A 71,605-nucleotide genomic window follows, 5' to 3' on the forward strand; every position below is an offset into this window, starting at 1 on the left:
ACACAGTTGCAAACATTAGTCAGGTGTATTTCCATGTGTACAATGAACACATTATCATGTTCAAGAAATCAGTCTGACAAGTTTTGAGATTTGTGACATGACGCGTCATCCTGCTGGATGCAGCCATCAGACCCTATAGGCATTAAAGGATGGACATGTTCAGCAACAGTACTCAGGTAGGCCATGGTGTTAAATGATGCTCGGGTCATAATAAGGGGCTCCAAGAAAATGTCCTTTACACCACCACCAGCAGATCCGTGCTTTCGTATTATTGCCAAATATTTGAGCCTACTATCTGTATGTTGCAGCAAAAAGACTCATCAGGCCAGAAAACATTTTTTTAATCTTTTACTTATTCTACTTCTGTGTGTGTTTTTTGTTGTGTTTTTTAATTTACTCTTATCTTCCTGTCAGTTCAAAGCAGTCTGGTCATTCACCCCTGAAGCCCTAGAAATGGCCGTGTAGGGGAATCCCAGACCAGCTCATCTGGCACCACCACCAAACACGCCTTGTTCAAAGTCACTAAAATCACATTTCGTCCCAATTCTTTTGCTCAGTTTGAACTTCATCAGGTCCTCTGGATCACGTCTACGTGCCTTAATTCATTGAGCTGCTGCCTTGTGTCTGATTTGTGTTAACAGGTACTCGAACAGGTGTAGCTAAAAAGTCAAAGGGGAGTATATTACATGTTACCTTTATTGTTCCTAAACTATTTTGTTGTGCTGTGGGTTGTTTATTATTTGTGACACCCACCTGGCCAACTTCTGTATTGCTATATTGGTCTCTGCTAATCAAAACAAAGTTATTCTGATTATAACTTTTAATCCTGAGACATTTCAGTCCTAATGAAAGTGACTTCTTCCAGCAGGAAGGATCACAAGATGTCCTTGAATGGCTTTAATGAAAAAGAAAATAGCAACATAGTCAGTCATTTCAGAGCTTTCTTTTTTATAACGCAAGTTACATCATTAGTGTCTACTTTCATAGTTTGAGTCACAGTTTCTAAATGCCTTTTACCAAAAGCTCCTTTTTATGCCAAAGTAGAAAGTATCTGGGGGCGTGATATTTGCAGATCATTTTGTGTCAAACCTCTTTGGTCTTATCCTGAAGAGAACAAGACATTTTCCAACTAATGTGAAAGGGAGGCAGCTCTCTGAAAAAGCAGGTGTTAACAAACTATTTTGAAAATATTGTAACAGCACTGATGTGACGTCAGAAGCTGCAATAGTCAGATTTCACAAAAGAGCCGCTTGTGTCATAAACACTGAAGATAACTTGTGAAATGTATGATTCAACAAAAAATGTATCACGTTGTTGAATAAGTTGCACAAAGCTAGTTACGAAAGGAAAGAATGCAATTTCATACAGAAACTCCTGATAAAAAGTAAAAATGATTTAAACTTTTATTAAACGGGGGAGTGAAGCTGCTTTATATTATGACTGTTTACCAATAAAAGAGCAGCTACTTCATATTTCATTATTTTGTGTTTCCTTAAATAAATGCTCATTGTCTATGAATTAACAGGAAGTGGCTACTCTTATCATGTAAGACTATAAAAAAATTTCACTGCTTGTGAAATCTGTGGCTTAATGTCTTTTTTTTCACATTTAATCCAAACAGAGTATTATCGTTAGGTGCAAAATATGACTCATCACAAAAACAGTGAAAGGTTTTGTAGGAACTCTTTAAGTTTGTGTCTGTTCTTAAGTCACCTGGAAGTTTCTTCCACAGGCGAGAAGCAGTTACTAAAACTGAGACAAAAAGAGGACAAAAAACGTGAATAAAATGAACATTTTTTAGGAAAGCAGAAATGCAACATGTGTGTCAGACTGAGTGAACACAGTCTTTTCACTAGTGATGTACAGTTGTGATCAGAAGTTTACACACAATCATCATAGGCTTGAATATCATAGTAATTTGAGGCTTTTAATGGTTGAAATGTTCTTTTTCCAGAGTAGAATCACTGTAGAACCTTAAAGATAAGAATTCCATGTATAAGTTAGTTTATTTTGTATTTTCTCTAGTCTACACATGGTTAAAAACATGTTGGTTCAAATATGACATGAGTGATGAGAACTGGTAGTTTCTCTTTGCCAGCATAAAAAGTTCTTGTTTGATAGCACTCGTGAAATCGGCCAATACTCAGAGCAATGGGAAAATTCAAAGAACTCAGTGAAGATCCGCCAAGGAGAAATTCCCAGCTTGTTGTTTACAAAGGAAGAGCGGTCAAATATTAGCCAATTTAAATCCTGTCCGGAACCAACAGAACAGCTAAAAAACATTTCCAGGAGATTTATGCCCATAAGTGTATGTAAACTTCTGATGAAGACCACAGAAAGGAAGGTTATTAATGATTTCCAGGGTTTTGACAGGCCTCCTTTGTCTATAAAAATGCACCAGTTTATCCCAAGTTAATGGCAGCTGCGCTGAACACACAGTTTCACAGAAAAGGGAACCTGAAGACTCCCCACCCCCTCCTGGTTCCGCAAAGCTAAAAGAATGAGAAGAATCCAGCTGTTTTGATAACCTATTCACGTAAGTTTTATGTCTTTGGAAATATTTTGAAAATTTACGCTAAGTCTTAACAGTAAAAAAAAGAATCAGTAAATTTGTCAGGATGGAAAACTCATCATTTGCTGCTTGAAGAAAGTTATTAAACTTTCTATATTGCTGCTAAATTATAGACAATCCAACATTCATGTACAATGTTTAGATTGTTACAAACACAATCCCATTGTTTACATATGAAAACAATTCATTCTGATTCTGATTAACACCATCAACTAGCTAGGAGGTTTTCCTCTGGCACTCACAGACTAATCGCAATATTGTCTGTAATCTGGAGTCATTCAGACAGACTGCTGACCTGCACAGCTTCAGACACCTGTTGACCCCTCACCTTAATCTCCTTTCAGCCTGGAGCAATCAGACACTCAGCAGTTGCACTTGTTTGTGTCGGTTTGTCTGAGTCTGATTGTTTTTTCAGGCATTAAAACCTATGAAACACACCTCTCACCAGCACTGCACTGCACATGTGTGTATTGTTGCAGCTCTCTGACATTTTCGGGTATATTTAGATCCATAAACAACCTGTCTGAGATGACAAATTATCATTCAGTGTTCTAACAATCCAACACAGTTTAAACACGTGAATTCAGCTTTGTTTACGTATCGTTTGGCTTTAATTAAATTTTTGTTTTGTTTCCAGTGACGTTCTCCTGTTTGATTTCAGCTGACATGCCTCAGCCCCTCCCCGCCTCGCCCAGATCTGCACACAGGTTAATGCAGTATATGCAGTAAATGACATTTTTCTTTATTAGTAACAGAATCCATTGAATTACAAAAATGTAATGTGAATCCCTTCACTTTTACACATTAAACAATGATTGCACCCTATACATGAATGTACTCAAGCTCATATTTTCTTTGTATTCTTTTTTTTCTTCAGTTACTGCAGATTTGTCAGCCCCAGCCATGACCTAAATCTCCGATTCACAACACACGGAGGCAGTGGTGTTTCATCATGTTTACGCCAAATTTTGACTCTGCCATGCAAATGCTGCAGCAGAAATCCAGATTTCTCACACTGCACAACATTTTTCCAACCTTCAGTTGTCCAATTTTAGTGAGCCTATACAAATTATAGTTTCAGTTTCCCATTCTTAGCAGACAGGAGTTGCATCTGTGGCATTTGTCACACGCTGCTGAAGCTCATCTGCTTTAGAAGATCAGCAGTTTCTAAAACATTGGCATCATCAACCATACAACGTTCAGTGTGACTAAAAATCACCTTTCTTCCTAATTCACATGCTTGGTTGTATTGACCATGTCCACATGCCTAAATAAGCAGCTGAACGGGTGTACCTAATAAAGGGACAAAAGTAAGCGTGGACAAACAAACTATCACTCCAGCAAACAAAATTAAAGTTAAATGGAAAAAGTCAAAAAGAAGTTTATGATTTAAAATAATTTTATTTTAAAAAAAATCATATTTATGTGTAAAATCTTTTCTTTTTTGTTTACAAATATATACATTTTTATTTCACTTTAGGAGAAAAATAAAACAGCGTCTACTCGAATGAATGTCGTTACTCAGCACAGGTAATATGTATCTCAGCACAGAATAGAAATGCGGAAACTCTGCTCCTGATTTGTTTGACTTAGAGTGCCTGAGCTTTATATTATGTTCAGTTGAACTTTAGGAGTCATTTTTACACATAATGAGGGCTGTGGGTATTATACAGCATCTCAGATAGGAAGAACAGAAGGAGCAGCATGTGTGTATGGACCTGTGGGCAAACTTGTCCTTTAATCCTCACAGTAATCACAGACAGACACCAGCTGCTCCACAGGAAATGAGGTCCCATCCTTGTTAAGTAGATTTCCCATGTGTGGTGACCTGTCACCTCTGAGTATATGCAGCTCTGCTCTGATTGGACAGATTTCAAGTGACAGGTAAAGAGAATGAGTGACCTGGTTATATACACATGCGCACACACACACACACACACACACATAGCAGGTTATCTCCACATGGTTAGCGTGTTTTTATGCCACATGATGAAATATTGAAGAAACAGAGGAATGTGTGTGTCTGATGTGTGTGTGTTAAACTTTACTGTCTCTTTCATAACCGACGTGATGAAATCAGAGGCCAAGTGTCTGACTCAACTACGGCCTGCCACAAGAACACACACAGACCGAGAACAACACTCCACAGCATGCACAAACTCGCACACGCAGAGACACACACTCATTTAAAACACACACATTTGTTCTCTTTTCTGACACACACCGTCCTTAGTCTCTGGATTACCACCTGTCTAACACCTGTGCTGCTGTGACACTATTTTGATCTCCAGCTGACTAAAGCTGCAGTCAAGCTGTCTGTGTATTATAGCTTTCAATCGACTTCCTGTATTTGGACCCGCTGCTGGTCTCTGCTCTGTTCTGGTGGTCTCTCTCTCTCTCTGTGTCTGTCTCTCCCTCTCTGTGTTTCGCTTCAGGGCATCCTGATCTGTTGAGCCTCAGGGAAACACACTGAGTTTAAAATTTGGCTAACAGTGGGAGCTTTTAAAGACCGTTAAAGCCCTGAGGTGGTTAGACAATAAAACACCCTTGAGCGTATTCTTCGCCTGGGACCTGTTCGCTCTGTGGTCTGTGCTAAGTGCTGCATAAATCAATTGATAGCTGATTTTTTTTCCACAGTAGTGTTTCCTATTGGCTATATTTAAGAGCTACATGAATATTATAGGTGTACTTTCATGTATTACAACTAGGCCACTTGGTGCCACCACATCTAAGTGCAATATAACAGGTTTTGTTCATTACATAATCAACTGTTTACATGCATTTATGGTCTCTCACTTTTAAAACTCACAGCAATAAACAGTATATAACCTTTCTTTTTAGGGACTGTATATCACTGTAGGCCTGATGTTTTGTTTTGTTTTTTCCAATTAATGTTGCTATTGTGTCTGTATTATACTCTCCACCTACATTTAGGCAAATGTCTATGAGATCTATAGACTGTATTTGAAAGATGGATGTAGCCACCATGACATCATCAGGCTTTGTAATGCCTCCAGTTGAGTGCTTTGAATGTTGCTCTTGACAACTGATGACCATAAAGTAACAACTTATTAAAACATAAAGCATACGCTGCTTTATGCACTTTTTTTGACTCTAAAAGCATCAAGTTACCAGCAAATTAACCTCATCCTACATTCAAGGTTTGAATTGAAACTACTATCTGAAACAAAAAAGTGTTTAGCAAGCTCACAAGTTTGTTTTTTTGCAACCAGAGGAGTCCCTTGCCATGGCCATCATTTATATACAGTCTATGGAAGACAAAACTGCAATCCCCTGCAGTTCACAAATAAACAAACAAATAAAAATGGATTTCTGTATAAATAATTTTGACTGTGAATCTGTCTCAAAGTAAAAGCAGAATCCATTTTAGTGAGTGGAGGTCTAGGATGTCCTTCTGTACAGAGTGATTTTAAATGCGTTCTCCATTTAGTACAGATAGTAGATGGTTTTCCATTTAGTGCATGCTGGTGCTGGAGAGGTGGCAGCAAATCAGATTTTCAAGCACATGAAAGCTTTTTCGTCCTTTTTTAACAATTTTTACTGGCTTTGTGGAAAGTTGAGCCTTTGGTCACCCAAGCGATGCTTTTTCTTCCAGTTAAGTTTGCAGAGTTCATAGTTCATAGTTGTGGTTACATAGTTGCTACTTTCATCTAAGCACAGGTCTTACAAGTCCCATTCTTTTTAGCAAAACTTTTCTCTTACACTGTTCACCACAGGATGGTCCTGCCTTTTTTCTTCTGTGTTATGTTATAGAAATGGCCATTTGATCAGACTGTAAACATTTATTAAAAAGCTGCAGGGAGCTAGTTTCTGGACTCCCCTGACTCTATACCACAGCTGGAGAGTGCAAAGTTAGCACTCCATGAACGCAATAAGTAATTTTTACACTTTGCAATAAAGAAAATGATTCATCCAGAAATGAACAGCACTGTGACCGTGACTCAGAGCTGTGAAGTCCGGGCACTTCACTATAAAATGTACTGTAAACAACAGTATGGCACGATCAACTTTGTCTATTTAAAGGACTGAAGAAGTATTTTAATGAGCAGATGAGCATAAAAAAATTCAGTTTCATGGATTTCTTGATGATTGAGAAACAATTACAAAAGTTCCTATAAACAGCTGAATTACATTTGCAGACTGATCTGTTTTGGGTTTTCCTGCTTTATGAAATATTGTTTAGGTGCTAATAGGCTACATAAACTTTAATAGACTTGTTTCTAAAATTAATCTGTGTGTGATTTCATATTAGAATACATTAACAGGATTTTTTTTTTTAAATGAATGGAATTTGCATGGATGGCAGCAGAAAAAAAAAGTTAAAAATGAAAAAATAAAAATAAATGAAAGATTTAATAGGCATGAGCTGAACTTTCATTATGAAATGCTGATCTGATAGCAAATCAGCAATTCTGGACAAGTTTACAAAACCCATGAAAGCCTACGTATTTATTCAATAGTGAACACAGTGAATAAATATTAAAGACATTTCCACATATTGAAAATTACTTACAGCAGGATTTTAGATTTTTCTTATGCTATCATATGCCATTGATAAGCCCTCGTTAAAATATGTTACTTCTTTAAGAGTTCATATCCAAGCACAAGACCCCTGTGCTTCTTCTGTTATTTAGAAACTGATTTTGGCACCTCTAAATGAAAGACAACCATTGTTGCTGCACAAGAAGGGACGATCACTTCAAAGTACTCTTCGCAATGAAAAGCAACTAAAGCCTTCAAAGTATGATCCCTCAGATTATTAAAATCACCATAGCCTCATTACAGTACATATTATTCCTATCAGTTATAATTGTTGTGCTTTTCCTTTGATTCTTTTTGTAGAGTGAAACCTGATCTTGTCTCAGCCTCCTTTGTAATCCCCACACACACATACACACACAGAGGTCACCAGGGATGATGCAAAACTGAGATAAGAAGACACTTAAATACTGTATGGATGCATGTGTGTGTGTGTTGGGGGTGTAGTTCTGTATAAACAGTCTCTCACACACACACACACACACACACACAGAGGCCAGCCTGGGATTGTCTCTGTGATGAAACCAGCAGTAATGTCTGCTGTTGGCATGACGACTCCATCCTCTGTGACATGACTGTGTGTGCACATGTGAAGTTGTGTTTTAAGAAGGTATCTGAACTTTGACCTCCACGCTGTGTGTAGAAAGGGAGTAGATCTCACTAAAGAACTAAGATATCAAATGATTTTAGCTGTTATAACAATAACATTTTTACATGATGGTTTCTATCTTCCATTTCTGATTCAGTAACACTTTATATGCATGTGTGTGTTTGACTGAAGCAATCTTCACTGTATGTAGCCGTTTGACTACAACAGGTAATCAGTGTTCAGTGGATTTACTTTTGGCTGGACAAGTTAAACCTTTTTTTTAACTCATCGTGAAATTATTTTGAATGGCGTGGGTTGTCTGTCGCTGTTTGTTTGCTTGCTATCTTAAAAATTATGGACAATTTGCACTGAAAACATTTCAAAGAGCTGAGACTTGTAGACTTGATTAACTTTTGAATTAGAAGTCAGAATCCAACTTCAAGGATCTTTTATGGTATTGGGGTTTTTTGTTTGTTTGGGTTTTTTTACCAATATGACACAGAGTAAAAATGGAAATTTAGCATCACATTGTCAACAAATATATATTACATCGACACAGGAAAAAATATCAGGAGAAATTGTCTTTCCATTGTCCAAAATAATGTGATCGATATATGCTTCTGGATGCAGGGACTCAGTTCTTGTTCACATTGTGCTTCAAGATTGAGAGTCTTATAATGTTCTAGTTTAAAATGTTATAAGGTGTGTTGGACATCTGTACGACAGATGTTGCCATGTCTTTTTGTTATTATTCATTTGTTTGTTTTCTTTTCTTTATATTTGCAGGTCACCGTGCACTTTAGCCATAAAGTTACAGGCTGTCCACTCCTGCCTGTAACTAACGTATTAACAAACTCTCTCAGTACTTTTCAGGAAGACCTATGAAATGCAAATCGACAGCTTAGCTGAACAATTTGATTTGTGCTGCTTGAAGTTGGGTTTGTGCTTTTTACCTTAAAAGCTGATTTCATTTTTGGGCTTTTCTCTAATTCTGCTGTCGCTCTGTGAACCATTCAGTCGTTACCTTATCTGTTAGTTAAGATAACACAACATCAATTTTCACCTTGCTGAATTCCATAGAAACTGAAATGTGACAAAAAACTTTAACCAAACACAATTTTGTTTTATTATTATAATTTTTAATCAGGAATGTTGGCCAAAAAATTGAAATCAGGGGTTTACCTGTCATTTTTGTACAAAGATATAGTCATAAAAAAGAAAAAGTACAATATTCCTTTTGAAATATACAGAGGACAATTTAAACTTAAGAAATGTGGCAGTTTTTTTTCTTCCTAGAAGATGATCTCTCTCGGATGTGGTTGCACCTTTATGATTTACGTTATTGTTGCATGAAGTCAGAAAAGCTCCACCTAACATCAACCTAAGCGGGACTCAAAGTGAAACCAACTCGGCCATTCATCCAGTCCAATCATAAAACTCAGCTCCTCTCAGCACGCGCCTCCCCAGGTGTGTTACATCAGCAGCTAATTAACAGTCAGACTCTTCCTCTCATGGGACCCTCAGATCTTCGCCTCATTTACCCAAACATAACCCTGTTACAGTATAAATAGCAGCAGAGAAGCAGACGTGAGGGTTATTTTAATGATTCAGGTTCTGATGTTTTTAGCTGAAAGCTGACGGAGCTCGGCTGTTTTATTTGTTGCTTCTTTAGAGAGTTTGTTTGGTGAAAGTCAGATTTTTTTAAATAAATAAAAGGATTTATTATTTATTAATTATGAATCGTTTTACATAGAGAGAATTTGTGGGCATTAAAAACAGTGATTTACATTTCAGAAGCAACCGTGTGTCCTTGAACAGTGTAGCACATGTTAGCACTGTGACCTCACAGCAAGAAGGTCCTGGGTTCAGATCCAGTCTGGGGTTTTTGTGGAGTTTGCATGTTCTCCCTGGATTCTCTCCAGGTACCAAAGACATGCATGGGCTTTGGTTAACTGGTGACTCTAAAATGACTGTGGGTAAGAATGGCAACCTGTTCCGTCTGTACTTTGTGTCTTGCTCTATGACCGCTGCTGGGATCTAGGATTGTATATGACAGTCACTAGGTGTTTTTGTCATGAAATTTATGAATTGAAAGCACCATTAAAAAGCCATCTAAATGTTAACTGTCTGCAATCTGATGTAATTGTGCGGTCACATTAGTTCACAGAAGCCAGAAAGTGAAATCTGCTGATTTCTGTGCTAGCCCAAATCAGCTGCGGCCTTTCTACACACCCTACTGGCAAATATCATATAATCTACATCTGCAAGCCACTTGGCAACCACCCCAGTTCCTCCTTTCATGCTCAGTCTTGGAGATTGAATATTTAACAGTGACAGTTTCCCTCATATGGTGAAAAAAAAAGAGGAATACAGTCCATTTAGCTTGCAGTGTTCTATTTAAAAATGAGGTTCAGAACTTTGGGCAACTATCCCAATAAGAAAAAGGCATAAATGCTCAGTGATTACTCCTCAATCACAATAACGGATCTTTTTCTTATCCCGTCTTCCAACATTCTGTGTGAATGTTGTTTCGGCTGCTCCCTTTAGGGGTTACCATGTCTCTGTGGTCTTCTTCTTTTCCTTCTACCTGGAAACTGCATTCCTCTGCACATGTCCAGACCATCTAAAGCTTGCCTCTGTATTTGCATCATTGGACAGTTTAGAATCAGCCTGATGGTGATTCTGGACAGTCCAATGGTGTAAATGTAAGTGCAAAAGTTTGGCTGACAGGATACCCGAGAAACTGTACCACAAAATAATTCAAAACACCAAATGCTCTGTGAAAAAAAACAAAAACAAAACTGCAACATGACACAAATGATTCACCGGAGAAGCTGTGACTGCTCAGTTAGACTGACGAGCAGTTTGTCCTCACTGACTTGTATTAAAGCTGCATGCAGCTGAACAGATACTCTGACTTCCTGATGTTTCATTTTAATTAAGAAAATAAATGAAAGCTTCTTAAATGTATAAAAAAAAAGACAAAAAGAAAGAATGTTTGAATTTTCAGAGTCAAAGAGAAAAGTTTTTGACATCAGTTTATATAAACCTAAACAATATTTATGTTTCTTCTGTATTTACATTAACGCCTATGTTATATCTCAAGTGTGTGTGTGTGCGTGTGTGTGTGTGTGTCTCTGTGGTTTCATTGCTCTCCAGTGCAACCATCAAATGCAACTTGAGGCAATACCCTATAAACACACACACACACTCACTCACCCATCCGCCTCCGACTGAAACAAACAAAACAAACAAACACACACACACTCCCACCATCACCATCCAGCTGCTTTCTGCCGTAACGAGGTGCAATCAACACGCAACGCTGACCAACGCACACACACACACACACACACACACACACACACAGAGAGAGGCTGGTTGAAGGATGAAGTCAGCCTCTGATTGCAGAAGAGTTACAGAGTGTTGACTTGTTCCTGTATGTGTGTTGACCTCATACTGCCATGATGTCACATCTATAACAGTTGCACTAACAACAGTGGCAGCAGTCCTCACTTCCAAACACTTTAGAGCTTTTAACATTTATGCAAAAAAAAAAGGCCAATAAACACTGAGTGATGCAGATTCACAGAGTTGTGAATAAGGAACCAAAAAAACCAACCAAAAAAAAAAAAAAAAAAAAAGATTCCAGCCCTCTCTGGAACTGATTTATGGTTCCAGAGAGGGCTCGAGCATACCTAACCCTAACCAAAAGCTATTTCTAGCTTTAACTCTCAAACAGTCTTTACCTTGAAACAGGCTTTTAAAGGGATGTGAAAACATATGAGAGCTGAACAAAAAGTACTTAACATTTCTTTTCAAAAAATGTCGTTACTCACTGGTTTCAAAGGTAACTGGACAGGTACACGACGCATTTTTTAATGTTTTATTTAATTTATTATGATCTGCCTGTTTTGTAGAAACACGGTCACACACTTTTTTCAGCGAGTGTATCCTTGCAGCTGTGTTGTTTCTGTTAACTCTTTTCCTCTGGAAAGCCTAGGAGTAACCCTACAAGTTCCTTTTTGAACTGAATGGTTTGTATTGTAGTTTAGGCTTGCTTACAAAACAAAATCACTTGGTTTGCATCAGAAGTTAGTGAGGGGGAGCTCTGCCTATGCAGCCACCCTTGGAAAAACCTGGAAACTTCTCAAATGGCTGTCAAACCGCATCTTTATCTATATAAACTGAGGTATGAAAACTCATCATTAATGGTACAGGGAGGTCTTCAAATGTCATCTTTATGGGGGAAAGAGTTAAAACAGTCACCTTATGATTGTAAAGCATTTAAGGGAAATCTGAAAAAAAGCATGGGGTACACTTTCTCCAAGTGGGCACTGCTCTAGTCTAGTCTACAAACTACTGATCACAGTGAACAATAAAAGGCATGAGCAAAAGCACAAACAAAAGCAGTGGTTTGATTGGCTGTTGCAATAAATATGGATCGTCTGATCATTGATGCAAACACTTTGAACAACAATAAAAGCAGCCCAGTTTTCTCACACCTGCTTGATCGTGTGTGCGTGAACATGTGTGCGTTTGCACCACTGGGATCTGCAAAGAATGTAGGCATGATGCAACACACACACAATCACCAAAGCGGTGATGGATCAGTGGAGAATTCCTGATTCTGACACTCAGACAGTGAACTTCAGTGAGATCTCAGAGACTGTTAACTCACTCAAAACTCTGTTTCTCAGCTTCCACTGTGATGTAAAAACCAAGCTGGTCTATTTTTCATCAACTCTGATAATAAGGAGGCAGCTGTTTGATTAGTGTTCACAGTCAGGATTTGTTTCTGTCACTAGAGGCAGAGAAGTGTGCCTTCCAGTCACCAGAGGGAGACAAACCCCTACTCTGTTAGTTTACTCTTATTCTCTCCACCTTTGCTTCATGTGTAAGTTTACATCCTCATTTACTCACTTCTGCCCTCATATCTCACACCTTCATTCAAACAGAGAACATGAGGTACTAGGAAATTAACGAAATGAGACATCCTTGCTCACAGGTTTCATTTTAAAGGAAGGAAGGATTTGAATATGATCCATTTTTCTCTATTATAATTTTTTTTTATCACACAAATGGTAAAGGTCATGAATACAAAAGCATCACTTATTTATGCGGTCTTCTCCTAGCATGTGTTTTCCAGCTGTGTGTCATGCCTCTTTGATACGTCACGAGTGAAGAGCTCTTCCAGCGAGCCTCCTCTTTTCTCATTGCTCTTCTTCGTTTTAGGAACCGAGACATCTATCAACATGTCACCTTAAGGTAAATTTCAGGCTCACAGGAAGGAGGAAAGAGCCGACGAGGTTCACAACAGAGAAGTGAGAAAAGCCTTCTCTCTTTTTCTCCTTGATTGCTAAGTATGTTTGTTGATAACAGCAAATATAATTTCATGGCTCCCACTCAAATTTTACAAACACTCGTAATAAACTATTTTACACACGTAGAAGTTTGATTTAATGTAACAGGAGTCCTCAGGTTGTATTTCGGTGTTAAGTGACCAACATCAGAGTTAATAGATGAATAGGATCATAGCAAAATTCAACAATGTAATAATAAAAACCTGAAAGCAATTTCTCGATTAACTACATGAAATAAATGTTTGCTACTCTCTTCAAATGTTGCTTTTGTAAACCTTTATGCATACAAGCATTCTCGCTTTGGAAGAATTCTGTACTTAACAAAAGTGTTTTTACTTTAAAAGAATGCCTATGGTTAAAAAAAGCAATATTTTTTACTCTCTGATATATCCATATTCATAACATTTTATCAAGAAAACAATTTTAGAAAATGTTTTCATTGTAAAAGAATGCCCACTCTTCCTCTTTGACTCGTCAAATAAACTCATTTTCAAGCACTTGCGTTGTTGGATTCAATGACTGTAAAAAAGAAAAATCTCAAATCAAATACAAACTAAAAATCTTGTGCTTTTTACGTTAGTGAAGTCACACACAAGCTGGCATCCAAACTTGTGACTTGGAACTGATGGTCACAAGTCATCTGCAGCTACAATTTTCTATGTGAGTTTAGTAAGAAGCTGCAGGCATCTGCAAGCATGAGGAGTGCAGGGGGTTTAATTTTAGTGAGCACGAGAGGTGGGGTTTTTCTTGGGGGGGGGGGGGGGGGGGTGCAGTCAAAAATGAAAAAGCTTCATGCAAGTGATACAGAATTGATCAAAAACCTAAATCAAGATGCTAAAGTAGTGCGTACAGGAATTAGGGAATAACAGGTGAGTAGCAAGAGATGCCTTTAATCAAATGCACTTGATCCGTGGGAGCAGACATTTGCTGGACAGTTTGCTGGTTTAGAACATTCAGGTGTATGCTAACACAATGCCAATCAGGAAATGAGCAATAATCTTAGAAACACATCAATCTGGGAAGGGTTATTAGGGCATTTAAAAACAATCAAAAGCTCATCATTCTACATTGAGAATGATTATTAACAAATAGAAAACATTTAAGCCAGCTACCAATACCCACATAGCAACATTGGTATGGCCCGGATCTGGCCCACACAATGTGATTACACATGGCCCACATACCGCAAAGAGTGATGGTGGCCCAGATCTGATTTGCCAGAGGTGGCCCACACATGGGCCAGCACAAGGCCAGTTGCAGACACACTGGTGGTCCTTTGCTGGCCCAAAACAGTTTCAGCTCTGGCCCTAGATGTCAGCCTAATGTGTGCCTTGATCAAGCCATGTAATAACAACATGTGCCGAAGCATATTAGTGCAAAAGTAACATGACGAAACTCTGTTCAGAGAGTGATTGGACTTTTTTTTTTTTTTCACTCTCCCAGATTACTCAAAATGCTCTATACAACATGCCAAATTCACACACTTGCTCTAAACTGAGTGCTTCCTAACTACATTCATACACTTTTTTTTTTTGCACATGTCGAGGAGCGTGTCAGGCTACATTTCACTGTGTGTTATACTTGTATAACTATGCATGTGACAAATAAAGAACCTTGAACCTTGAACCTTGATTGTGCCCAAAAAGGGCAAGGGAAACTAAGCTTTTGTCACGGTCTGGAGGGCAGACCGTGGGGGATGTAGGAGAAAGGACCCAAAACGCAGACTTGATGGAATGAACAGTGGGTTTATTTACAGTGAGGTAATTGTACACCACACATTAAATCTCCAAAAGTGCTCCCTCGACTCCCGTGACGTGTCTTCTCCCAAGTGCTGGTATCCCGTGCTCTCTGCCCCTGTGCCTTCACACACCCCGTGTGTCTTGCAGTCCTGTGTTCCACTGTCCTCCTGGGGAAAAACACAGACACAGCCGTTATGGCACCAACTCCGGCAGGCATACACTTTAACAACACTAGAAACACTGACATGGAGTCTAACTCAACGATCCTGCGCCGGAGGAAGCTCCATCACTCTGTTAAGTAGCTCCCCCGACGATCCTGATCAGAAGCAGGTGTGTGGTAAGCTAGGCGTGACCAGCAGGTGGCTGTCCTTCATCCTCCAGCCTCACACACATACACACACCAGCATTGAACACAAGAACACAGTGCAGCAAACATACATCCAATACACTAATAACAATAAAGGTCCACACTGTTCACGAACCCCGAGTCCCCGGAACCGGGTCCGTGACAGCTTTTCCTTGCCCTAAGTGTGGACGGAGGGCCGAAATGGAGAGAAAAAGATTTCAAATGAAAACATATTAGTGGCACAGCTTAAGTTTGCAAAGCTGCATCTGGAAGAATCACAAGTATTCTGGACCAATGTCCTTTGGACAGATAAAAACAAAATGGAGATGTCTTGATGCACGCTCAATCATCCAGGTAAGCAGATACGGAGTTGATAAAGAGGGAATATTCTTTCTTAGCATGACTGTAGTCACATGGTATATGTTTATAAAAGCAGTAAACTGCCACCTAATTGCTTTGACATAGTGTTTACACAAAACATAACTGACATAATTCATACACAATAATGGCAGTACAATTATAAAATACCCAGTGATAGCAGCCTGACCTCCTCCACAGCACCATCCCTCTGATTATCGTGACTGTCCACATGACACATCACACTCTGATCCATCCATTTTATCAAGCTCAGCCTACATCTTTCACCCCTGCACGGACACACACATGATCCCAGTTGTGTAATTTGAATTAATTTTTTATGTCATGAGCAGAACATTTTTTCTGTTAATTTCTGAGATCTTCAAAATCAAATCACAGGCTATGCAGTTGCATTGAGAAAAGTCATGTGAGGAATGAAAACAATCATAAAGAGAAACCAAATACTTAACACAGGGCATGTGCCTTTGCTCCTGCTGAAGGATTAATCTCTGCAATGAAAGAAAAAATAAGTTTTTAACAATAGGATAATAAGGCCCTCTTATTTCGGGCATTTTGATCTCAACTCTCTCAGTTTCTCCTGCTTCACTCAGACGTCACACTGACAGAAAAAGCACTTAGCATACGACACGAGCAAATTTCATTTTCACTGAGAGTCGGAAACAAAATAAGACGTTCTTCCATCAGGAGATGATCTGAGTCAGCTCCTGGAGAATCCGAGATATTCTCTGACGTTTTCAGGATTTTACACACACACGTTTGTTTTTAGAGAAACCCATCAGTCTGCGAGGAATTCGACAGTTTGTCCTACTTACCAAGAGACAGAAAACAATAACATACAGCTTTAAATGGGTCAAATAAATTAAATTACTAACACAGTTTAAACCAGGATAAAATATGAAGTCTAAAAAAAAGCCCTATATCACTTATGAATGAATCAGGTTTGAATGAATGAGCTATTGTTCATGCTGAAGTGATTTATATATTTGTCTAAAGGGAAATCTAGATATGGCCTTACTGCAGAAAGTCTGGCCTGGATAAAAATGCAGGTTTGAAAGTAAAATCCTTTATTTTACTGTTGAGATTGTGAGATCCATGTTGGGGAGCAGAAGTGGCCCAAGAGATTTTATTTATGAGGCTTTCTATTATGAAACAGTCTCCAGATCACTCAAAATTTTTAAAACAGTTACCACCTCAGTGTTATGTGTTAGCATGATAATAATAAGTACACTGTACTTGAAGTGGGCATATCATGGACACTTTCATCACAGTATTTTTATTCTTGCACTTCACCATGATACCTCTAACAATGATCTTGATTGATCTTATATTTAGCCTTGGTGCAGCCCTTCAGTTTTTCATCTGTCTGAATCAAGCCAATTTAGTGCCTTTTCCTATTAACCGAACTTTCCTCCGAGTGGATACCCCTTGCAAACAGAAGGTTTGAACAGCAGGTGTGTGGGAAGATCATATCGAGGATATTCTCTCTCTAAGACATCAGACAGGGCCACGGCTAGAAAAAACTAATTGAAACTGATGCATAAGAATTACATGAATATATTAGACTCATCCATTAAAACCATAACCCTGATATTAGCATGCATAAGGGACTGAGAACAGATTTTGGAGACAAACACATTTTTTTTAATCAATTGCTGTATGAAGTATTACTGATTATGTCCTTGTATAAACACACAGGGTTGCTAAGGCAAGTGTTATGTGACCTATGAACTAAAACAAATTTGCCACGCTATTGTACAACATAATATTTAACACAATGTTGAAATTTCACCTAATGATGGTGACAATGGTACTAATTATTAATCATAACTATCTGTTTACAAATTTCATCGTAATCAACCAGTAGCCGTCGACAGAGGTCACTTGAAATCACCCTCCTCAGCTATAAACCAGATGCTGGTTTTTACGGCATTACATGAGACAAAGAAATGATTTCAGGTTTTAGGATCTAAGCTTGACATTTCTCCAGATTAAATGTTGTCTATTAACAAGCTAAAATGAGAAAATTGCATTGTAGTAAAACTGTTAAATAACTTCAGGACGCTGGTATATTAATGATGCAACTTGTTTAACAGCAGGATGACCCAGATAATGGCTGCACATTGGGCTAACGATAACATTGTTCTCTATACCTTAAGTGCAGTGTTGGGGAGTAACTAGGGTTGCCAACCGTCCCTTAAAAAACGGAATCGTCCCGTATTTTGAAACAAAAGTTCACGTCCCGTATTGAGCTAATAAGGGACGCACTTTATCCCGTAATACAGTGAGAATCAAAAGTAGTCTATAACTTTTAATGGAATTAACACTTTGTTTGAAAACACAATTCCCAGCCCCTCTCCTGCTTTGTGACCAATGCGCTGACAGCACACTTATGACAATTCGAGTATGACAAGTCAGATTATCGCTTATCTCATTGGTCGAGAAAAGGTCGCTTACGGTGAAAATACCGGCCAACAGGGAAACAAACGCCGACACTGCGGTGCAAGTCTCGGACGGCACACTGTGCCTCCATAAAATGAAGGTTATAACAGAAAATCTGTCGCTCTCTCTCTCTGTCTGTCTTTCACTCACACAGACACGCACACCGCCACCATCAACTTTGCTAAATTGCTAATGAAAAACATTAATAAGGCAGCTGTGATTGAGCAACAGTGTAAATCCAACTATTTTCACGGTTGTTATGGTCGTGATAATTTTGTGATGCCACATCGAAAAGGCTCGGATGAGCTTTCCAAAGTTCTACAAGTTGTGCCTCCATCGCTTGTGTCCAGATCACACGCTGCACAGCCGTGCTGCTCCATCTTTTTCACCGACGTTTATGTGTTTGCGCGTGAGCAGTGTGAGCGGCTGTGGTGACACCCTCACGAGCGATTGATGATCGGGAGCTGCTCGAGGTGTTAATCGCTTCTCGTTACCCCACGTATACTACACGATGCACGATGAAGGCCAAAATCGGGCCGATCACCAAATCGGTCGCACGACTCAAAAATCGTCTCAAAATGGGCCAAAAATCGCACAGTGTGAGCCCAGCATTAGAGCAGCAATGTTTGTTCGCTCAGAGAAAGAAAAAAAAGGCTGCAAAAGTACAGGGAGGAATGGGAAAAGGAAAACACCTGGCTGGAAAAGTGCACTATAAAGCGCACTGCACTGTGTGCTGGCGCACTTTTTCCATAGGCATGCTTCTAATGGTGGGCACATGAAGAACACGAGGGGCGTGAAAGCTCGGGGAACCCTTAACCAATTTCTTGTCCACCAGGCATGGCAGAAGCAGATATGGTATGTAAACACTGGTTTGTTTTTTTTAAACCCTCTGGTTAAGGTTAATATGGGCATGTGCAGTGAATATCAGCGCTATGTGGCCAGAAGTGTAATAATATAATTTATTTTGTGTAATAAACAACTGCAAGGATAAATGATTACAACAAATAGATGACTAATACATAAAAGTAATACATGGATGAATAATGATGATGAGTTATGATGCGTAATCATGGGAACAAGCGGGTTTACAAACAGGAGCAGCTGATTAGCATTAGAAAAGCTGAAATAATACCTCAGCTGAAGCCAATTATACTAAATGCACTATATGTGCACTGTTACAAGAATATTTTTGTTCTATTGCTTTCTATTAATTTATATAATTTTAAGTTAAGCAGGACAGAGTTCTTTTAAAGAAAGATTTACTTATATTCTCAAAAGTTAAGCATGACAGGCTTCTGTTTAAGACAGAGACCTGTTTTACTGTGTTAATGTTGTCATTTTGAGCTAAAAATAAATGGCTAAATGATCATTTGTTTCACATATGGTCATATCACAAAGAATATGCATCTGCTTAAATCAAGTTCAAGTCAAATGGTTAAAAAATAATTTCACACACAAAAAAAGAGCTACCACACTGGGAAGGGTGAAGACAACTGGGTTGCCCAGCCCTGGCCACGAGGTGTCCCTTATTTATTTTTCAGGGAGTTGGCAACCCTAGGAGTAACGGAATACACACAGCAAAATCTCCAGTGTTAAATTAACACTGGAGAGTGTCTATATGGGTCCACACCTCTGAGTGTTAAATACAACACTGTTGAGTGTTAAATTAACACTTTTGACAGTGTTATATGTTTAAAAGTAACCTAGTCAGTTTTGAAGATTAACAATGGCTAACACTGAGCAGTGCTGATTTTCTAACACTGGAATATTTCTAACATTTTGAGTTATTTTCCAGTGTTAGAAAATCAGCACTGCTCAGTGTTAGTCTTTGTTAATCTTCAAAACTGACTAGGTTACTTTTAAACATATAACACTGTCAACAGTGTTGTATTTAACACTCAGAGGTGTGGACCCATATAGACACTCTCCAGTGTTAATTTAACACTGGAGATTTTGCTGTGCATGTACCGCCGTTACGTATTTAAAATACAAAATATGAGTAACTGTATTCCGTTACAGTTACCGTTTAAAAAGGTGGTATTCAGAATACAGTTACTTTGTTGAAATAAATGGATTACACTGCGGTACTTTCCTGTTTCATTTTGTCGCGGGTCAGGACTGTTTGGGTTTTGTTTGACAGCTACGTTCTGTTGTTCCAGGCGGCAGCGTTACGGTTGCCATGGTTACAGGGCGACGCTCTCTCTCTCTCTGCGACTGTGTGTTTCCTGGGTGAGAGAGCACCTTTTCGTTGTTGTTGTTGTTGTTGTGCTAAGCTAACAGGCAGAATGCTACAAGCATAGCTCTAAAGAATGTAGCATCATGGGCAGTGTAGTCCGTGTTGCAGGGAGAATGGACTGCCATACACGTTATGTGTCTGTGAGCGCGAGGAGGGAGAAAAAGGGGAGTGGAAAGGTACGAGTTGCCATCGAGGAAAAACGGGAGCTGGAAGCATGTAAATATAATAATAACCACTGCAGCCAAGAAGAGTGCCTGATGAGCCCAGTTGTAAGTAAGCTATTAAGACTCGACTGTACACCGTGTTCGTGTTTTCCTCCGAAAACAATAAGTTCCGTTGGAGCAGCCTTTCAACGCCTCTCTCTGTCTCTCGCAATAAAAGTTGACCCACACAACAAAGTAAAGCTATTTTTCGGCTACGAGCCGACAGGGACCCCGCCGTATTAGTCAGAGGTCCCTTTACTACAGTTCGGAGTCGCGGACCTTCAGTAATAGTAATAAATCACACAGCAATAGTACATTCACGTTGTTGTAAAAAGCATGATAATATATTAAGTAATCTAAAGTATTCAGAATACGTTACTGTCATTGAGTAACGTAACGGAATACGTTACAGAATACATTTTGGGGCATGTATTCTGTACTCTGTAATGGAATACATTTTAAAAGTAACCTTCCCAACACTGCTTAAGTGTTACTAAAATTGTGACTTGTGCAGACTTTCTGTTTTACTGCATGTACTGTGGGAAGCCTCTACTCTGCTTCAGCGTGTGTGAAAAGTCAGTTTTGAGCTAATGCATTTTGATCTTACATGAGATGTTGAAGAAATCTAAAGACATTAGAGGTTGTTAGTGCTTAGAGACATTGTGTCCTGTTCTCATCCAGTCCGGTCACGAAAAAGGAATTTATTTCCTGTGTGTGGTTTCACAATTGTCACGTTTTTGTCTCGTCTGTGCACATGAACACAATTAACCTTTTAGACATTTCCAGGCCTCAGGGCTGAAGCAGCAGGAATGAAATGAGCAGGTTCGGCTGCTTGTACGTAGAAGAATCCCAGATATCTGACATTTAAATGGACGCTGTCACATTTTTCACATTTTGCCGGTTGTGAAGGAATGCAGTAATGCTGAACGTTCAGCTGAGCATTAAACGTACAGATGCAGCAGAGTCAGAACAGAGAGCAGCGTAGGAAAACAAAAACACAGGAGTGAATTCAATGTGAAAGTTGCATTTAAAGTCACAGGATGCTAAAACGAATGCCTTTATTTCTGGAGACCTTAACAGAAACAAAAGCATTCATTTGTTGTGTTGAACTTGATTTCTTACCTAAATCCAGAATTTTACTTGTATATGTGATTGTGAATTACCCACCACCGTAATAAAGACCTTACAGATACACATGTGCCTCAGGCTTTTGCTAAAAGGCAACATATTTGAAGGTCATTCATGAATGCGACCCACTTACTCCATGCAGAAATAGTAACAGGCTGTGGTTTGCCCCAGAGCTAACGGCAGCATTTAAACAATGCATGATTTTATTTTGACCTACTCTTAATAAAACAACAATGATAACAACAACTGTCTTGTATTAATTGATTTATGGTGGATTTAGAAAGTTTAAATGATTGTATTTTCTCAGTATCCAGGGCAGGATAATGACAATGCACACATTTCAAGCTAGGATTGCAGGGAGTAAATATATATATACAAAATATGTTTTTATGTATTAATGATTATAGGCTCCAGTTTCTGTGACCCTGAAGTGGTAAAGCAGAAGAAAACAGATGGGAATAATTTTATTCAATAATCCAATCATCAGAGGCATGTTTATGAATTGTAGTGCACACATAAATCAGCTGCCATAAGCGTTTTTCTTTAACAAAGCAGTTAATAGGTGGTATCAGATCTGACCGCAGGCTTGGTTCCTCCGGTTGCAGTCCAGCTCTGGTACCCCTTCATCAAACCCACATGAGCCTCATTAGCATTAGCTGATCAGGGCAGCAGCGAGGGAGCATGTGAGGTATGTTAGCAGTCATGAGACTGGACGTGGAGCTTCAATTAAAAGGGAAGTGACTGACGAGCTGCTGCTCGTTAAACTCCCACATCTCTTGAGTCTTGACTTGATGGACTTCAGGTGGACAAGATTTAACTTAAACAGTTTAAACATGTTTCTAATCGTGCTGCAATGTGAAAGCATATAACAAAAAAATCTGTTACATGTTAATTTATACACAAGATGTTGGAAGCTCATTAGCCAATGACACCTAAGTGCTGTAATAAGAAAAATATTCAACCAGTAGGCATATGTGGTTATTTCTTATGTTATAGTGTACACTTGTGCATTCTACACTTTTTTTTATTAATACATATGTAAAGCCTTGTTCAGGTATGAATTCAATAATACTGATAGTTTGAAAATATTATACAAAATTATCTCTCTATAAAACATATTTGTCTCTTTAACATTAATGATCCTCACACCCATTGACGGAGACAGTCATTAAAAAATAGAACGTACAGACACACTCAAACACATTAAGCTAAGAGGTGGTGTGCCACCAACTGCCTCCAGCTATGTAACAAGGAGCGAGTCCATGCAAGAGGTTCACTTAAGTACAAGATAATTATGTAAACATAAACTAACAAAGCTGAAACACTGAAGCACGCTGATGCCAGGTGAAGTCAAAGAACGAGGCTGAGCAGTACTGCTCGACCAACTTTTGCACCTTGGAAGGCCGAGATGATATGCAAGACCTTCACATCAGGCCAGGACTTTTTTTAGAGACATTGGGAGGGGGATCAGTAAGACGTTTAAAAAACTACATACCAAAGTCAGGAAAAAAAAACCTTATCCACATATAATTGATAAAGAAACCCTGTTTGCAAAAAGGGATTTACAAAAATAAAACAAGATCTAAGAAAAACTCAAGTATATCTCTATATACATACAAATGCAGTTAAAATTCATCCAATTACCATAGAAAGGGAACCTCACATTTATGCTGACATTTTAAATTATTAGGTCACAGCTCGTCTGTACAACTGTTTTCTAAAACAATGATGTGTTCCTCACAATATCCAAATGATGCAATCAAATCTTTCAGGAGAAGCACAGGTTTGACAAAGCCTGGAGATCTGATGATTTCTGCCATTAGCACGGACGAGTTTTCCTAATATTGTCTTGTTACTATAGTGACTATATTTCAGGAGTTTCTTAGAGACACCACATCCCAAATGTAATGGGAATACCTCCTTTAATTAAACAGATAAGAGAATTATTGCTCTCAGGTAACTAACCTGTCTATGGACTATGTAGCTTAATTAGCTTCCTAATTGATCCTGTCTCTATGAAAGGTGGATTTTACTCTTGGGATAGCAGCACAAACGAAAGATTTTGGATGGGGAAACACTGAAGTGCTCGTGTACTGGGTTAACAGCCTAAATGCTAAAAAACATTGCTGACATATACCAGGTAAGCAATTTTCAGTGAATCAGATGAATACCATCTTTCGGTATTTAATTCATTATGTTCATGATTTTAATGCTGGAAGACTTAAATAAGAAGAGTATACATTTTTCTATTGATAAAAAAAATATCATCTTGCTAATCCAGCCTATAGAAAATTACCTAAAATCCAGCTGCATGCTATGTGCTATGAAAGAAAATCTCAAAGTAGATAATTCCAGGCTCGGTGCCAGCTTCTTGAACAGGCTGTACCACACAGAAAGCCATTTTATTAGCCTGATAATTCCATTAAAAATGCTCCGAAAGGGAACCAAGAGACTATGTCAGCTTGCTTGTCTATTATAGCAGCCAAAAAATATTTACAGTCCTTCTTAAAGGCTTTCAAATTTATGGATGCTTGATATGTTTTTTTCTACAAGACTGTAAAAATGTGAATTTCATAGCTGAAGTTCGATTTTTTTTTTAGCACGGGAGTCTACTGGCTATTAGAGGAACTGCAGTTTGTGGCTACACCGTTGGGTTAGTTTTCTTTAGTCCCAGAGTTTGCAGCTTGGACAGAGTATCTGAGGATCTGATAGGTGAAGTTATTTTGGCAAATTTGACCTAACATTAGAACATATGATTCTTTCATGTTTGGGTTTAAAGAACCCAAACCCTTTTATATCATCAAACACTTGTTAGAAAGCTCAACTTTCTAGGATACAGTTTTAGAGCAATTTCTTGAAGATGATTTTTTAGACATGGCCAATGAATTCAGGGAGGTAAGGCAAAAACAAAGTAATAGGTAGTTTCAACATGCTTGAAAGTTTTTAATAACCACATTGTTGGTGCAAAACTATTTATCTTTGCTATCTTTGGCTTTTTTTTTAAATAAAAACATCAGGAATTACAGTAACTCTAATGTGAAACAGCTGACTTCAAAAGGGGGGGGGGGGGTCTGCTTACATAACAAACAAAAAAAACTTTACGTATCCACACACACATTCACTACTACAACACGGCTGCAATTGGCTGCTACTGCCAATCAGGAGCATGTGACTATGTGAATATGTAGGCTGGTCGACATCAACCGGCTGCACTCGCACCGTCTCTTCGTCCCACACACACACACGCACACACACATACACACACAGACACACAAACTAACAGTAACGGAGGCTGCTCCATCATGCACAGCAAAGAGCACATCAGGTAAGAAACTTTTTTTGTTGTGTATTATAGGTAATAATATTGTGTTTTTCTTGATACAGTGCCATTAGGTAACTAAGTCGTGGTTTCTAAACTTTTTGTGTGAGGACAGTGTTGTGTTATTGTATGTTTGTGATTTCGTTTTCTGAGGCCTGAAATGTAAATTTACATTTTCACTGATTTATGTGAAGAAAATCAAAGAGAAAAATTATTATATTTTTCAGCCTGCTTAGCTGTTAATCAGCTTTCAGCATCTTATTAGGCTCATGAGCTACAACTTGGTAGACCTGGTAACATGTTATATAATGGTCCACAATTCATAGTCATTTAGTTTAGTGAATATTGAGTCATTTATTTAAAAAAAAAATACACACACACACAACTACTACAGCCTTAAAATTGAAGAGAGAAGAAGAGTTGAAAGGATCAAGTCTATGGAGAAATAATAAGTTATTTTAAATATATTTTTAAGGTCCTTTACTGACTTATTTAACAGGTAAAGTGTACATTAAGAAATAAAGATTAAAAGACAGCAAAGATGTAGCTTAATTTTCATTTGCTTTCCTTGGTGAGTTTTTTAAATCGTACTTTTTTTCTCAAGCGAATTTAATTGAACTGCTGCTGGAGTGTTTTTAATTCCTCCTTCATCTGACACAGAGGTCTTTCAAAATACTGTAGCTTTGGAGAATGGCTATGGATAATTAATGGAAGTTGACCACCTAACACTTTGTCTAACATCAGTCACAAAGATGGAAAATCTTTACCAGCTCATACCACAATAGTGTTCAAGTTCTTCATTTTATCTTATGTGATTTATTGAGCTCTTCATTCATAACTGAATTCTTTCTTTTGGTCATTTTTATAATCTTTTCAATCCATTTTCTTTCTCATCCTTTGGCTGCTGTAACAAATAAATGTTCCCAATTTTGAGATAAATAAAATATTTACTCATATATGCTGACTTCATTATTTCAAACTTTTGCTAGGAGCATCCTCTGTTGTTTATATCTATATGAGAAAAGGCCCAAAAGTGATTTTGTTTTTGTTCATTTGTTTTCTTTATTTTGATTAAAACTTGTAAAAACATGTTGTGAACTGAAAATTGACATATTGTGAAGTCTGTGTAGGTTCTAAGTCTTCCAGGTAATGATAGTTGAGAGGCAAAATATCTTCAAAAACCTAAAGACGTCAGGTTGTCTTCTTTTTAAGCTCTCAAGAAATATTGTGAAATTGTTGGCAAACAGTTGCTTAATGTCAGTCACTTGGAGTCGTGTTTTTCTCCATCTGAGAAATACAAACAGTCTCTGTTTGTGGCCTGCATATTTCCCTGAGAGACGTAGCTGCCTTTTTATCTGCTGTGCGAACTGTTTTTACACAAGTTGACTCCATCTGTTGTTGGGGACTGAGAAAGTGGTGAGAAGTGAGTTAAAAAAAAAACAGCTTCCTGCTCCAACTCAAAATGCTGCCGGGCAGCAAGGGTAAACAGAAACAGTAAAGGTGCAGGACAGGCGGCCACAAACTGAACTCAAACTCATATCAGGTCTTTCAGTGAACTTGGAAAATAATTCCCTCCAATTTCATTATTATTTGTGACCCATATTTTATTTCCCTTCAACATTGAAGTAATTTGTTAAATACTTTATACAGTGAGGCAGTGGTCTTGCAAAACATGAACATAAAAGGCCAGACTTAGTCCAAAGTAAGCTTTATGTTATGGACCTGATCCAAAATGTATTGAGCCTACACAGATCCCAGCGGAGAGGAAACAGCAACAGCAACAGCAAGATGAGGTGAATCATGATGATGTTGCAAAATAATATTTATTCTTTCTTTTTTGTGTCCGTAGTCATGACGAATACCAGAAGACAGCTGACTGGCTGATGTCCCAAACAAAGCACCGACCCCAGGTAGCAATCATCTGTGGATCCGGACTGGGCATGCTCGCTGACACACTGAAGTGTCAAGACTCCTTTGCTTATTCTGACATCCCAGGCTTCCCTCAGAGCACAGGTACACTGAATATTCAGGTTAATGACTGATAAATATGCTACATTATTCTGTTTAAAAGAACTGGTTCCCATATCTTCTAAATATTAATCATGTTAACATGGGATTCAAGGCAGTTTGAAGTTACTATTTGCACATATTGAACAAAACAAACTAACTAAAATATGTGGAAATATATATGTTAGGAGGTTAATTTATTTTTATGGGAGAAACATCTCCTCACTCATCCATGTGACTTCTTCAGTCTTATAAACATTACATTTGCATAATGACTCACACTAGCACCACTGACTAAGAATGCACTGTGAGGTCAGTTTCATGGTCATTAAAATGCGAATTATCATAGCCATTGATCAATGGTCATTGATCATATTCTTAATATAACATATTAAGAATATGTTATATTGTTTTATAGGTTCTTTTTTAATTAAATTGATATGTGGGATTACAAATATCAGACTGTCGAACAGCAACTTTTTGTAAGTTCACCTGCTGATTTATAGAAAATAAATCCTAAAATTAACCAAGACAAGCAGTTAAATGGTTAAAACCATTTTAATATGAACAAGGAAAGAATGCATGAACTGCCTATATGAAATATATATATGAAGCATAGTTACATCAGAAGTTCCTGTATGTATGTGTTTGTGTTTGCAGTCCAGGGTCATGCAGGTCGGCTTGTTTTTGGGGAACTGAAGGGGAAGACATGCGTGTGCATGCAGGGTCGCTTCCACATGTATGAAGGACACTCTCTCTGCAAGGTACATGCACGCAAATGCACTGATCCTCGCTGAAATAATGCATTCCCTTCTGACCTCATGAATCTGATTCAAACCAGAACCCCAAAACTCCCTCAATTCCATGACAGCTCTGTGAAGACGTGTGAACCAAGCCAACCAAACCAACAATTCATAAGTTAACATTTTCTTAAAGATCAAACCACAAATTATAAAACTCTTAAAAAAAAACTTCTGAAAAGAGAAACAGATTTTTACAGACTGCACGTAATAAGGTTCACATACACCAGGCGCGCGCACACACACACACACACACACACACACTTACACATGCACACACACACACACTCATAGTGAGCTGATTAAAAAAGCTTAGTCATGCACACATGTAACTGTAATCAGCAGCATGAGACTGAACTTGTAGTGTGTGTGTGTGTGTGTGTGTGCATACACCCGCATGTGAGAAGCCGGCCCAAGTCATGCATGGGTTTGGTCACATGCAGCCTTTTAGCTGTTCAATGGTGTCATTGTTTCCCTCTATAACCCAGACACACATACACACACACCCACTCTCTTTTTTATAATATTGAAAATAATGACACTCCTGTAAATGGAACTCTGTGGAAAATGGAAAGCTGCTTCTCAATAAACACATTTCACTCCTGGGCACCATTACTAGATAACCATCTGCAATGAAGCTCACTAAAAGCTAGAGGCCTGTGTGCGAGTTACAGCTTCACAGGAGGCTTCTGTGTTTGTCAATTCATTACTGAGGCTCCAACTTCCTGTCTGTCCATCAGACGACCTTCCCCATTCGAGTTTTCAAGCTGCTCGGAGTGGAGACCCTGATTGTCACAAATGCTGCTGGCTCACTGGCCGATGGCTTCCAGACTGGAGACATCATGATCATCAAAGACCACATCAACTTTCCCGGATTGGTCGGTCTGAACCCGCTGTGTGGGCCCAACGATGAGAAGTAATTACATGGATGGCTATGTATTGTTGCGACCGTTTTAAAGGTCTTTTTGTGTCTACTGCTCTTTACTGTTGTTGTGAAATTTGTTTTAGGCCCTTGCCTGACCACTATCAGCATGTGAGTGTGTGTGACTGTTAGACAGAAAGCATTTAAGCATAGAAAAAAGTGCTTGTGTGAATGGGTGTCAGGAGGTGAATGAGGTTTAGGTAGTGAAGCGCTATATAAGAGCGAGTCCATTTTCATATTATTTTTTGTTCGCAGGTTTGGTCCTCGCTTCCCAGCCATGTCTGGTTGCTATGACAAAGGTCTACGTTGCCTTGCTATGGAGATCGCCAAAGAGCTGGGTGTGGCCAGTGTTCTGCAGGAAGGCGTGTACGCCATGGTGGGTGGCCCCAACTTTGAAACCATTGCTGAGGCCAGACTGTTGCATCGGCTTGGTGTGGACGCTGTTGGTACGTTCAGTACAGCCACATTTTCATGGAAAAGCTAAAAATGTAAAGTTTTACTTAAGGTTAGCACCGCATGGACAGCCATGAGATCTTTAAATATCAACAAGAGTCATCTTCTGCACAAAAGGAATGAGTTTTGATTCTGTGGAGAACAGGAAAAAAGACAACTTCAGAAAATGGTACCATTGTTATATTTATTATTTAACTAGTGGCACTTTTTGTCAGGGCTGGGTCATATCAACTGCGATAATACTGGTATAAACTTGTACAATATGAAAATGTCATATTGTCACATCATTGTTATATCACACACAGTGTTTATGTTCTATAGTGTGCACAAGAACAAGACAAGCCCCAGCATGTCTGAGAGCAGCACGGACTCAAGCGCAGACTATGAATCACAATAAACAGTTCTTTACTCACACGACACCGAGTGCATTATATACAGGTGGGGAAGAGGGGATCCAGGGAATCCAGAGGTCCACGAGGAAAGACAGGGGAACGGGGTCCTCACTCTCGCACACAGCTCCACACGCTCGCTTCCAGTCAGCTCACTCCACACGGAAAACGCACACGCCACACTGCAACTGCCACACTCATGAACGGGGTCTCAGGACGGGGCACAGAGAATCTCTATACAAAGACAAATTGTCAATACCAAACAAAGCATGAAGAGAAATCAAAATATTTCGAAAACTAAAATTCCACTAACGAATGTTGCACAATAGTCCAGCGACGAAGGACTCACAGCTGCTGCCTTAAGAAGCGGCTGGTAAACAGGATGATGAATCTCCGGGGAGTAATTGCTTGCAGGTGTGAGGACCAGCCCATTATGCGCTTTGCCTGGTGAGATCAGACATCGCCATTTCCGATGTGAACAGAAAACACCTACATGTGTTAGACTGTAAATCTCCCCTAAGGCTCGATTTATGCTTAGTGCCAAGTCCCTAAACCACAGAAGTCTACTCTCTGCACTGGTAAGTGTTGTGGCATTTGTTACAACAACTCTCTTGTTATGCCTGTTTTAAATATGACTCACATCAGCTCTTTGGAACAACTGGAAGCACTCTTGATTTTCCTACATGGCCTTTCAGGATAGTCATTAGATAATGGACATAACAGTTTTAAGGCCAGAGCCACCAAACTCTTGGCAGGTCACAGGTATATAGATTTTACTGATGAAATTGCTTTTTTCCCTCAGTATTAGTTAAGTATTTGTGAGAAGATGTGACCTATATCGATACATGCTTTGTGCGGTCAGCTTTGTATTCTACTAAGAGAAAGATCTTAGAGATATGTGTCCTCATTAAGGATTTGTGTTGATTTGTGGGGTTTTAGTCTCAGATGTATATTGTTAAATGGTGATTATGAGACAGTGTGTTTCAGCTATTTTACAGAGTAAAATGAAAGTAACGAGTAATGAGTTTGTAGAATGAATTACTTCTTCCCAGCACTAACTAAGTAACGTAATGTGTAATGTGTAATAATTACTTTTTTGAGTAACGATTCCAACACTGATCACAACAAAGGTGGGAAATAGCTCAACAAACATGCACAAATATTTGACCCACAACATAATAACAGAATCGGAATCACTAAATTCTTATCAGCTCCCTCCCTGATCCCACTGCACTAAAATCAGATAATCTCACTCCTGTTATCTGCCATCTTAACTAAAATGCTCGCTATTTATAGGGTTGAGTGGGAAAATTTGTTGCAGTAGCATCAGTATTATCATCAGTTGTTTCATCACTAGTTTTAGTAACATCCCCTGGTCTGTTTTGGGGGGTTTTTTTAGGTATGAGTACAGCTCCTGAGGTGGTTGTGGCAACTCACTGCGGTCTGAGAGTCTTTGGCCTCTCTTTGATCACCAACAAGGTAGTACACATCCGAGTCACTGATCAACAACTGATTAGCTATAACTGTGATCATTTACAAAGCTGCAGGCTACAAAAGTAACTCTGTTACAAAGACTCTGTGATATCTCACTTTGCTTCAGGTGGTGAAGAGTTACGAGGACACGGAAAGCGTGAACCACGAGGGCGTCTTGGAGATCGGCCGGCTGCGCTCTCACACCGTGCAGCAGCTGGTGACTGAGCTGATCGACAGGATGGAGATCAATAACAACGACAACCTTAATAAATCTATCTGAAAAACGTACAATCACCCAAAAACACATGAAGATTGTGTACATATTTCACTGGTGCATTCACAACATTTTTAGCACTTCTTCCTGTTTTGTTTTGCTGTAATTAAACTTTATTTATATCAACATGGTGCCTAATATTCTCCATCAGGGTAAATCAGAGTGTAAGTATTCTTTTATGATATTTGACTTTAAATCCTAAAACTTTATATACCAATAACCGCTGTGTTTGAAGGTGCTTTAATATGAAAAACATGAGACACAGTTTTCTTTTTGTATTATTGTCTTGCACATTTTTGTTGTAGAATTGTATGTAATGTAAAGTATTAGTAAAGTATGTCACAGATTTCCTGATTGATGTTAATCGGATTAAACAAACTGCCACATCTAACGCTTTCCGTTTCCTACTTATTGTGATTAGCTCGTTTGGGTAGCTGCAGTTCCTCTATTGTCCACTAGATGCTACTGTAATAAACCTGTAAATCAAGGATATTTTACATCACAGGACACATCAAGACCAGATCAGTGAAACTGCCCAGAAGTTTAAATACACATTTAATCCCTGAGATATATTAATTTAAGACAAAGACGCTCAATTTCAACAGTATGTCTGTTTTTCTACATGATAAAGAAATGCTGCTGCTAAATGAAAAACTGGTCCACACAACACATACATTACTATAGCAGATATTGAAAAAACAGGAATGTTTCTGTCATTTAATGTTATTACTTTATTACTTTGGTATACTATAAAAGGCCACGGGGGAGGTTTTTATTAGCAGAAAAAGCTGCAAAAGTTATGGAAATACAGACAAAAGTCCCAAATGTATGCCCTGCTTCACATTTTCCAAAGCCAACCAGTGGGACAGAATGGAGTCTGGCTCCTCATGTTTGACATCCCAGCTCTAAATGAAATGACGTAAACTGGAAACCAGTTTTGCAGAAATAAGATCATAAGATCATCAAGGCCAGGACTTATATTTTGGAACAAGGAGAGTGTTATATAGATATATATATATATATATATATATGTATGCATATGCATAATAAAGTGCAGTAAACCTGGAAATCATCAAGAAAATAAACAGCTATTTGTTGATGATATCAGAATCCTTTTATGGCCATCATAATTATTGTGAACCAAAAGCAGATAAAAACAATTTTACAAAAAGCAAAACTACTTGTAAAACACACAAAGCCTAGTTCACCAACAACTGATGACAAAATAACACGCAAGGTCAGGTTCCAATGCATTACATGTATTTGGCATTTTGTAATAAGGGTAAAAATAGGTATCAACACTCGGCCCACATCACACCAATTCAGCCCTGGCTTTATAACTGAATCAAAACACCCTGCCTGGAGCATGAGTTTTCAGCTGAATAATCCTTCTGCCCTGCTTCCTTCGAATGGCTTAACAATGACTCCAGACCAAACATGTGACTCAAACCACTCCAGATACATTCCCCTTTAAGCTCTAATCATTTTAACCAGAAGAACACTAGTCAAAGGGAGTACACAGACCAATGTAAAAAAAAAAAAAAAAAAAAAAGGAAAGGAAAGGAAAAGTTACTTTATGATTATGAATACTTTATAAAAGAGGTTAACAGATTTTGAATGCAAGTTCGCCATCAAGCAATTCTCTGCTATGAGTCAGTTGGTTTTAGTTTTCATTTAGTGAATCTTTTCATGAAACTGGGATAAAGGTATAAAGCTGTTTCTCATTTCTGATGTTTTGGTATTTATATGTTCACACCTGCACTAATAAACTACACCCGTGTGTGTAATTCAGCCAAATCACAGCTTCTTTTATTGCAATAAAAACAAAAGCCAAAAACTACAACAAGTGCTCCAAAAATTTGCAAACAGTAACACGTGGAGACTGCAGTATGCCTTGGAGTCATGTTTTTTTTTTTCATGTTTTCACATTAGCCATGTGCAGATTATCATTGTCACTAACCATGACTATCAGAAGAGTCCTGGCCTGGGAATGTTTACTTTCAACTTTCTAAGAATGGCACAGTTTCATTTCTAAGCAACAGAAAAAACTTCAGTTGCAGAATACCAACAACGGACATTGGTACGTAAACAGATTAGCAGAAAATGCTTTACAGCAGTGACTGATATGTGTACATGTGATAATATATTTATTTTAAACTAGATTACAAGTGTAGAAGTGTGCATTGTTCATCAAAACAACTACAGGCTATTAGTGGCTAGTGAACTAAGACTGTAAAGTGTGTCTCCCCTCTTACTGCTGCCTGTGACTGAAGCATCTTTGTATGTTTTTCATCGTGTCTTTGCTTTCTTTTCAGTCACATTGATGCTTTTGTCACCATTAAAATTTTATACATTTTCTCATGAGGATGAAATTGATAGCTTTAAAAGAGGAAAGGGAAAAAAAATTACTTTTTTCCCATAAAAAAGTAATTTGGGGCATAGATCCCTTAAACAGAATAAATCTTTAACCAAAACACCCTAACATAAGGCCTTCAGGTGAATCAGATGATCTTCATCACCAGATAAAGTGTCGTCACATGTCGTGAAAAATTGTAGAGCTTTCTGATTTTAGGGCTTTTTACATTTAGTCCTAAGAATTAAAGATCTAAAAAAATGTTCATGTTCAGTGTTATTCTACCTTTTCTACCTCTCAAACTGTTGTTTAGTGTGGAGATCTGCATCACATTGCTGCTGCCTGCTTTCCAAATATCGCCATGACAGTGCCTGAGCAGGTGACCTACGAAGTCTTCTGTTTATCCCTGGCAGCTCTACTGCTGGCTGTGATTGAGCTCCTGCTGCTCTGTTGCGTCCTCAAACAAATCAGAAACAGGTAAAAGCAGCTGCCTCATAAAAATCAGCCGCTCAATTCTGCAATTCAGAGTTATTTAGATTTACACTGAACTACTATTCTTCTATGTTTATTTTAGAGGTCACTTTAAACCTTCAATTATCAATAATCTCTGGTGTTTTTAGCGTGGTTCTTTTTGCAAGAACATATGTTTGTATAAACTGCTTTGATACAACTTTGGCATTGATTTTAACATTTCAGATTAGCCAAACTCGCTCTCCTATTTTTGACAAAGGCACAATTCAATTCAATTCAATTCAATTTTATTTATATAGCACCAAATCACAACAACAGTCGCCTCAAGGCGCTTTATGTTGTACAGTAGATCCTACAATAATAGATACATAAGACACTAGAGTCTTTGTATGTAATATTACAACTACCATGTTAAGCATTAAAACCACAACACTGGCTGACTTAATTCCCAGTTAGTGCATTTCTTACAATGGTGCAGCTAGCTCTAAACAGGAGTCATAGGAGTATTACAGTGTAAATAAGATTCATAAATCTCTGTTAGACCCAAAGTATGTGACTGCTTATAACTGAGGTGGCAAACAGGAAATTTAACCCATGGTCTTTAAAGGACACATAACAGAGAGATGTGGCTACTATGGCTACCTGCTCCCAACCAAGTTATATGTTCAGCATAATTTATCATGGATATTTAGCCAGGTAAAAGGATAAAAACAGCCATTGTTGCGACACTTTGACTTTAAACTTGACATGGCACACAAAGACATCCCTTTGTAGTACATATGGCTGTCGACATGATTCGTGTGTCACAGTTGAGCCTATGTCCCAGCTACTGCAGTTCCAGCACAAGAGCTGTTGTATGAAAATGCTGTTACTTAGATCAAATTATAATTTCAGCTTTGATTATGATCACTTGTTATTTCTAAGAATACCCAGGTCTTTGTATTGAAACTGGATTGCACACCTGGTGAGGATTTGTTTGGATCTGTGTGTCTGCCTTAAATTCAATAACATGTGACATTGCAGGCAGCATTTATCCCTTCAGCGCTCACACTGAGGCCGAGCCTTAGTCAGAAAATGAATAGCCCTGGTAAGTAGGGCAGCCTGACATTAATTCAGCAGATGTAATGGTTGACCCAAGCATGACCAGTCTGGTGACGTCAGTCTTTGGCTTGCATACTGGAGATGTGTAGACACTTCAAGACTTGTTGAGGTGGTGCAGTGGTTTCCTCCCACAGTTGAGGAATCTAAACTGAGACTGTCTCGTTCTATGTGTTAGCCTAACTGGTGATCTGCTCAAGTCTCAGGCAAACCTTTCATCAGATGGGGTAGGCTCCAGCTTACAGCAGCCCTCTGCAGGATAATGCCAGTATATCGAATGGATGGATATTAAATAGATTTAAGTATTTGGTTAAATGATATCTTAGGTTAAAATTATGACTTTTAAAGGAAATCTCCTCTGCTGTTGGTCAGTTTTTCCCAGGCTGGTTTACTAGCGTAAAAATGAATGAAAGTAGTGAAGTTAGTGACCCCATGTTTTCTCAAAATGATTTTCCCTTTACAATGAATGTTTTATAACCTTTTTTATAGTATCTTACTGTTGGTATTACTGGATAATATAGTCCAAATTACAAAAATCTGTTGCATTACAGATACCAACATGGAACCGACTCAAGGGGCCATAAAGGTCTGGCTGTGTGTTCAGTGGAGAAAAAAAGGACCCAAAAAGTAACTTTGAGCAGTGATTAGTCTCTCCCATATCCACTGACCTTGCTGTGTGTTAAATAGCCTCTTACTGGATGGCAGGATTCAAGGAGAATATGAAGGTGTAATTACCCTTCAATGGGATTTTTATACTAGTATAGTCTGATTGGATGGATCCAGAGGACAGAGCTAGTTCTTGTGTTTCTTTTTCCAAGATGAAACAAATTCTCTAATTCAGACCTTAGGGAATATAGCTACAACGATGTAGAGACCACAAATATTGATCATCTCATTAGGTGTAAATAATCAGTTGGATCTGATTCCTCAGAAACATCACCGAGATGCAGATCTCAGCAGAACAACCTAGTCGTAAACTGACTGTCAGAACCAAGCCCGACCATGCAGACCAGCTGCTGGACCACCTGCTGGACAGAGTGTTTCTCCAGGGGAATGCAGGACTAGCATCTGGAGGAGAATCCCCAGCGGACGTTGAATCACAAAATGGAGGAGAATTCAAGAAGGAAGTTGGATTAGAACCTCAGAAGAACCTTAGAGAAGGATCTGGATCATACCCAGAATCTTCAACATCCACTTCTCATCCTCAAAGAGGTAAGTGTTACCAAATTCACTTCACTTTTTCATTGTCATAAGTAGTTAATATGCAGTCCAGAAATATAAATACATTTTAAAAAATGATAATTAAGTTTAAAAAGTCAGGAATATATGTTTAGTCATCTGAATAACACAAACTAAAATGTGTCTCAAAGTCGAGCTGAAACCTCAAAATAGCTTCAATAGTCCTGAAAAAGGCATTTGAACTGGCATGCAGTGAATTAAGTCAGACTGAATTAAATCTGTGATTTGGTGTAGTACAAATACTGGTTAATTTCTTCCAGAGTTTTAGTTGCTCCTTATTGACAGTGTGGAAGCATCGCCACCTCCTGTAACTAAAGGGAACTGCAGATTTTACAGTTTTGACTAATCTGGAAATACATACTGAAATGCTTCAGATAAGAAATGAATTTTGACTGAAGACTGATCCAGATTGTTCTCTCGTGCAGCTGTGAATCCTCTTCATAACAGACTGCAGCAGTGGTTCCAGGTGACTGCTCCTGGTCAACATGAGAAAAAAAGACATTTCAAAAGTTTGTATGAAATCCAAATTACATAAATCAAAAACTCAGCTGTTATTATATTTCCACATATTAAGTGTCATTTATTCATATGCTTATTTTTGCTTTAATATCCTTCACTCCAGCTGCATCCCATCAAACATCTTCTGTGGATCAAACCAACAACACGTACTCGCAGCAGTTCCATGAATCCCAGCATGGCTCTTCCTCATCTAAGGGTCCTTCATCCACTGAATCCTCAGAGGAAGACAAGTAGCACGATGGGACAGAAGATCAGAAACACAAACACTGATCAGATTCTGAAAGAATCTGTCAAATAAAACAGCAGAGCATATAACAGTCATGTTGGCGACCTCACTAACACGCAGCATTAGAGGAAAAATTCTTGTTCTTTACTGAAGTTAAAGGAGTTACACCAAAATCTATAAATATCAGTTGTCTTTCTTTTAAAATGATCATTTAGAAAACTAATTTGGAATAATGTACAGCAGTATTAAAGGTGCCGAGTACAGAAAAGTGAGCATGGTATACAGTTATACATAAAATATGGTCAAATATGATACCAATTTTTGGGATAAATAAAGTTGGTAAATTTCTGTGTTACAGCAGCCAAAACGTTAAGCGTAACCTAGCACACTAAATCATAATCTAAAAAGAATACAATAAAAACTAAAGTGTGACTAAAATACATTAATGCATTTTAAATACAATAATGATGAGATCATTATCACTTGTAAATCAATGTGTGTGAATGTATCTGAAGCATGAACGCAGCATGGAAATGTTGTCCTGGGTTTCGGACACACTGAGTTTTCTTGTTCTGTCTCTTCCCCATGTTAAGTTTACTTTTACATCTGTGATTCTCTGCTTAGTTTTCGTTGCTTACTTCCTGTTTTACTTTATTAGTCAGTCGTCTTGTGTTTTTAATTATCTGTTATCATCGTTTTGTGTTTGCTGACATGGAATTATCTGGATTTTTTTTGCCATTTCAGTTTATGGATTTTGTAACTCTGGGCCCTGAACTACAAAGCAAGTTCAACATACCAAGGGTATATTTCCATTATCTGTATCAACTGGCATTAACACTGGCAATCGCTATAAGCAGTCACATGAAACTATTATCAGCTTGCCAAGGCAACCCAGGGTTTTTCCTGCATATTCTCATGAAAGGGGCGGTGTTGCAGTGTCTGATCATTTAGAAGGGGCATTTTCTGGAACAGATGACTTCTCCTACACAGAAACTGTGTAACACAGAAACCTCTCAAGAAACTTCCAGTTGCTTTTCGTTCCAAGCTCCTTAGATTACTCTGACCTGGATGACTGAGAACCTCCACAGACAATGTGATGAATGCTGCAGAAAATCATTAATCTGGTGATTTAGCACACAAAGTGATAACAATTTAAATTCAGCTTAATTAGCCACTACGCTCTCTATGTTACTGTTTCTTTCTAAGGTGACAGACCCATTTAAACACTGAAGCTTAAATAATACTGCCCCACAGTTTAATAAAGGAGTTTGTCAGCATAGCCACCTTCTGACAGTTTTAGTTTTTATTCTCCCAGCTGCAGACTCAGAGATGTTTAAGGGTTTGGAAGATTATTTACAATCTGTTTTTTATATTTACAAGTTGGTCTATGTACAAATTTGATGTGAGATGAGCAAGTACAGGATAGGTGTCATACTTTAAGATGCTTATAGAAGAATACAACTATTTTTAAATTGTTTGCTCCAAATAAATATAACAAAGTCAAATAATAAAGAGAATCTAAGCTCCAGGGAGGCAATATAAATTGCCCCCTAAACCTAATAACAAGTTTGGTCACCCTTAGCAGCAACAGCTGCAATCAAGCATTACTGGCAATGAGTGTTTTACAGCACTGTGGAGGAATTTTGGGCCCACTCATCTTTGCAGAATTGTTGTAATTCAGCCACACTGGAGAGTATTCGAGCATGAACTGACTTTTTAAGGTCATGCCACAGCACCTCAAGCAGATTCATTTCAGGACTTTGACTAGGCCACTCCAAAGTCTTCATTTTGTTTTTCTTGAGCCATTCAAAGGTGGACTTGCTGGAGAGTTTTGGATCATTGTCCTACTGCAGAACTGTTACGGATTCAAATATTGGGGATGGATACAAGAGGAAAAACCAAAATAACAACACTGGTCCGGCCGGGTTGAGTCAAACGATGATTTTAATGATCACACTCGTGGGAGATGGACACCGTACGCAGACAGCATCAGATCTCAAAATGGTGGAGCATTGATCAAACAGTATTTCTTATAACTCAGCAGTATAATGCATCATAAAACAATATCATTCATTCACAATAAATCAGCAGTCTAATGTAATACAGTTTAACAAATGTAATAGTTATCACCTTCTAATTCAGGAGAATAATGCAAACTCAAACTACATAATAATTCAATCTTTAATTAGGGGTCTAACATGGCATAAAATAATATTATAATCTCACAGAACCCAAGTGCGCTTCAGCTTGAGGTCACAAAAAGACAGCTGGAAATTGTTATTTCAGTAATTACATTATATGTGGCATAGTATGACAATGTTTGAGACAGGACAGGCAGGTAAGAAAAAGGAAAGGGGGGAGAAAATGGGGAAAAATATAATAAATGGACAGAGCACAAATACAAATAGACATGTAGAGTGTATCACCAACTGCTGCACCTGTAAGAAAAAAAACAAGCATACAGCATGTCCATCCTAGCAGGAGAAGCAAGGACGCCCCAGATGGGCCACACTTGGACAAAGCTTCAGAGTCCCAGAGGACTAGAAGCAACAGGCAGTCGACCCCGCTAGAGACTGGCCACCCTGGTACAAGCCGAGAATAGTTTTTAGTTTTTCTTTTTGCTATATTTACTATAATTTGATTTTCACTGTGCAACTGAAGAAACATATTTAAAAACTCTCCGCTGCTTGACTTCCTCTGACCATGTGGTGGCAGCAGAACTCAATATCTGACTTACTACTAATACTCATACTACTGTCAGTGAAACATATGTACAGCTTGTTTAGTGGAACTAATCTACATGTATACAGACTCTATCTGGAATTTTCGTTAACCAAAGGAAAGGAATTTAGCCAAACAATTCAATATGATAAACAAAACGCAGCTTTAAACTTACAAATGAAAGCAGAAAAACATTCAACATGTTTCACTTTGTCTCCCGGAAATGTTTGATGATTACTTTAAGGTTTACAAAATGTCTCACATAGGATGATTTCAAAGTATAAGGTTAGGATCACTGGGCAGTAACTGTTATTTGACATTTGGATTAGATTTTTACAAAAGGAAAGAAATTAAAGTTAGCTTTATTGTCAGCTCCAATATGAAGAAAATTGTAGAAACATAGAAATAAAAAATACAAAAACCAAAATACACAAAGTAAAATAAGAAACTTAAGACAAGAAAATGCCATAAAAAAAACTGTGTGTAATAGAGTGAGTTGTATATTACAGGTATGATAATGTCCTTAATGTATGTTACCATTTACGGTAAATGTTTGGTTTTTTTCACATTCTGCAAATAAAAGAGACAAATTGATATGAATCGGCTGTCCACTAAACCTCTAAACCTTGCAGTGCAGGCCTGTCGCCCTCTACAGATTTTCAGTAAAGGAGTGCAAATCGAGCTCTCATAAGAGCTTAAAAATCAGGGTGATAAAATGAACCGTATGTTTGTTCTAACATAAACTTCATTTCCTACTAAATAGTTTTATCTCTTTTTTAGGTTGTGATAGATGTACTTTATTTGCTTTTACAGCTAGTAGCTCTTCTTTAAGAGTTCCCAGTAACTCTTGGAACTTTAGTGGATTATTTTTCTGTAACTTTGAAACTGAAACAGAGTTTTAAATGACAAAGAAGTGTCTTAGTTAAGTAAACATTTTGACAAGATAGCACGTATTTTCCTATTTTTTTATGCCACGTCTTTATTTCCATATTTTCATGAGCATTATCAAGTGTGACGATGTTGACGCTAGATTCCGTTTCATCTCAATATAAGCATAAACTTAAAAAGCATTTAACATTGTGCTTATAGGAAATCATATCTCAGCCTCTATGAGACAGATTTATGTCATGCAAACTTTCTATTTACATATCACAAATCAGTGGCAGAAGGACATGAGACACATGACTGATGATCAGGCATGGAGATCTGCCATATAACAAATTCCCGGACCATGCTTAACAGTAATGATGGCTGGGAAACCCAGTTTAAAATAATCCAGACTGCACGGCATATCACTGCTGTGGGGCAGTCTCAGCACACAAACCCTCTGTATGAAGTGTAATAAAATCTAGAACATGCATATTTTTTTTAGGATTGTTCAAAGATCTAAAGCTTCTGAAAAAAAGTTTAAAAAACATATTGACATGGTGCAGTTTGCACATGCCCTCCATCCACTGTATACTGTCATTCGATGTGGCTAAAAATAATGTTTGTTTAATGTTATAGTAATTTTTTTTACATAGCTAGACTGGTGATTCAATACTGGACCTCCCGGTATGTACCCATAATGGACGATTTGTATTACAAGATTCTGAGAATTCTTCCCCTGGAAAAACTGACATTCACCTTAGAGGACAATATTGAGGGATTTAATTAAATCTGGCAACTGGTGGTGGATTCAATCGACCTCTCTGGACTGGAATTTTGTACATGGTCTGATGTGACTAAGTCTGGCCATTGACTTCAAAATGGGGCACTTCGTCATTGGGGTACTCTGCTTTGTTGTGTACATCCATAGAATCTGCACAACAGGTTAATTGATATCCTGCTGTTTTTAGTCTGAACTGTTAGATTTTTAGTGTTTATTTGTTGATTGTTGGTAAATTTTCCTTTTAAAAGGAGAAGGTTAATAGCCACAACATAAGGAAAGGTTGTACTGTATAAAGCAAGTCTATTATTTTGATAAAAGCCTGCAAATTAAATTTGTTTTTTAAAGCCCTTTAAAGGCTTTTTGTTTTTAAAACAAGTGGAAACACTGAAAGCTTTCAACCAGCTCATAAAACTAATGATGGCATGAGTCTTCTATGAGCTGTCTACACCTGATTAAAGCCAGATGCAGTTCTCAGCGGATGGCAAAATCAAAAAGAGGGGGTAGAAAGGTAGAGTTGTTTTGGTCTCAAATCAGAAATCGATTAGATATGGACTAGCTGACTGATAAAGTTATGAATCAACTGTGCCAGACTGTGCTGTTTAGGAAACGACATTTCAAACAAATGGGAATGCACAGAGAAACTCCTCCTTTTATATTCAAACTCTTAACCTGAGGGGGTGGACAAAAGCTAAACATCTGCGATGTGTTGAGTTTCAGTCAGAACACTCACACTGACACAGAGGAAGTGAATTTTCCATCTCAGCTCATGTGTAAACTGTGGGAATCCATTTCTACCAGAGGTATAAAAAGTTAAGAATAATGAATATGAAAATATTCATGTTGAATACTTAATTTGAATATGATTTATCCCAACTTTGGCATGCTATTAAAGCTTCACATTTTTAAAATGATTCTTTCATTTCTACATGGAAGATCGTATAACGGCATCCTGTATTCTGGACCAACTGCAAGCAGCGTAAAGATGACTGTTCAATACCAAAGCACAGGGAATTACAGTAGTCCAGACAGGAAGTAACAAAATCATGAATAACTTTTTCTAGGAACTTTGGGTTATTCAAATAAAATGTAAGCAAAAAGCAGGACAATTGTTATTAGCCTACTCTAACTTCTGGATCTGAATTAAGCCTTCACTGAATGCCTTAAACCTGCTCGTTTCCCACTGACCAGCAGGGGGCGACTCCTCTGGTCTGTTTGTACAGAAGTTTTGTAGTGTGGTGTTTAGTGTTTTCCTTTTGATCTTGTTCATCTGCATCCTCCGCTACTACTCCATTTCAACTTCTTCCTGAACTAGTAAGGGTTCTAACATGAGAAATCCTAGATGAACTTGCTTATTTACTCTTAATATCGTTGGGTCTGGTTATCATTTCAGATCAGACATGCGACCCTCCCATCTCCAGACAGCTAACAAGAACTAGCTAAACAACAACATAAATATAAGCTAACGTCGTGCCAGCTAACGTCAGGTCCTAGAAACCCGAACGTCTTTAAGTACTTTTCTCACCAATCCATCTGTCGATCTCCTGCTCCCTTCTCCTGTCACTCGGGAACAAGAGATACTTAAACTCCTCCACTTGGGGCAGGAACGCGTCTCTGACCTCGGCTGTGAACTGTTCCAGTGCGAGCTGGAGGCCATTACCCAATGAAGCCAACAGAACCACGTCATCTGCGAAAGGCAGAGATATCCTTAAGTCTTAATTCATCATTTTAACTCACCAGGACTACTAGCTACTAATCCATACAAAACTGGCGACTTCATCAACTGGTAGGTAATAATGTGTTATTTTTGTCCCCTCCATGTCAATTTGGATATTTCCATTATGAAATTACCCCAATGGAGCAAACTACAACTTATACTTAGTGTTAGCACGTCGACAGGGTGGTGTCTCAAAACATATTTAACAGTTTGTGCTCCTACTGTGAATGAACTTCCTGTATTTGGTCAATACATGCAACTTGTCTTGCCTCAAACTACACGTGACGAAATTCTTCAGCTGTGACATCAACATTTTATCACGCAAACACTAAACAATGCCACAACAACATGTGGTTTTACCTGTATTAACTGGGGAAAAAAATAGCCTCAGAGCTGAAATATTTCTCTGCTAACCTAAAAATCAGCTGTTTTCATTCCTTAGAAAGGCAGTAAAATTATATCTTCAGTAGTTAGGGAGCTGATAAATTGCCATTAATAAACTGGTAAATGGACTGGTACTTACATAGCACCTTTCTACTCAATTTGACCACTCAAAGCACTTTGTAAGTCTGTTTTATCTAAACCTAAGCAGACTAAAAATAAGCCTGATATTTGGTCTCCTTAGCATCCTTAAATTATTATTTCAATCATAGGATTAAACATGTTTAATATAAGTGTCCACCATTATAACATATGAGAGAAAATTAGAGCAAGTATTGTCTGTATCTTTTATTTCTATGTAACCAGAATTTTAAAAAAAGTTGTCATATCAATTGTAAACTAGACTATTCCAACTGAGCTGTTTTGTTACTCCAGACTGTGTCTTTTAGGTCAAACAGGAAGTGACCAAAATGTTTTCCTAAACCGCCTGCCCTCCACACTGATAAAACTCTCTCTCTCAAACGCACACACACACACACACACTCCCTCCTCAGATATCTGTTTCTCCTCTGCTGTCACTCTGAGACACACACACATACACACACACTGGAGGAGGTAGATAACCGTGATTCCACTGCTGAATTTTTAACGCTGTTGTGGAACTTTTTTTTTCTAGGCGGGTTACTGTGGCACCAGGGTACTGTTACACTGACAGAGTCAGAGAGACAGGGTTCAGTTCAGTTCTGTTGTTTACTGAAGCTGGACGGAAGCAGCTGTGCATGGAGTGTATATGGTAAGTCTCTCTATCTATCTATCTATAGACATGCTGTGTGTTTTGTCCTGTTTTTAGCTATTAGTCATATAATAAACGAGTTTTAGATATTTCATTCAAAAAAACTTCACTTTCAGAGCTAAAATCATGTTTGAAATAGTTCTCATTCTTTCAGTTTGTTTGGTTTGCTTTAAGTAAAACCAAATAATGTTGTTCATCACCTCTTATTAACTAGTCAAGTACAGTTATTTGGTCTGTATATTGTATGTATTACATGAGCGATTTGTTACTGCTCATCCTTAGCTTCAAGTTTATCCGTTTTGTGGGACTGGTGATGCTGTAACTTTTTAATTGCAACCAACAGCTTTCACCTGGTCTGCCCGGCCTTCACCACCACTAACTGTTGTACTTGGCACCTTCAAATGTGTTAATTATTCATTATAGGAGGGTTTTTGTGTGTCTCTGCTCTCTGGTGCATAGGAGAAGTCGCTTTTGGTTCCTTCTTTGATCTCTAGCTAGATTTTGGAATTGAGACCTAAGTTTGACATTTTCCAGAAGCTTTCTTGAGTTTATATGTTTTTAGGTTTGTAATTTTGATTCCCATCTGTGATGTTTGTTATAATAGTATTAATTGTCTCAATGCATTTGTTTTCACAGAGAAATCAAATTAAACAAAGTTTTGGGTTTCTTTAACTCATTTTTAACAAAGAATGACATGACTGAATGAAATGCATGAAGTGTTGTGTATGATAGTGATACGTGATACCACAGAATACATGGAAATGTAATGAAGGTGTAAATTTTGTCTGAAACTGCAATCACTGTATAAATTGTTCACAAATTTCTTAATTGGCAAGGGCATGTTATTTGTTGTGTTGTTCCCTAGCAAAGTGCTTTCTCCTGTACATAAATCAGTGAGTGAGGTCACTCAGACACCACTTCAAAAATGCATTTATTAAAAAAAAAAACAAAAAAAAAACTACTTTAAAACAAACACTATTTAAGGTTAGCTCGGCAGCTATCTGTCCACAGCAAAGTTATCACATTTTGAGTCCTTCTATGGCCTTGCAATCTTTTAATAATCCCTAAAAATAATCAACTGTACTTTCAGCTTTTAATTTACCTGCACGCAGACATATAGCCTGTATATAAATGATGGACATAGTCACTATAAAGTCACTCACTAATTTGTGGACACCTATTTTTAAGCAACAAGGTGAGCTTTTGGGCCGTCATGATCATAGGTTTTTTTAAACCACATGTCACGGGTGAGGGGTGGACGTCACTGAGAACGAACGAAGTACTTTTGAAAACTTACTGAATGAAAATCATGTTGCCATAAATTAGACTTTAAATTAGCTCAGTGGCTAATTTAAAGTAAATTGTCATCATCACATGTTGTAAGCTGCAAACTAATTTTCTCCTGCACTTTATACAGCATACAATCAGATTTATTTTTTAAAATCAAAGCAGTGGTGACTGCTGGCCATTAAAAAAAAAATCCAGATATGAAGTTTTCATGAATTGGCATCACCTTTCTGATCTGTAGGCTCTTTCTATGCATTCACTGTCCATTGTATTAGGTACAACTTTTCACCCACTCAAATATCTAATCAGCCAATCACATAGCAGTCAACATCAGAAGAAAGGTCATTTAAGTGCCTTTAATGCAGCATGGTTGTTGGTGCCAGATTGGCTAGTTTGAGTATTTTGGAGACTACTTATCTACAGGGATTGAATGGTCTGAAAAACAGAAACTATGCAGTGAGCTGTGGGTCTCTGGACAAAAATACCTTGTTAATGTCTGAGGTCAGAGGAGAAACAACTCAAATAAACACTGGTTATAATGATATGCAAATTTGCATCCCGTTGAATCTTGAAGCAGATGAGTTGTAAAAACACAAGACCACACCAAGTGCCACACCTGTCAGCTAAGAAGAGGAAATGGAGGCTAAAATTTGCACACGTTCACCAAAGTTGTAGAGTAAAAGACTGGAATAACATTTTCCTGTCCGGTGAATCAGGGTTTCTGCTACGACTTTTGGATGAATTTGGCGTAAACAATATAAAAACCATACATCCATACTGCTTTGTATTACCAGTTTATGCTGGTGGTAGTAGGGTTGTGATGGTATAAGGGGCGTTTTTCTTTGCACACTTAGGCCTCTTAGTACCGAGCATTGTTAAAACAGCACAGCCTACCTAGGTAGGCAAAAATGGAAGTTCAATCTGGTACTAGGTGTATCTAATAAACTGTCTAAGTGTAGTCTATAGCAGCGGTCCCCAACCCCCGGGCCTCGGACCGGTACCGGTCCGTGAGTCGTTTGGTACCGGGCCGCGAGAGTTGAGGCTCAGGTGTGAAATGTATAGTTTTCAGGGTTTTTACCGGTTTTCAGCGTTATTTTGTTAGCGTTTTTTATCGTTTACTCCGTTTTCCTTGGTCTTTTCACGTGTGTTATGAATACATTTTCTTTTTTTCGGTACCGGTACTAGTTTTATTTTGTTGTATTTATCCGCGACACTTTAAAGGCCGGTCCGTGAAAATATTGTCGGGCATAAACCGGTCCGTGGCGCAAAAGAGGTTGGGGACTGCTGGTCTATAGTATCTTCATTAAAGACTGAAGCACTACTGCTAAAACCTACGATCAGTGAAATTAAAGATGAATGAAGTTAAAGATGAATTTGTATATATTGTTTCTGCGTTTTGTCACCATATAATCCAATAATACAGCTGAGCTCTGAGAATTCAGATTAACTAAATAAACTTTTTTTCCTCTCTACAATATATCCTGACCACCATAACTTCCCCAGCTGTCACTGCCACAATCCCTCTGGATACACTTGTGGAGGTCAGTCTATAAAACCAGGCAGGAAATCCGGAGAACACAGTCACGCTCTCCTTTTGAAATACTGTTATTTATTTAACCTTTTTTTTTAACAAGGAAATCTCTGGTGCTTTATTATGCATTTTATAGTGTAGAGTAGTTAACATTATGCCACAAAAATAGACTACGCTTTTAGCAAACAAATGAAGGTCTTGCTGTGTTTCTCCACCTTCTCTGGTGTAAACCTAAAAACAGAGCGCATTTCTACATCACTGTGGCAAAAACAGAGGTGGTTATTTGGGAAAGACAACAAATTGCCTCTCTGAAAAAGTTTGCAAGGACCTTTTTGGACCAGATTTTCCTCTGAACCATTAACAGTCTTATTTCCTCCCTCAGGCCCATCCTGTCCTAATGCCTTTACCGTAGGAACATGACCCTCAACACCCAGAGAGAGAAGGAGCCCCTCCAAAGGCGAGGCAGCACTCCAGTTCATCCCCTTTACCAGCAACCGCCTTGGATCCCCAGCAGCACCCAACCCAACCCAGAGCAGCCCCGTCCCCAGCGCAACCACCCCCCTCTGGGACAGTCAGCGTCCTACCACCCTGGAGACAAGTCCCTCCATTACCGTGCCCAGTGGAGTTCAGACTCTGATGATGACTCACAGAGTGATTCGGACTGTGTTTACAGAGTAGTGTTGCTTGGTGATCATGGAGTCGGAAAGACTAGCCTCGCAGGAATCTTTGCCGGGATAACAGACAAGGATGAACAACCTGGAGGTGGGACATTATGAGTGCTTGTTTTTTAAGTGCCTGGTGGTCATTACATCTAAATCGTCACACTTACTCATAGTTTTTAGTTAGTTAAGATAGTTAATTATTATTAGTAGTAGTAGTAGTATAGGTGTTGTTTAATTTAGTTGACAGGGTTAAAGTTTCCCGAAAAATGATGGACTTAACACCTTGAAAGATGTTCTTTCTGTTCAATATTGTAAAAAAATAAACTATTTCAGTTCAGTGCACATATTCAGGGTATTTTACAGGTAGGGTTCCTCTAGTCTTCTTGGAGAACTTGTCAGAGGATTCAAGCAGTCTCTTTGTTTTCATTGTCTTCATATGATCCCAGACTAACTTCATGATGTTAACTCAGCCCCATAAGAACAAATGGAGATGTATGTTACCCTTTGCTGCGCAATACCATAATGTCAAATCAAAAATGCTGCAAAGTTTTAGCACAAGCCACAGATATGTTAGGCCAGTCACTCCTAGGAAGTTTCTCCGTTTGTGGATGTTAGCTCTCACCACAGATCGATAGAGTCCCAAAGCTTTAGAAATGGCTTTACGCCTTCCTAGACCGACAGATGAAGGACTTTGTTTCTCTGCTGTTCTTGAGTTTCTTTTCATGGTGGCTGCAAAGCTTTAGCACAAGCCACAGATATGTTAACTGACAACTGACTCTGTATAAATAGAAATTAGCCAAAAGGATTCCTTAACCACAGACAATTTTTAACCATGCTTTCATAATCTTTCACACTCAGACTCAGTGCACGGTGGATCAGCACACACTTTCTGTCTCTGACTTTGTTGTGAGATCAACCTTGGCTGGCCTGAGATTGATCATCTGTCACGTGTTGACTGGCCTCAGGCCATAATTGATAAGCTGCATCGATCAGGTGATAGTCTGACGTGATGCGAATGGTCATACATCCATGTTTTGTTTTGTTACTTTTGTTTTTTGTTGTTGGTTAATCACTGATTGGCCTTTTTTTATCTTTTCAAAGTGATCTTTTATTTGCCTCCAACATCCATATAATTTGTGCGTAATTGTTTGATTTTCAGAGAGATGAATGCAAAAAGGCTTCTTTTCTGAGTAATTCATAGCACAGACATTACAGAGTATTATTCCAACGAAACATACAGAACATTTTGAAACATTAACATTTTGGCTTTTTTCTGTTTCATTTTTATGTGGGTTGTGCTGTCAGGGTTTACCTTATTGTTGTCTCTTTTTGGTCCACCATGTTGTTTATTATTTTAGTCATAGCTCTAGGGCTAACAGAGATGTTCAGCTGCTTCTGTCAGTGCTCCACTTTGGTTCAAACTAAAATCTCTGGACTAGATTTGGGTGATCTCGCTATAGTCCAGTCAACACTGAGACTGAGGGACAGGTTCAGGCTCATGTTAGGGTAACACTATCCACCTTTCATGTTGCATAGTGTGTGCGACCCATACACAATAAAGAAGCAGTACTGCTTCTGCAGCCTTATGTTCCAAATAGGACAAAGAGGACAAACTAAATGTTACTGGTAAGAAAAAGAAAAACAGCCAAGGGAGTTTATTTCCCCCTTCAAACATAAAAAGAAAAAAATACACCATCAGGAGAATCTCCAGCTTGTTCACCTACAGCCTAATTTCTGAGCATAGCTTGACACATAATAATTGAACATCTAACTTTTGCCTGCATTTTTTTCCTCTTTGCTTTCTTTACTGCTGCTTCAGTATGTTTGTATACGTGCAAAATGCAACAACTGTCCACCCTAGACACACAGCTCAGTTTTTCACGCATCCAATGAAAATGAAGTTGAGGAGAGGTTATATACTAGCATTTCTGAAAATGCACAATTCTCTGCATTGCCCTTTAATTCAATATCAACCAATAGATTATGTTTTATAGATCAGTGTTGCTGCTCACACGCATTAATTTCAAAGAGGGCAGAGGGTTTTCCGGCGTGGACTGAGCAGCTCAATCTGATTAAAGTCCGGACTGTGACAAAGCCACACTTGCTGGTGTGTTCTTGATCATTGTCCTGTTCAATTGCACTTGAGTCTCAGGGCGCAAGCTTGATGGCCAGACATTCTCATTCAGGAATTTCTGATGGAGAGCAGAATTCATGGTTCCATCAATTACGGTAAGTTGTCCAGGTCCTGAAGCAAAGCATCCCCAGAACACCACACTACCCTCACATTTGTCTGACTGTTGGTATGATGTTCTTATGAAATGCTGTTATTTTTATGCCAAAATGCTCAACTTTTGTCCAGAGAATGTTTTCCCAAAGTCTCGAGGACCATCAAGATGTGAGACAAGCCTGTGTGTTCTCTATGATTAGCAGTAGTTTTTGCCTTAGAGTTTTCCCATATATGTCTTTTAGTCTCTTTCTGACTTTTGAATCATGAACTCCGACCTTAACTGAGCCAAGTGAGGCCTACGGTTTGTTAGATGTTGTTCTGGGTTCTTTTGTCATCTCCTGGATAAGTCGCTGATCTGCTCTTGGAGTAATTTTGGTAGGCCGGTCACTTCTATGAAGTTTCTCCGTTTGTGGATGTTAGCTCTCACCACAGATCGATAGAGTCCCAAAGCTTTAGAAATGGCTTCACGCCTTCCTAGACCGACAGATGAAGGACTTTGTTTCTCAGGTGTTCTTGAGTTTCTTTTGATGGTGGCATGGTATGTTGGTTTTGATCTTTTAGCCTACTTTACTTCATTAAACAGATTTTATTTAAGCAATTTCTTGAGTCAACAGGTCTGACTGTAATCACTGATAAATCTGATTATCAAGGAGGACAATTACTTTCACACAGGGCTGGATAGGTTTAGCTTTGTACTTTAAAAACTGTATTTTGTCTAATATTAAAATTAGTTTCATGGTGTGAGACATTTAAATATAATGAATGAGCAAAAAACAACAACAACAAAGGGGCAAATACTTTTTCACAGCCCTGTAGGAGCTGATATCCTTTAGCCTCAGCTGCTCTTCGGTACTTTCAGTGCCAATTAGCAAGTGTCAGCATGCAAACACGCTAAAATGCCAAACAAAATAAAAACCGACATGTGAGCGCGTTAGCATGCCGATCACAGCGTTTAGCTCAAAAGCAAATTCTCAAACCTGTCTTTTTTGTATTTATTGTATGTTACAGAAGACACATATGAGAGGACACTGACAGTAGATGGAGAGGAAACGACGCTCATCGTCATGGACAACTGGGAGAACGACAAACTGGTACAGTGTGTTAATATCAATATAGTAACTAAAACTAGAAAGTACATTTGGTTTATATCACTCATTGAAAAGTGCTTTTCAATAAAATGATTTTACATAAAAAACAATAAGGAGCCTAAAAAAATCATGCTACATACATTCATGCTGTTTACATAAAATAACATATCCTCTAACCAAAATTGCAGATATCAGCAGTTTCTAAAAGATGGAGAAAAAAAAACATATTTAAAGACAGTTACAGAGTCTTGAAATGACAGCAAAGGCACCAGTGATCTGGAAGTAGGCTTAATGATCGGGACGTAACATGTCTACCACATACAGCATGGCTGCACGTGACCATTTAAGGTTTTAAATATAAATAGTGCAACTTTACACTGGATTCTGTAGAGCACAGTGAGCCAGTGCAAGGCTGCCAACGCTGGAGTAATGTGATCTCTCTTTTTTGTCCCAGTAATTAATCTGGCTGCAGCATTTTGAACTAATTGCAGACCAGCAAGAGTGACTGACTAACTCTAGTATACAGTGCATTAAAGTAGTCCAGTCTACAGGTAACAAAAGCATGCATAACCCTTTGCAGATCTAGTGGTTTTAAAAAAATTATTTTAGTATGGAGAATGTTCTGAGCTGAAAGAAAGTTTTTAACCACAGCATTGATTTGTTTGTTGAATTTCACATTTTTCTAAAAGATTTTTCCATTGGTTTTAACCTCTATTTCATTAAAAGGGTAGTCAAAGATACTTTTAACCTCTCAGTTAAAAGTGGAGAGACAAACAATATGATCTCTGTTTTGGACTAGCTCAGCTGCAGAAAACTGAGACATCCCAATTTTCTATACCCATAAAGCCCTTATTGAGCCTTATTATGGTACAGTGATTTCCAAAATTCAAAGATAAATACAGCTGCAAGTTATCTGCACAATGAAAAGAGATATAATACTGAAAATAAAACTAAGAGATTAACAAAACTGAATTAAATAAAAAGCAAAAACTAACTAAAATAGCATCGTGTACCTACAAAACAAACTAAACCAGCAATGTATAGGAAATGTGTTTAGTTGCAGTCGGGTCAGATTTGGTAGCACAACCAGCTTCTGTGAATCTGTTCATTAAGATGAGGATGTCAGTATTACTGTGTTTCAAATGTTTCCATTGTTTGGTTGTTTTTTGGATCGCTCTGAACTCCTTAAATCGTTTAATCTCACAGACAAACACTATGCTACAAACACTACACTTTATTTAAAAAAATAAAAATTATTGTGGAAACTAAGCGACAGTTTGAAACTAAACTGAACTCAAAACCACGGTGTGTCCGTGTGTTACAGAGTAAGGCTGTAGGGCAGGACAGGAAATTTACAGTGTTTGAATCTCTGGGTTTCACAGCCACATAAAAAAACAATAACAATGGTAGGGAACTGTGTCGAGATGATAATATTTTTTTTAAAAACAAACTTTTCCTATGTTGATTAAGGTTTTATTTTAGGATCTCTAAAACATAAACTTGTCGCTTTGACACAGCAAAATGAATTTTACCAAAAGAAATAAGATATGGTTGATAAAAAACTACCACAAAAAGTAAACATCTCAAGGTGTGCACAAATACAAATAATATGAACACGTGTGTCAGTAAGTTTGTTTTTTTCACATTAATGTGAAATTCAGAACAAAGTGTTCTGTTGGAGCAAATTTCATGACTAAATTTAACAAACATGTTGCAAATGCCCTAAAATGTACTAAAAAGCCTGTACAATAAAGTTCTTTCTACCTTGGTACCATTAAAAAAAGATTCTTGAGCTGCAAAGCAGTATAATTTATAGTGGCCATTTGCATAGCTCTCTGGTTATGCGTAGAGGATTATGAGTTAAACCAGTGCAGGAGCTACAGACATGTGTGCAGTGTAAGTCACTAAAAAAGTTGGACAACTTTGTCCAGCACAAGCAGCTTAAGAAGTAGGCATTCATTATGTGAGTATTCACAAAGAAGCTGATAACATCTGATTTAAAGTCTGGGTTCAACCTTCTCTGTGTTTAGGTTTCCTGTCAGGAGGGGGAGGATGGCCCCTCTCACAATGACTGTCTGAAGGTGGGGAGTGCTTACGTCATCGTCTACTCGGTCACCGACCGCTCCAGCTTTGATTCTGCTGCTGAGCTCCGCATCACGCTCCGACGTACCCGCCAGGCCGAAAACCTTCCCATCATCCTCGTAGGAAACAAGAGTGACTTAGTCCGATCGAGAGAAGTTGCTGTGGAAGGTGGAGTGCAAGTGCAAGACGTACATAAAAACAAATAAAAACTACAAAAGTACTAATAATGAATTCCTGCTACTATATTAATATGTCTGTGTCATTTATCCCCAGAGGGCCGAGCATGTGCAGTCGTGTTTGATTGCAAATTCATTGAGACGTCAGCGTCGCTTCAGCACAACGTGACCGAGCTATTTGAGGGCGTGGTCCGACAGATCCGCCTTCGTCGAGACAGCACCGAGGCCATTCAACGCAGGCGCTCCGTTTATAAACGGAAAGAGAGCCTCACTTGTAAGGCCCGGCGCTTCCTGGACCGACTGGTGGCACGTAACAACCAGCGCATGGCAGTGAAAGTGCGGTCCAAGAGCTGCCACGACTTGGCCGTTCTGTGAATTTGTCCGCCAGCAAGTTTTTTGACTCACTAGAGCTCTCTCTGGTCGTGATAATAAGGACGTTAGAGTCTCCGGTGATTCTAACGCGCAGCGCCAGACAAGTTCAGCAGTGAACTACATCAGACAGTAACATAGTTACTATGATCCTGTTGATCATGTTTGAGCATCTGGTGTTAACATTTGTGGAACTATAACAGCAGATGACTTAAATATTGAGATACCAAACAGTTAAGTGTTCAATGTTCATTGTGATAGTGTGTTCAGTGTGTGTGGATCATGTGTCGCTTGTGTTGTTTTCCTGAGGTTTTGACTGTTTTTAGTTCCCCACTGTGCAGAATAAAGTCTTAATTAAGTCTTAAAGGAATTGTAATCTCAAAATCACATTTTTCACAAAGAACATGATATTGATATGTTATTATTTATGATGATGCCATATTTGTTTCCAAGTTAACTCCTTTTTTGAAAATTATTTGAATTTACTAACTGCTTTTTGTGTCTATTTTTAAAGGATGCATGTGGCCACTGTGCCATCAACTCAGACTGTCACTTGGTTTTTGAAACCAGTGATGTCCATAGTTAGAAAATGGAGTGCTAGACAGCTTAGTTAACAAGCTAAATCCACAAGACATGTAGCATCATAGCACAGATGTAGATTCCTGCTGATTTGAGTTTTCACTCACCAACTCAACAGCACCCTACTGAATAGGGTGTAGTCTTATTAGACAACAATCAATTCTACCGGAAATTTAAAAGCCTCCGACAGGACACCAACACTGCAAACATGGTGAAGAAGTCAATTTCACAGACTTGAATAAGAAGATGTGGTGTGAAAACAGATACCAGATATTACCTGTGTTGGTACACCTCAACTTTAAGCCCTAAAATTGAAAAGGATTTTTTAAAATCATCTAACCACCATGAATGGTGGATGGATGATTGGCATTTTAAGCGCCAATCTCCAGATTTGCTTCTTAATACCTGAAATTTGTTCAGAATTTGGCTCTTCTGCTTTCTCATCTAATATAAGCTGCTAACATTAGCAATTTCAGTTAACTAGCGTAAGCCAAGCACTGGCGCATCATAAACTAACATTAACTAACATTTTGTTGGGTTACAGGTTAAATTTGAAAAAGCAAAGGACACACACACACAGTGTACGCAGTTTCATATTTGTTTTCAGAGTGTACAGTTTCATTTATTTTGAAATATACTAGTTAAATATTCTCATCCGATTTATTCTTTCCCTCCAGTTAAAATCTTTTCTCTGCAGGAGACCCAGGGATCAAATCTGTGTTTCACTTCACATAAACACACTGTCAGGCCTGCTGGATATTTACTGTTGTCTTGGTGAGCTGTGGCCCATTGAAGAAGAGTTTGTTTACTGAGAGGTCGCCATGACGACACAGTCACATCTTGACATCTCTGTATGGTTGACATAAAGCAGGTGAGTGTTTGGGATGGTGACTTTTTATGGGATTGAACCTAACATCTACCTGCTGGAAACACACAGTACTTACAGCAACTCCCAGTTTCCACTGTTAAAATATGAATGTTGTGAGCACAAGTAAGACAGACATGAAGGATTATGAATATGCAACCAACACGGATGTACCTGCATGCAAGCCTCCAAAAAATATATATATTGACTGGTTGAAAAGCAGGTTGTAATGGAGAGAGCAACAACAAAGACAAAAACAATATTTTACTTCAGGAGCTAATTTAAGGGATCAGTTGTCCCACATATTTTTGACACTGCCCCCTGGTGACAGTGCACAGCTACTACACATAGACAAAGGCCTGAAAAACTCTAAAACCACTTTACACTTTACAGGCCACATACAGCCCACTTTGATCATAAGTTGGGCTCTTTTTCTACACGATAAATGAAAGCCTGCTGTGACAAATCAAAACATCTGTCAGCTTGACTCTTTGGACTTACATTGTAATAAAAAAAATAAAATTACAGAAATAGTTCCTGCAGCTAATTGCCCAGACTGTCCAGTTTGTTGTTGTTGTTGTTTTTCGTCTTTTTTTTAACTGTACTCATAAAAAATGAATTTTACAGTAAAAAGTGAACAAGAGAAATTTTTCTGTTTTTCACAAAGTTACAGAGGTTTTATTATTCAAATAGCTAAGCATTTTGCGGTTTGACATAATTTGTAAAAGTTGAAATTTCCTTGAAATTGAATTGCAAAATCTTTTGTCAGAGGTCATTTTTGGAGGCGGAAAAACAAAAAACAGTGGCCAACATCACTGTACACAACAGTAGAGTGGTAATAAGCAAGCAAATAATGCACGAAATAGAGATCTCTTATGGAAAACTGGTCTCAAAGCAAACAGAGAGCTATGCAGGAAGTGCACTTTTTATCATGGTCAAATTCAGGTAATTCATTACAATGTTTTTCAAACGTGAAGTGTAGTTGTGGTCTTCTTTTGCTGTTGGTTCGCACTTTGTGTTTACATCTTTTTGTAGAATCTGTTTGGACTTTAATTGTTTGCTGTTTTAGCTGTTCAGCGGTTGTTGAAATGGTTTTGTGAGCTTTTAGCTGATATTCTGACATTTCTGTCAATACCACACATGTCTATATTTAGATAACAGATCCAGCAGTATATCGTGTTAAACCAGATGTTCTCCCTCTCGCCTCAGAGAGGTACAGAGATTGGGGTTCAACAGGTTAATTGTTTATTGCTTAATTACTTTGAATAGTATGAATAACCATTAGGAAGTTTTTTATAAGTAGGAAAAGCTGAAAACTTATGAAAATACAGTTAAAAGTCCAAAATGTTGTGCTTGTTTGTGGTGAGCAGCAGATCAAGCAAATTAAGAATTAAAAATGGCTTCAAGCGCACATTCAGGCCTGTGAGACTCATTTAAACACTCAGACACTGAGCCATGGCTCTGTGCTACATGCACACATTTCTGCATCTCTGCTACTCAAAGCAGGGCTGAAGATTCGGTTCCCAGATACCGACAGGTCATTAATAACTGACATGTGAAATTATCATGCAGGATGGATATAAGTCTATCGTACAGGGCCATATGTTTGACACCTCTGAACTTCACCGTCTCAGCGACATATATTCAACTCCTTTAATCAGGTTTTACTGTAAGATTTACTAAAAGATTTAAGCTTAAAAAATAAAACTTAAAAATTAGGTTGCTACACATTGTCATATTTCTAAATATTGGCCATTCAAAGGAAGGTTTTAGTTATATTTTTTAACTGTGACTCATGCAAAGCTACTCTTGTGGTGTTCCAGAATAAAAGGATGGCACTAGAGTAGGTCATTTTATCACACCAAAGGCAATTTTCATTGAATCAGTTCAAGTCAATTCAGTTTTATTTATACAGCACCAAATCACAACAACTGTCACCTCTGGTTGTTTTATACCATAAGGTAAAGACCCTATGACTGAGCACTTTGCAATAGTAGGAAGGAAAAACTCCCTATTAACAGGAAAAGTCCCTATAACCGTCTCAGGGAGGGGGGGTTCTCTGCAGCAAACAGCTGGAGGGTGAAGGGAAAGAAAAACAAGAGAAAGAAGAGGTGAGGAGAGGGGAAAAGAAGTTATCAGTGCATCACATGAAGTCCTGAAGCATAGACATACTACACTGTTATTCAAATTTTCCTTTGGCTAAAATCCTGCAAAATAAAAGTAGTGTTCAAAAAACATTATTACAAAAAGAAAAAACTGTCTTTGGCAGCATAACTAAAGGATGGGTTCAGGGTCACCTAATCGGTAACTATGAGCTTTATCAAAAAGTAAAGCTTTGAGTCGATCTTAAAATTAGAGAGGGTGTCTGTTTCCTGACAGCTGGTTCCACAGACGAGGGGCGTGAAAGCTGAAAGTTCTGCGTCCTTCCTTCTTTAATAAACTCTAGAAACCAGAAGAAAGCCTGTAGTCTGACAGCACCGAAAATATGGTACTATGAGGTATGTGAGATATGGTGAGGACTAATTATTCATAACTTTTTATCATGCCGCACATCACGAATGTGTAGCACTTTGCTATTTAGCACTAAACACAAGTTTGAGTTTTTACTGCTTATCCTGGTGTAAAATGCTATTGAGTCACTGCTGAGGTATTTCTCTCAAAGCTAAAGATCACAGACTGTTGGCGATGCTCAAAGAAAAGTAAGAATAATGAACCAGTCACTAAAAAATTCACAGAATTGAAGCCGACATGCTGTGAAATAACATCAAGCAGCTTTCCATCAACAGCAGTTTATCTGGAACCCACATCGACAGGGCGGTCGTCCCAGTTTTTCCTGATCAAATATCCTATCTGTTTATTGATCAAGCATTCCAGTGACATACATTTACACAAATACACACACTCACTCGCACACTGCAGCTGTACAGGGACAGTAGATGGAGGAGGGCTGTTGAACATTGATTTGATGAGGGTAATGGAAAGAATGCATGACTCTGCTCAACCCGGATGACACATACACACACTCATGCTCCCAGGCGCACACACACCACACACACACACACACACACCACACACACAATGAGGTGTAAACATCCTCTCAGTGGAGGAGGACCAGACTGAACTGTGAGTTCAACTCCCTCCCGAATCTGTTATGAATAGAAACTTTAAAGTGACTTATTATGCTTATATCTAGCGCCATCAGTTTTTATTCCTAAATTCTTCCAGAGTAGTAGAGAAACACGTGGCTATATGACGAATATTCCCACTCATTTACATTGTACAGAACCAACAATAGACAAAAACTGTCCAAAACTTAAGCACTTTGAGTATCCTGAAGCTTAAGATTTTCACTCAGAGAATACGTGTGCATGTACTTTTTTCAGCTGCTCCCTTTAGTGGTCACTACCAGAGATGGGCAGCGTTACTGTAATCCGATTACTTTTTTCAAGTAACGAGTAAAGTAAGGGATTACTATTGCAAAAACGGTAATTAGATTACCGTTACTTTCCCGTAGGAACGCTGCGTTACTGCGTTACTAAAACCGTGATTTTTTTGCGAGAATGTCTCATGACAGTGACGTAAGCGAGAGCGACATTCGTGACAACAGCTGTGTGCAGATCAACAATGGATAATATAATGAGTGGAGGAGAGAGTTTGAGCATGCAGCGTTTGAAGCGTGGAAGTACTGAGCTTACTTTGAGTTAGATTCCATAAAAAGTGACAAAAACATTAGCGTCCGTTGTGCTTGGGAAGAAAACTTCGAAAAAAGCCCCCCTAAACAAGCTTCGAGTGCGCTACCACGTAATGGGAAATTCACAGAGAAACTCACGGATTCTTCCACTGACCGCTGTGGCACACCTGCACCAGGGTAAACCTCCGCCTACCCTACTCCTGCTTTACAGGTGAAAACAGAGCAACAGGACCGCTAGTCTTTGATTTTATTTATTTTCTGCTGTGTTTTACTTGCATCTATTTGAAAGACTGAGTGTAAACACAAAAAAAATATTTTATTTTATGTGCTGGAATGTGCAGAAAATAGGTTTAAATGTTAAACTAATTTCTTCAAGTCAGAGAATGTTGCATATAATTAAATTTTTGCTTGATACATAAAGTTAACCTCTTAAGCCGCAAGCCTAACTGATCTCCTGCCTTTTGCCCCGTATCAGGGGGCGTTGGGGCTTAAGAGGTTAAAAGATTAAAACTAATAAAACAAGTTTTAAAATTCAAATTCAAATTTTATTTGTCACACACACAACCATACACAGTATGACATGAGGTGAAATGCTTGTAGCTGTGCAATCCAATGCCCGACCATTAGATGACAGTGGTTTTACAGTATTTACAAAATTTACAGATTTAACTTAGAAATTTACAGTAAATTATAGGAAGTGTGCATGAAGAAAAACCAGAGTGCGTGTGGTGATGTGATGTGTGTGGGAGAGTCCAGTCCTACACCTGGTTCAGGGCCCGAATAGCCTGGGGGAAGAAGCTCCATTGTCTCTGTTTTGGCCTTAAGGAAGCAGAAGCGCTTCCCAGACCTCAACAGTGAGAAGAGTCCATTGTTGGGATGGGAGAGGTCCATCATAATCTTCCTAGCTTTGGTCTTGCACCGCTTGGTGTAGATGGAAAAAAAGAGACGTTTCCATTTGATTACATTTTGTATGATGGATTATGCAGAAAAAGTAGAATTGGGCTAAAAGATCTATTGCTTTATCACCTATTCAGGTTGTGAATTATGTTTTTAAAAAGTAACTAAGTAACTAAGTAATTAATTACTTTTGAAAATAAGTAATCAGTAAAGTAACGGGATTACTTTTGGTGGGATGTAATCAGTAATTAGATACTGATTTCTTTTTTCAAGTAACTTGACCAACACTGGTCACTACAGTGGATCATCTGCCTCCATCTTACCTATTCCCAGCATCCTCGCCTGTCACACCAACATTCCCCATGTCCTCCTTCACTACATCTATGGCGCTTGTCTGTGGTCTTTCTCTTTTCCTCCTGCCTGGCAGCTCCATATTTACCATTCTTTCCCCAATATATCCACTATCCCTCCTCTGCACATGTCCAAACCATCTCAGCCTTCCCTCTTGAACATTGTCTCCAAAATCCTCAACCTGAGCTGACCCCTCGCCTCTGATGTACTTATTTCTAATCTTATCCATCCTGGTCACCCCCAAAGAAAATCTTAGCATCCTCATGTTTGATTTGGCAAAGATTTTATGACGGATGCCATTCCTGATGTAACCTTCCTTATTTATCTAGTCTTGGGACCGGCACTTAAAGTAAACTGTCTTGCGTCCCTCCCTGTAGCTAGCTTATTACTTGTACTTGCACTGATGTCATTATTTAAAGCTTTGGTCATGTTTAAGATAAGTGTCTACCAGTAGACACTTATCTTTGTACTTACACTTGTAACAGGAGAAATCCCAAGCATGCATAATAGGTCCACCACCAGCAAAAACAGATGACGCCCACATAAGGAGTCAGCCAGAGTGACAGAGGCTGAAACAGTGCAGCGAACCAGCACACCACATATTATGCCTCAAGTGTCTTAATATTGCTTTTGCACTTATCATCTAGGTGGGTTACATCTACTTGTTTTGGTTTAGGAAAAGATCACATCTAAACCCTACATACCGACATGTTGCTAAAAGGCATCTAATGTGTTAACATGTGGCTAAGGCATCCCGCCTTTAAAGTCTCTGATGAGCTATGATGAGTAAAATAGTCTCTGCTCGGCCCTTTGTTCTTTTACCTGTAAAATCATGAAACACTGTACATGGCTAATTGCTGAGCAACAGGCAAACCTGAATGTCACAGACTGAGAGAAACCCTCTGTGGGTATATCTGCACCTTAACACGCTGCCACTGACCTCAGGCTTATTCTTAATACCATTTCAAACATTTCAGACCCTTTGAGGTGCGTTTGATTTGCCGACATGGAGTACAGAAGAGAGAAAATCAAGCACTCGCCTGTGTTTATTTCAACTGAACAGTTTCCACTCTGTATGTGTCCATGTCTCTGGTTCAGTGTGCAGACATCAGTCCTGTAACTCTGCCTCTTTATTCACTGTGACACGATGAAGATCTACAGGAATGTAAACTGACTGCAGTTTAGCTTCATGATACTGTGGCTCCACCTGGAGGCTGAATGTTGTTTTCTTTAAAGATGTACTCAGCCATTTTTTGAGTTGTTGGTTTTTGGGGTTTTTTTGTTGTTTTTGGGGGGGATAAAAAAAAGTTTTGTAATTACTTCTAGCAAACTGATGACATACATGTAACCCAGTTCCTGGAACCTGCCATATGGCCCCGCCCCTACATCTTTTTTGTTTTTGTTTTTTACCTGTCCATCAGTTGTAGCAAGCAGAATCATGGTCTGAATGCTTTGTTGAGCCAAACTTATTTACTTTCCCAAGAGGAGCACCATAGTGTTTTTAATTGTTTTTGTTTAATTAATTATTTAATTTCTATTATTGGTGTTATTATCTGTGTGGATATTATGCTGGAGCAGACAAGGAATAAAGGCCAGATTGGCAAAAGATAGAAGACAACAGGGGAAAGGGGGGATGGAAAAAAGGACAGAAAAGAAGGGGATGGGGGATGAAACAAAAGACCCACAAGGAACCGGATGCCGACGGACCCCAAGTAAGCTGAAGATCTGAGGCCACATGTCCTAATGACAAACGTGTCCACCCCAGGGAAGCCAAGGGAAAGGGAGGTCCCAGACGTCTTGATGCATGCTCAATCATCCAGGTAAGGAAATGCCATCTTGATGCAGTGTTTTCAGTGGGAGAAACATTTCATAACTCATCCAAGTGACTTCTTTAGTCTAATCTGACTGCAGGTTTCCCAACCTTATAAACAATACATTGCACAGTGACTGAAACTAGCACTACTGAATGAACAATGGGCTGGAAGGTCAGTTCCTTGATGATTAATCAATCACTAATCAATCCGTCCCAGATGGAGCTCCCACAGCAAAAGGCATGAGTGCCAGGGGACTACAGGCAGCGGGCAACTGACCCTGCGGCAAGCCGAGGATAGGGCCCCGAGAACCCCCCAACACAGCAGGTTATGACTTTATGTCAGCTAATGTTAGACTCGAGTGTCCTAAAAATAACTCTTTCCTTCTGATAAATAAATAGTTTGACCACATTCTCATACAGTATGAGAGTTTATTAAGTTAGTGTCAAGTTCAACCGCGTTAGATCCACTTGAAAGACATTTTCAGTAATGCTGGCTAACAGCAGCTAACAGTGGAAAAAAGTGGGGCTTACCAACAGAACATTTAAGGATATCCTCAACAACATGTGAAGTAGAACAGTGTATTTGACTGGCATTAGACTCCTTTTAAAACGTTTTAGAGCCTCCTCTAGAGTAAATAGATGAGACTCACCTGGCATATTAAGGTAAACAGCTAACTGACAACCTTGCAGACCTAAACAAAAAAAAAATATGATAGGACAGATCTGAGGAACCCCAGTTTTTGCGGTGACTTGGGGGTAAAAACGCATACTGCAAAATATGGCTATTGAGTCCATTTTTTTGTTTGTTTGTTTATTTGTTTGTTCTTGTTTTCTTGTTTTTTGCTGACTAAAGCACATTTTTCCTACAAGAGCCATTATAGCTAGGCGGTAAGAAAACAGAAATCAGTGGACTGCAGTTTGTAATCTTGTGACCTCTAGTGGTAAGAATTTACACACTTTAAACTGAAAAAGGTTTAAAGGGAAAATATATATACATATCATCATAAAATGATAATGACTGTGTCTGACCTCTTTAAATACACGAGTTTGTAAAAGCAATACACAAACAAAGAAGTCAGATTTACTTTATGTTTTTCATTCTCCCACAATATGTTTATTCATATATGGCCTCTCAGTTTTGCTTTTCTGCATTTGGCGCAAATGCAAAAGAAAAACATTTTGAAGATGTCCCCTAATAATTGTAGTATTTATTCCTCTCATCCTGTTTAACATTTAATTTCTATCTTTGTTTATCTATTTTTTCTGTCTTTTCCTTAACTACCACCGCCTTTGCCACTGATGTAGGCCTATAGGTTGTAACTTGCCCTGTATCATACAGACACACCGAACACGTTGCGCTTTTGCGCAATTTGGTCCTGATGTTCCCAAGCCAGGAAAGAAAAAGACGGAGATTCTGAGTTCATCAGATTCTTAGAGAAGGCATTTTATGTTTTGATCCAGGAGCTGAAACTGTACGATGGCCGCTTTTGAACGTATTTCAAGATGTCAGTGCAGTTTAAGCTCTTGTTAGCAGAGTGGGGACCACACACCTGAGAAGGCCTATTTTGCTGTGTGCCTGAGGTAAAATAGTTGTTGTTGTTTTTAAACTATTTTTACTATTAAAATTATTTTACTATTTCCGTTTCATTGTATATTCAGTACATGCACGCGATTTGAGCTATGCTGGTTGCCAAATGCAGTGTTCTGATTGGTCAGATCTGTTAATTCAGATTCGAAACATCGGGAAAATCGAGCTTGGTCGGTGTGAACAGCTGCATGAAGAATAGATGAGTCCGAAAAATACTTACAAATATTACGAAATATATATTTCGTGCGAAATATAAAATACGCATGAAATATTCGCACAGCTTTTATGTGTGAAAGTTCCTTAAACATGTAGAAAAGTCCAACATGGGGGGAGGGGGGAGAGGCTACGAGGGCGGATTATGAGAAATGACTTTTCAGGAATGTCGGCGCCTCCTACTAACCTGAGAACAATTTTACTTGAATAGAAAAGCTGTGCCAACACGCCTGGAGAAGAAAAAAACAGCTTCTGACACGTTACTTGTTGGTATGTTTGCAATACGATAGAGGCAGGGCTTCATTTCCTTTCTGTCACAGAGGAGACAGAAGAAAATAGAGCCGCTATTTTTCTCTCTGACCCAATATCAAATTTTCAGGTAGACTAAGAATAGTTTTAATTCTGTCTTTATATTTATTCTTTACCCTCAGACCTTTACCCACCACCAATCTGCTGGTGAGGGAATAGAAATGACAACAGTCGTTTAAACATTAGTTTATTGATATTGATATTTGACGTAGGGGCTGATACAAAGAGGTCCTAATTACATGTATTTCGAAGGTTGCGCGGCGGAGTTAAATCAACGGATCCTGTGTGGTTACCATAAAACCGAGCTGGTCTACTGAGTGGTTGATCTGCAGCAGAATGAACAGCGCAGGTAAGAAGTGAAATAGCAAGACAGCAGTCACCCTGCACAGACACCGAGTCCAAGCAGGACACACGAAGGATGCAGGGATGAGCTTCTGGTAGTCGGCGCGACTACCAGCAGCAAATATGTTCCAGCAAATGCAAGGTGCATTTTTAAGGTTTCTTTGAAGTTTTTTTTTTTTTTTTTTTTAAATTCTGAGACTAGATAAATACAAAAAATTAAATATTCACTGAAATTAAATAACCTGCTGCCTAAACTTCTGTTAAATGGCGACCTGATATCAGTTAACCTGTTAATTGCATCATTTGGTTTTTATTTTCTCTCTGGGATTTATTTGTGCTTGAACAGCTTTACTTATAAACAGAGGTTGTTGTATTTTGTTGAGGAAACAATTCCAATGTGAATATTTTTTTAGTTTTAGGATTTTCCTTTGACCTAAGTCCTGAAAGAAATGATGACTCTGTTTTTCATAGATGGATATACCTGTTTTTTCTAAAATAAACTTCTTCTTTTTTTATTTTTAAATGGGTGCTGGTAAAAGAAAGCCAAAATGATTTTTCTTCTTATGTTAATTGTCAGCATTACCACCTCATTCAATTTTAATATAGCTATCGATATGGATGGATAATTGATATGGGTTAGTTTATGCATTTTATTGGGTTGTAATTCTCTTACACTGTAACATTCATCTTTTGGATGGCGGCACAAAGATTGAAAGAATGTGAGAGACAGGGAGAAAGCTGTATGAAGATGGGAGAGAAAAAGAAACAAACATCTACAAATCTCTACCAAAATCAACATCAAAGTCATAATGCTAAAGTAGCTTCTATTTTGCCCGCATACATATCTGCATTCAAGCACCTGAGCAAGGACTAAGCAACTCCACCTACTGTCCATTGTAGATAAAAGCAATCCATGACCTATGGCTCTGAAGTGTTCTTGTTACAACATGTAGAAGGGGAAATAGGAGCCCTTTCAGTTGTATTCAGCTCTATTGAAATTAGGCTGAAAGACTTTTAAACAAACAAACAAACAAACAAACCAGAATGACTCAGAAGAATAATATCTTAAAGAATACTAAGAACTGTAGAAGGGAAGTTAGACTGATTGTTGACAAGGGAAGAGGTGGAGGAAAGTGAAGCTCAGACTAGGACTTGGGACTCCAGGAATGTCCCACCGTGAGGAACCCCCAGGGCAAACCCAGGACTTGCTAGAGAAATTATATCTCTTGGCTAACTTGTGAGTGTCTCTGTGTCCTCCTGGATGAGCTGATTTGAGGGAAGCCTGGGTTTCTCTGCTCAGGCTGCTGCTTCAGTGACCAAAACGGCAGAAAATAGATGCATGAAAGGATGGATAAGCTAAGACAGATTCTTGAAGATTCGGCAGTCCATCAAAGTAACAAATGCGACTGATGCCTTTGATAAGGGAAAAAGGAATAATTCCCTCTGGAAGGGGAGACCTCTCTTAAACAGAGTGCACCAAGGCCACAGAGACCAGCCCTGAGTACATGACCATACGGTACATTTCCCTTCCCACAACTGCTGAGGCCCAGCTTACACAATACTTATTATCCATAATAAACTTCAATGTTGATGTCATCCTCTGAGTGTTCACCTTACCCTAAGCAAAAACATCCCCCCCGCCCCACCAAAAAAAAGGATAATTAATTAATGCATTAAAAAAACTTAGATGAATTTGAGTTCTCTCTGTGTTAGTTTGAATGGTTTGTTTCTTATTTCTTTTAATTCCAGCTGCATATACCCCTCTCATGCCCACCTCAGCCAACACTTTCAGCAATGCCCCATTCTATGAAGGCAATGTGTCAGCAGGAGGTAAGAAAAGCCCAATTCCTCACATTAATGTTGTTGCATTGACCTAACCTGCTTTTTTTATAGCTTGTTTCATAACTTGAAGATCTTTATCATTGCTGGATGACAGTTCCTGCCCCCTCCGCCTATATGAAGCCTGTAGTTTTATGCAGATGTTTGCCTTTTTAACGAGTAGTTTCGACCAGCGGTCCCCAACCTTTTTCGCGCCACGGACCGGTTCACGCCCGACAATATTTTCACGGACCGGCCTTTAAGGTGTCGCGGATAAATACAACAAAATAAAACTAGTACCGGTACCAAAAAAAGAAGATTTATTCATAACACAAGTAAAAAGACCTAGGAAAACCGAGTTAACGATAAAAACGATAACAAAATAACCCTAAAAACCGATAAAAATCCCGAAAAGCATACATTTCACACCTGAGCCTCAACTCTCGCGGCCCGGTACCAAACGACTCACGGACCGGTGCCGGTCCGAGGCCCGGGGGTTGGGGACTGCTGGTTTAGACTACGTATGTAATAGTGGTATGTGAAAGAGAAAAGAGAGTTGAGAAGTAATCAGTGCTTAAGCTAATCTTAAAACTAGAGAGTGTGTCTGTCGCTCAAAACTCTGCCTCCCATTCTACTTATAGAAACTTTAAAAACTGTGAATCTCTGGGGGAGGGGGGGGGGGTTGTGTTTTTGTCATTTTGTATGATGATTTATGTAGAAGTCCACTTTGTTAGTCTAGTTGTCCTGTTTTGAGTTTCTTATATTCCCTGTTTAGTTCCTTGATTATTTAGTATTTTCCCCTTGTGGCCTCTGTGTCTCTCTTTGTGTGTCTGTGTTTATATAGGCTGTGTGAGTTCTTGTGTCTTATTTCCTCGTCATGTTTTATTCTGTTTTCCCCTGGCTGCCATGTTTCCCCATTCAGTCACGTTTCTGTGTCTGTCTGCGTCTCTGTGAATGTTCTCATTACTTCCGGTTTTACTTTCTCTTATCTGTGTGTGCCATGTTTTGTTTCACTTCTCTAACTCTGAAGGTACCTTATCTCATGTTTTATGTTTAGCTTTGCATCCTCTGTCTCGTTGTGTGTAATTAGCCCCAGCTGCGTGTGTGTGCGTTTCCTGTTCTCTCGTCATTACCTGTTAATTGAAGCACTTTGTTTTCTTCTGTCCAGCGTTGCAATCTCCCTCATCCATGGCTGTGTATTTCCCTGTGTGTCTCTTTGTACGATTAGGTTCCAGTATTCCAGTTTAGGTTATTTTCTTTGTGTCACCTACACGCCAGCAAATAAGGCTGTGTTTTTTGAGTTTACTTGAGACGTGAGTGTGCGTTTGGGTCCTTTCCTGCCTGCACACAGCTGACTTATGACAGAATCAGAAATAAACCTGCGGGGTTGCAGTGGAGAACATGTTACAGTTCTGTTCTGATATGTAAATTTATTAACTGTATTTTGCCTTAATTGTGATTTCATGGTGACTTATTTATTTATTACATTTATTTGACTTAAACATGACAGTTAATACAACAACAAAAAAGGGGGGGGGGGGTCAAATTTTAATATCAAAAGTAAAATGAGATGCATTACAATATTCTGTCACCATTTTTGGGTGTGAGGTTAACATGCTGGTTTTAATCTTACTGGAATAGCTAACGCTAGCGTGGGCAGAACCCTCTTTCATTCGCACCACAAATTTCTCTGCAGGATCAGGCTTGTTCAGCTGCACACATAATGTAACTTTGTATGAACTGAAGTTTATCTAAAAAAAATTGTCATGTTCCACCTTGTCACTGTTTAACCAGTTTGATGAATGAGTCTTCTGAAGGAAGATAATGTGAAATATGATACCTTTCCTTTTAATTCATGCAAGGGCGTAGATTTGGCATGGACGGAAGGGACATGTCCCCACCAATATCCAGCGATTATTGAATTGTCCCCACCAATAATTTGATCTCTTTGAGTAAAGAAAAACAAAACCGATAGAAATAAAAAATAAAAAAAAAGCGATCTGTCAACCTCTCATTCACCCAGCGGTGCAGAAAGAGTTAAATTACGTTCTCTACTGGAGTCCTATATCATGTGACAAATATAGCCAATGTGATTGGCTGTGCCTTTCAGGGAGCTCTGTTTAGTTTTAGCAGCGGCAATCCTGCGCTGCGAGGACCTGAAAGGAGGAGAGGAGGATGGCAGCAAAAAGAACCTGGATATAAGAAAGTATTTTTCCAAAGAAACCTGTAAGTGACTTAAAGTCAAGTTCACTCATAAAACCTGTCCATCATAATAACGTTACAGGCTATGCAAGGTAATACATGCCAACCCTCCCGTTTTTTCTCGGACAATCCCGAATTTCAGTGCCCCTCTTATTACTCTTTCTGGGTTGCAAAATAAACTTTTAACAAATTTTCAGGCGAGAATGTAGCCGTGCAAACTTCAAATATTTGAACCGGGGAGAACAGCAAACTCCCAGCTCACTGACTTGATAGGGGCAATACCACGGCGCCGCGGAGGTTACGTAAAAGCTCACGGCAGTACTGACGAGTTCTGACTCAAGGATCCAGCGTCGGTCTCAGCTCAGCTGCAGTCCTAAATGCCGTTCCTAGACGAGCGTAATCTGCTGCAGCTGGCAGAGGACGACGAGCGGCAGGTGCGGCCGTCTCTCGAGTAGACCACTTCCGGGTTCGCAGTCTCCTCAGCGAACCCACACCTCCGGAAGCTCACACAGAGACACATGGAGAGATGGAGAGCAAACCAATACAACACACGGAAAACATAAACATAAACATACACTGAAAATGCCTGAGCCCTGGGTCCCTAGACCCAGGCCATGACACTTACACTGTAACATTCATCTTTTGGATGGCGGCACAAAGATTGAAAGAATGTGAGAGACAGGGAGAAAGTTGTATGAAGATGGGAGAGAAAAAGAAACAAACATCTACAAATCTCTACCAAAATCAACATCAAAGTCATAATGCTAAAGTAGCTTCTATTTTGCCCGCATACATATCTGCATTCAAGCACCTGAGCAAGGACTAAGCAACTCCACCTACTGTCCATTGTAGATAAAAGCAATCCATGACCTAGGGCTCTGAAGTGTTCTTGTTACAACATGTAGAAGGGGAAATAGGAGCCCTTTCAGTTGTATTCAGCTCTATTGAAATTAGGCTGAAAGACTTTTAAACAAACAAACAAACAAACAAACAAACCAGAATGACTCAGAAGAATAATATCTTAAAGAATACTAAGAACTGTAGAGGGGAAGTTAGACTGATTGCTGACAAGGGAAGAGGTGGAGGAAAGTGAAGCTCAGACTAGGACTTGGGACTCCAGGAATGTCCCACCGTGAGGAACCCCCAGGGCAAACCCAGGACTTGCTAGAGAAATTATATCTCTTGGCTAACTTGTGAGTGTCTCTGTGTCCTCCTGGATGAGCTGATTTGAGGGAAGCCTGGGTTTCTCTGCTCAGGCTGCTGCTTCAGTGACCAAAACGGCAGAAAATAGATGCATGAAAGGATGGATAAGCTAAGACAGATTCTTGAAGATTCGGCAGTCCATCAAAGTAACAAATGCGACTGATGCCTTTGATAAGGGAAAAAGGAATAATTCCCTCTGGAAGGGGAGACCTCTCTTAAACAGAGTGCACCAAGGCCAGAGACCAGCCCTGAGTACATGACCATACGGTACATTTCCCTTCCCACAACTGCTGAGGCCCAGCTTACACAATACTTATTATCCATAATAAACTTCAATGTTGATGTCATCCTCTGAGTGTTCACCTTACCCTAAGCAAAAACATCCCCCCCGCCCCACCAAAAAAAAGGATAATTAATTAATGCATTAAAAAAACTTAGATGAATTTGAGTTCTCTCTGTGTTAGTTTGAATGGTTTGTTTCTTATTTCTTTTAATTCCAGCTGCATATACCCCTCTCATGCCCACCTCAGCCAACACTTTCAGCAATGCCCCATTCTATGAAGGCAATGTGTCAGCAGGAGGTAAGAAAAGCCCAATTCCTCACATTAATGTTGTTGCATTGACCTAACCTGCTTTTTTTATAGCTTGTTTCATAACTTGAAGATCTTTATCATTGCTGGATGACAGTTCCTGCCCCCTCCGCCTATATGAAGCCTGTAGTTTTATGCAGATGTTTGCCTTTTTAACGAGTAGTTTCGACCAGCGGTCCCCAACCTTTTTCGCGCCACGGACCGGTTCACGCCCGACAATATTTTCACGGACCGGCCTTTAAGGTGTCGCGGATAAATACAACAAAATAAAACTAGTACCGGTACCAAAAAAAGAAGATTTATTCATAACACAAGTAAAAAGACCTAGGAAAACCGAGTTAACGATAAAAACGATAACAAAATAACCCTAAAAACCGATAAAAATCCTGAAAAGCATACATTTCACACCTGAGCCTCAACTCTCGCGGCCCGGTACCAAACGACTCACGGACCGGTGCCGGTCCGAGGCCCGGGGGTTGGGGACTGCTGGTTTAGACTACGTATGTAATAGTGGTATGTGAAAGAGAAAAGAGTTGAGAAGTAATCAGTGCTTAAGCTAATCTTAAAACTAGAGAGTGTGTCTGTCGCTCAAAACTCTGCCTCCCATTCTACTTATAGAAACTTTAAAAACTGTGAATCTCTGGGGGAGGGGGGGGGGGGGGGTTGTGTTTTTGTCATTTTGTATGATGATTTATGTAGAAGTCCACTTTGTTAGTCTAGTTGTCCTGTTTTGAGTTTCTTATATTCCCTGTTTAGTTCCTTGATTATTTAGTATTTTCCCCTTGTGGCCTCTGTGTCTCTTTGTGTGTCTGTGTTTATATAGGCTGTGTGAGTTCTTGTGTCTTATTTCCTCCTCATGTTTTATTCTGTTTTCCCCTGGCTGCCATGTTTCCCCATTCAGTCACGTTTCTGTGTCTGTCTGCGTCTCTGTGAATGTTCTCATTACTTCCGGTTTTACTTTCTCTTATCTGTGTGTGCCATGTTTTGTTTCACTTCTCTAACTCTGAAAGTACCTTATCTCATGTTTTATGTTTAGCTTTGCATCCTCTGTCTCGTTGTGTGTAATTAGCCCCAGCTGCGTGTGTGTGCGTTTCCTGTTCTCTCGTCATTACCTGTTAATTGAAGCACTTTGTTTTCTTCTGTCCAGCGTTGCAATCTCCCTCATCCATGGCTGTGTATTTCCCTGTGTGTCTCTTTGTACGATTAGGTTCCAGTATTCCAGTTTAGGTTATTTTCTTTGTGTCACCTACACGCCAGCAAATAAGGCTGTGTTTTTTGAGTTTACTTGAGACGTGAGTGTGCGTTTGGGTCCTTTCCTGCCTGCACACAGCTGACTTATGACAGAATCAGAAATAAACCTGCGGGG

General features: G+C 38.8%; 4 protein-coding genes and 2 long non-coding RNA genes across 9 annotated transcripts in view; 4 read left to right on the plus strand and 2 right to left on the minus strand.

Annotated features, from left to right (window-relative positions):
* Positions 1-14,812: 14,812 nt before the first annotated feature.
* LOC145428661 (uncharacterized) lies at positions 14,813-15,205 on the minus strand. The gene is made up of 2 exons (XR_013908980.1): positions 15,069-15,205; positions 14,813-14,990 (listed from the first exon to the last, which is right to left on the minus strand). It is a non-coding gene; the product is annotated as an uncharacterized LOC145428661 (long non-coding RNA).
* Positions 15,206-24,661: 9,456 nt separating this feature from the next.
* On the plus strand, positions 24,662-31,581 carry pnp4a (purine nucleoside phosphorylase 4a). Its single transcript, XM_026167177.2, has 7 exons — positions 24,662-24,878; positions 26,722-26,885; positions 27,540-27,643; positions 28,420-28,595; positions 28,857-29,047; positions 30,843-30,922; positions 31,044-31,581. The coding sequence occupies exons 1-7, from the start codon at positions 24,856-24,858 to the stop codon at positions 31,194-31,196; spliced, it is 891 nt and encodes a 296-aa protein (XP_026022962.1). The 5' UTR covers positions 24,662-24,855; the 3' UTR covers positions 31,197-31,581.
* A 1,629-nt stretch (positions 31,582-33,210) lies between these two features.
* LOC113021656 (uncharacterized) lies at positions 33,211-37,364 on the plus strand. Its single transcript, XM_026166356.2, has 5 exons — positions 33,211-33,270; positions 33,857-34,020; positions 36,044-36,324; positions 36,777-36,860; positions 36,974-37,364. Exons 2-5 carry the CDS (start codon positions 33,905-33,907, stop codon positions 37,102-37,104), a joined length of 612 nt encoding a protein of 203 aa, XP_026022141.2. The 5' UTR covers positions 33,211-33,270; positions 33,857-33,904; the 3' UTR covers positions 37,105-37,364.
* A 1,658-nt stretch (positions 37,365-39,022) lies between these two features.
* LOC145428662 (uncharacterized) lies at positions 39,023-43,155 on the minus strand. Its single transcript, XR_013908981.1, has 2 exons — positions 42,991-43,155; positions 39,023-39,534 (listed from the first exon to the last, which is right to left on the minus strand). It is a non-coding gene; the product is annotated as an uncharacterized LOC145428662 (long non-coding RNA).
* On the plus strand, positions 42,724-54,144 carry rem1 (RAS (RAD and GEM)-like GTP-binding 1). Of its 3 annotated transcripts, XM_080301163.1 has the most exons (7): positions 43,111-43,251; positions 44,240-44,356; positions 47,147-47,184; positions 47,557-47,936; positions 51,072-51,154; positions 53,182-53,401; positions 53,507-54,144. In XM_080301163.1, the coding sequence occupies exons 4-7, from the start codon at positions 47,591-47,593 to the stop codon at positions 53,782-53,784; spliced, it is 927 nt and encodes a 308-aa protein (XP_080157289.1). In that variant the 5' UTR covers positions 43,111-43,251; positions 44,240-44,356; positions 47,147-47,184; positions 47,557-47,590; the 3' UTR covers positions 53,785-54,144. The 3 variants fall into 3 exon arrangements, with proteins under 3 accessions (XP_080157288.1, XP_080157289.1, XP_026022967.1); XM_080301162.1 differs by lacking the exon at positions 47,147-47,184 and having other exon boundaries at positions 42,724-43,251; XM_026167182.2 differs by lacking the exons at positions 43,111-43,251; positions 47,147-47,184 and having other exon boundaries at positions 44,088-44,356.
* A 9,862-nt stretch (positions 54,145-64,006) lies between these two features.
* The window catches only part of LOC113022119 (protein SSUH2 homolog), a 17,822-nt gene continuing 10,223 nt past the window's right edge, over positions 64,007-71,605 (plus strand). The window contains exons 1-3 of one of the 2 annotated variants that reach the window (XM_080301165.1): positions 64,007-64,154; positions 64,337-64,433; positions 66,176-66,256. In XM_080301165.1, the coding sequence (XP_080157291.1) occupies positions 64,421-64,433; positions 66,176-66,256 (94 nt within the window). In that variant the 5' untranslated portion in view covers positions 64,007-64,154; positions 64,337-64,420. Of the gene's footprint in view, positions 64,155-64,336; positions 64,434-66,175; positions 66,257-70,092; positions 70,231-71,605 lie in introns of those variants that run through there. The other variant, XM_026167188.2, reaches the window with a different exon arrangement.

Source organism: Astatotilapia calliptera, chromosome 5 (genome assembly GCF_964374335.1).
Source record: "Astatotilapia calliptera chromosome 5, fAstCal68.1, whole genome shotgun sequence".
In the NCBI taxonomy this organism is placed as follows: domain Eukaryota; kingdom Metazoa; phylum Chordata; class Actinopteri; order Cichliformes; family Cichlidae; genus Astatotilapia; species Astatotilapia calliptera.

Bases quoted from the DNA above. Each gene is read 5' to 3' on its own strand.
- rem1 (XM_080301162.1), top strand. From the start codon at position 47,591: ATGACCCTCAACACCCAGAGAGAGAAGGAGCCCCTCCAAAGGCGAGGC. The intron at 51,155-53,181 runs GTACAGTGTGTT...CTCTGTGTTTAG, and splicing joins ACTGGGAGAACGACAAACTG to GTTTCCTGTCAGGAGGGGGA. The intron at 53,402-53,506 runs GTGGAGTGCAAG...ATTTATCCCCAG, and splicing joins GAGAGAAGTTGCTGTGGAAG to AGGGCCGAGCATGTGCAGTC.
- pnp4a (XM_026167177.2), top strand. From the start codon at position 24,856: ATGCACAGCAAAGAGCACATCAG. The intron at 24,879-26,721 runs GTAAGAAACTTT...TTGTGTCCGTAG, and splicing joins CACAGCAAAGAGCACATCAG to TCATGACGAATACCAGAAGA. The intron at 26,886-27,539 runs GTACACTGAATA...TTGTGTTTGCAG, and splicing joins AGGCTTCCCTCAGAGCACAG to TCCAGGGTCATGCAGGTCGG.
- LOC113021656 (XM_026166356.2), top strand. From the start codon at position 33,905: ATGACAGTGCCTGAGCAGGTGACCTACGAAGTCTTCTGTTTATCCCTG. The intron at 36,325-36,776 runs GTAAGTGTTACC...TCTCTCGTGCAG, and splicing joins CACTTCTCATCCTCAAAGAG to CTGTGAATCCTCTTCATAAC. The intron at 36,861-36,973 runs GTTTGTATGAAA...CCTTCACTCCAG, and splicing joins GAAAAAAAGACATTTCAAAA to CTGCATCCCATCAAACATCT.